General features: G+C 43.9%; 1 protein-coding gene across 2 annotated transcripts; it reads right to left on the bottom strand.

Annotated features, from left to right (window-relative positions):
* Positions 1 to 7418: 7418 nt before the first annotated feature.
* On the bottom strand, positions 7419 to 37223 carry STRBP (spermatid perinuclear RNA binding protein; the record flags this gene model as incomplete). Of its 2 annotated transcripts, none has more annotated exons than XM_084272587.1 (16): positions 37012 to 37223; positions 33486 to 33651; positions 30714 to 30858; positions 25180 to 25274; positions 24682 to 24777; positions 23857 to 23968; positions 23161 to 23258; positions 22573 to 22684; positions 21782 to 21874; positions 20768 to 20967; positions 18794 to 18952; positions 16625 to 16759; positions 15642 to 15782; positions 14573 to 14696; positions 12405 to 12449; positions 7419 to 7513 (listed from the first exon to the last, which is right to left on the bottom strand). In XM_084272587.1, the coding sequence occupies exons 1-16, from the start codon at positions 37188 to 37190 to the stop codon at positions 7419 to 7421; spliced, it is 1995 nt and encodes a 664-aa protein (XP_084128713.1). In that variant the 5' UTR covers positions 37191 to 37223. The 2 variants fall into 2 exon arrangements, with proteins under 2 accessions (XP_084128713.1, XP_084128714.1); XM_084272588.1 differs by lacking the exon at positions 7419 to 7513 and adding an exon at positions 9611 to 10160.
* Between the last annotated feature and the right edge of the window lie 30844 nt (positions 37224 to 68067).

The following is a 68067-nucleotide window of genomic DNA, read 5'->3' as shown; positions in this document are numbered from 1 at the left end:
GCTCCAGGTAAGAGGCAGGAATGAGGCTTAAGTCCATGTGCTACTTTGGAATTAAAAATTAATTGCAACTCTTACTCATTCCAACTCCCCTGTACCAGTGAATGAAGGATAGCCAACTACATTCAATTAATGCTTTTCAGAATTAGTGTAACTTCTAGTAGAGATAACAGTTCAGAGGCTTTCACAGACCTGCACTTCTGGCTAGCTATAAAACATTTTGATGTTGTTTACTTACAGAGCTTACAAGAGACTGTACCTGTAATTATGTTATTGCTGCAGACCTTTGAAGTTGATAATCGGATAAATTCAGTCTCAATCTGTGGTTAACTTTTTTATTTGCTCTTTAAATTCTTGCAACCCTTGTTTATCAATGGATTATTAATTAAACATAGAGGATAACTCTCCCACTGAGAAGGCTTCAGTCTTCCCAACAGTTCCTGTAGACTAGGCTTGATGGATTCTTTTAAAGTACACTGAACTATTAAACTACCTGTGGTACAGTATACGTGAGCTTAGATTGTATAGAGTTAAGGCACCAAATACAAGAGAAAACAGCATAAAAAGTAAGGAATTTGCTTTAGAACTGCACATCTCCACACACTGCTTTTGGACATTCAGCTCCTTAAACATCAAGGTAAACATGTGGTCTGTTTCATGCAGCCACAGCAACTGGGAAAAAGCCAAACTCCTCGCTGAATTTAGATCTTACACTGCTCCTCTCTCACAGAACTCACACAGCTCCTGCTAGTAAGGCACTGCATTGCCTAGACACTATCAGACAGGCCTAGTGGAAAGAGCACCCTTTCTGCTAGAGGACCCCAGACTAGAGGAACAGGCATACATGTCCTAGTCATGCTTTTGTACTATCCTAAACATCAGGAACAACCAACCAACTCAGTCCCATTTCTGTAACCAGAATGGGAAAAAGGAACTCTATCCTTAGGGCTGAGACTCCAGTGCTGAGTTTCTGCAGTGAACAGTCTAAAATGACTATAACAGAATTTCCACTTCACAGCAAGGATCAGATTCACAGCAAACGAGATGTGTTCAAACAGAAGAATGAAACCAATGAGCTGTCAGACAAGCTGTCTCATATACTATAGATAGCGGATGCAACTACAATATCCCTTTGCTTTGCCTTCAACAAGTCAATAAAGTGTCTCATTTTTCAGTAGATGTATTGAGCAGGATGCCTGAGTGGGTCTATGTCCTGAACATGCAAGCCAAGCTACTGGTTTTTAAGACCGTACAACTGCTGTTAACAGAATCCTCAGCGAGTCCAGCAGGGAGCTCATTTTCATTCTTTTGATACCAGAGAGGAGAGGTCCTGGTCTGCTTCACAACTGAGGACAACCATCTGAACTTGGTATTTACATAGCTCATCGTGTATCCAAAGAATCGCTGCAGCAGAATTCCTGTGCTGTTTCCCAGAGCTACCGGAAATAGTAACTGTTTTTGTAAGCTGCTTCTGTGCCCTGGAACTCATCTGAACTTGGGGCATATTTTTCCTTTAATTAAGTAACAGGCAACTGTCTACAGAGAATTTAGCTAAAGCCAAGAAGTTCTAATACCCAATGATCATACTTTAGCCTACAAAAAAAAAAAAAGAAGCTGAGGGAAATTTGCAATTTTGTCCAAGAGTGAAATGCAGTATTGTCTGCATGCTCTTCATTTATACAGTTCTGGAGAGATGTTCAGGAATGCAGTCTCTAAACTCTGATGATCTACAGGCTCTCCAAAGTACAGATGCAGAGTTACAAATGAAGCAAGGGGCACTTTCTTTCAGGTGACTGCAAAGACAGGGACTGCCAAGTTTACTCTCCAAGCACATTGCTGGGACTGGCTCAGGGAGGGTACATTGAAGCTCCTCACATATACTGCTATCTTAAAGCCTTAGAAGAAGTGCCAAGAGATTGATGTTCCATTGTGAGATAGCCCACAAACAGATTTATTTGTTTTTTCCTAGACCAGTTGAAAAAATCTTCATGCCACTCTTCCTAGATTGTACTTCCTAATAATGCAAGGAACTTGTGGTCAGGGAAATTTTTCTCAACAATTTAATGAAAGCAAGAAGTCTCAATTTTACATTTGTGCACTTTGCCCCAATTAAGTTCTTTCAGTGGCTAGAGGGCACGGGCTTTTATTGAGTAAGACACACTTTAAGTCTTTTTTCATACCAGAAGGCAACTGTTCTCAAAGAATCTTAGTCTCCAGAGATCAGAGATACCAGAGTAGCTTTCACAGATCTTTGTAAATGAATAGAAATAGTCCCTTGGCACATGAATAAGTTGAAATATTTGTAGGAAAACTTGTTTCTCTGGAGCTCTTCATAGGCTGATTAGAAGTTTTTAAGGATCTAGAAACTTATATTAAAATGCTGCAATTGGTGTGAATCAGTTGTTTACAGCGATGCTAGAAGGGGATCAGAAAAGGAGGACAGAATTCACAGAAGCAAAGGTATTTAACAGCACTGAAAGTCATGGCAGCAGGGTTTACAGCACATTAAGTGGGAGCCATGACAATTGCTGAATCATCTAATTAGCTCACATTGGCTACATGTCAGCAAATTAGACAGATTAGGAGCCACCTACCCAGGCACTAAATTGCCTTTGTGAGAGTTGGACCGTGCAGAGTGTCCAACAGAAAGTGCTTGGGCAACGGAGGCCGCGTGTTACACATTCCGTCCATGAGTGTGGGCTGGCCTCCCTCCATCCAAGTGGCAGGATGCCCAGGAATATGGTCACCATGTTCCAACTCTTGAATGTGTACTTAAGGAAGACAGCAAGCGCTGGCAGAGAGAGGACATGATGGCAGGAAGCATCATACACCGTGCTTTCAGCTAGCCAGGCCCTCCAAACCAACCTGGTTCCCTTAAAACCTTCTCCAGCTAGAACACGCCTGGAAAAATCTCACGTGGCTGGCAAAGGAGTATTGAGGTCCTACTTTATTAAATATCTTATTTCTTCAAAATTCACAGTTGCATTTTTGGGAAAAGGACAGGCATTCCAGCTGCCATTCATCTGTCAGGAGAAAAGGTGCTGAGGTATAGTTGGCAGTACACAGTACTGCAGGGTCTCCATCTGGAAAGCCTGATGCTTAAAGCTCGAGGTCACTGACCATTGCAGCTGGTGAAATGGAGGTGCCAGGTCCTTGCACACCTACCCTCTTTGGGGGAGCATTTGCCAGCTGATTTGCATCATATGTATGATGACATCAGGTGTCTCCTGGGAAAAATTCTGTCTAGCTGTCACCTATTTCAGAACAAAGGGAAACACTGCTTCTAGATTGTATGACCTCACAACAAGGTCATATCAATGCTGCTCTTACATCAGTGCTACAGCCGTGTAATAAATCAACTGGCATTCATTTCTCTGAAGGACAGGTGGACCAGAGAGAACTGCTGTCCTGCACACAGCGCAGGAAGTTGGTGGTACAGACATTTCTCCCTCACCTGGTCCCATGAAACCCAAACTGGTGGTGAAGGCATATATACCTGCCTGATGAGGGGTTTGCATGCAGGAGCAGCTAAAGGCTGTTGTAACAATGGCACAGCCTATATTTTATTCTTGCCCTTGTGTAAGTGGCCTTGCTTTCCTCGGCGTTAATCGAGCAGACCACTGAAGTTCACAGCTCTTCTTCCAAAGTCACTTGTCACCTAATGATGCAGATATCACATTAAACAGGGCAGTTCTTTATTGTAAAGCTCTGGCTTCTTTTAATCCTTTCAGTGCCAGGCACCATCTCCCAAAATGCACACTATCATCAGGTTAGCTAAAACTTGAGTTCAGGTGGGAAGTGTACAGGCACAGACTTTCCCTGGCATCCTATTTATATATGCACTAATTGATAGGAACTTCTGAATTCTTTTCCATGAGCCAGAACTTCAAAGAGCTAGAGCTCTGCTTCACTGGGAAGGTACTACAAAATAGGTAGCAGTACTAGCAGCTGCCTGAAGCACACAGGTGAACACATATGGCACAGCCATAAAAAAGGACCTCGAAGCTCACAGAAAAGGCACTTCAGACCATGATCCTGCGAGGATGCTTAGAAGGAGACCTGCAAGTTTTGTGCAAAAGAAAGGAGTTTCTAGTTCTGCCTTAGCAATACAGTGCTTGTTGCAACACTCATCAAACAGATGTTACCCAAATTACTCGTGAGACAGTAGACTGGTGTTTCAGTTAGGTTAAAACTGACTTAGACTTCAACTGCTCTCTCAAATGCCAGTGTATGAGGCACTTAAGGAGCCTACATCAGTGATGTGCAATGCACAGCAACATTTTCCACAAGTTCAGCTGCTGCGAGACAGGTTCCCAGGCAGCCTTGCACCTCAGGACCTTATCACCAATTCCAAGTGGCTACAGAAATCAGGATTTAGGAGTCATAAAAACACTGAGTATTTCACATCTCAGGAAATAGTATCTGTCCTACTAAGAAGGGTAGAGCAAGTCAAGGGGAAAAATTTTGGAGGTAAATTACCTGCATGACAAACAAAAATGTATTGGAGAAATTTAGTATCTTTTCAGTGAAATAGAAAAGATCCACAAAGTGAGGATATTAGAAAAGCAGAAGAGTGGAATGCTTCAGATTGGAAGAGTGAAAAGGGTAATGAAAGAAAAATACAGAAATTCACAGTCAAAGCAATTCTGATGGAAACCAATAGAAATGGATTAAGCTGCCAAGTACAGGCCACAAAGAAACAGATCAAATAAGAGTCAGCAAGACATTTTATTCATCAGTCCTTGAAGTGGACAGTACTTGTCAGACTGACATCAGTTAAGCCTGGGAAAGGAATACTCAAGAGAAGTTCGTTATAATGCACCTTAACGTTGCCTTGACGCATATAAAATACCATCTTCGGACGGGAACGGAGCAGCCTGCTGCTCCTCTACCAGGGCTGCTTAGCCTGACAGGCTGAAAGAATGAATTGAATTTTAAGTGAGCTTCAGCCCAAGCCCCAGGTTTGCACCTTGAAGATAAGCAGATGAAAACCTGCCCCGCAGAATGGGAAGGACATTCTGATGGCTCATCAATTGTACCTGCAAATGTAATCAAATGGTTATGTGCTTTCAGGGGCAAGTCACTGGTACAGTTCTGCAAGTTCAGTTCCTCAGGGCTAATGTATAGGCCACTTGCAAGATCTGGTTTCTGCCAACAGAAGCAAAGCTAACACTATTTAAAAGCTATTTTTCTGTATCAGCCTATGAATTCTGTCCAGATGTATCCTGAGTTATGGATAACCTACACATGCAGTTATTTACTGAATTTGATGCTTTCAATATTGAAATGAAATACAGTTTATTTTTGCTGTTATATTTTGATGCAAAACAACAAGCTTTGGGCCCTATATATTACTAGATATTCCATACCAAGTGTTTTCCTGTTTTACATCAGTATAAACTTTGATCAGCTTGGGGTTTTTTTATGCTTTCATCTCTGAATTGAGATGCTAAAATGCTAATAACTTCATCAACTCCCTCCTCGCCTTTTTTTTTGGTTTTTTACCATTTTTATATAAAAAGAGTTGTTTCCAGCAACTTCAAGTACTGCAAGTACTGCAATTCTGCAGTGCTGTACTATGCAACTTTGCATAACGCAAGGTTATATAAAGGCAAATTAAAAAAACACACTAGTATTTTAAAACTACACATATCATGTGCACTGTATAGGTCAGAATCCAAAACCGTTTTAATCCAAGTAAAATATTTCTTAAAACATTTACTACAGAACTGAAAATAATTATTTATGGATGGCTGTATCCTAATTTCTAGCTTTAGAAAACCACAGCTAAGCAAGTTATTCATGCAGAGTTAAATCACCGCCTGCCTGCCTTCCTCTCCTCCCACTGCATCCACAAGAGGAAAGCAAACCTGGCTGCTTCAGGAATTAATTTGGCCTAATGAAATCTGATCTCTGCAGATTTTAACTGTAATATCATCAAAGGCTTTCAGTCTTCATTTGGAGTTTAGCTTTAATAGTTGAGGGAAATAACTCCTCTCCGTATTAGATGGTATCACACATTCCGCGTCTCATTTGTATTCCACGTACCTATAAGAATGGCCTGGCTTTCAGCACAGGCCGTGGCTGCAGCTTTGGTACCTGCCCAAATGCTTCCCACAGGTATGCACACCATGTGCTGCCTGACACACAGCAGCATCAGTACAGCTTTTCATGCTGCACATGAAGGTGAACAGTCTGTTGATAAAACCAAACATTTTGTCTTAAGTGATTTTTTTAACTGAAACTGGGGTATCGGGGGTGGCCTCAGGAAATACAAAGTTGGAGTTCAGACCTGGGTATTACTGGTTTAGACATTTACTTAAACAAGACATAATAAAAACGTGCCATATACAAGATTGTCACAGGTATACGAGAGTTTTAGGAAAAAAAAAGCAATAAAAATATTCTTTAAGCTGAAAATAAAATCTCTTACCTTTTACATCACGATCTCAGCTTACAGTCACTACATTTCTGCTTATTTTATACAAGTGCATATGGCTATGAAGGTCCGGAGAAAATGAGAATAAAGTGGTATTAACCTGCTGAAAACTGCTTAAAAGTCTTAAGCTGCAACATATAGATGTTCCAATACCGTTTAAAAAAAACATTCACCTTTCAGTTATTGCTGATTGCTGATTCACAATCTCAAAATACCAACGTACAAATGTTTAAGAGGAAAAAAACCCAGTAAATTTAGAGCAGCAAGGTTTTTTTGAGCTGGATGTTAACCAAATGCTATGTTTTCCTATCATTAGTGATGATTTTAAGAGACACAAAAGCAATCCATTTGAAAGTCAAGTTCAGGCCTACCCTTTTTGTGCCTCATATTAATGATGTGGGGAAGAGAGAGAGAGAGAGAGAATATATAATTTAGTTAGATTTTGGTAAAAATATATATTCTTTGTTTTTTCTTCTGCCTTTTTGCTACATTTCATGTCTGCTGACATGTACAATGGTACAAAGCACTGCTGCTTCAAGAGTGACCACTGCAAGTCTTTGTAGCAATTTTTATAGGAAACATGCATACAGTCATAATATTAAAATTCTGAAGTACTTAAATAGTGAAAATAATGCAGGATTCACTGCTTAAAGCAGGCACTCTGATAGGTTTCATCTCTTGTTTTGGTGTTTGGTTCCCCCCCTCCCCCCCGACACACCAGTCTCTCCCTTCTTGTGTAAAGAAATAACCAGAAGTATATACACATCTATTGCTATGTACCCAAAGAAAGGACTGTGGCTTGGAGTAAGTATTGCTTTTCATTAAATGGAACCAAGTTCAAGAAGTGAGAAAACCACTTTAAAAAAAAGGAAAAAAGCTCAGATTCCATGTCTGAAGTTGAGAAACCTCAAAACGAGCCACGTTTGTTCTTGCTTTTAAGACATGTACAAAATGCCATTTCGAGCCACACAACCTGATGGTTCTAGAAGTCAGAGAAGAAATCTTGAGGGCCCAAGTGAATAATAAAAGGTGCGATGCTGAGAGGCTGGCAATAGGGACTGTCAATGAAAAAACCACCTACAGTGGGAAAAGAGCAGAGAAGCAAAAACTTCATGTTAATGTCAGAGCGACTGGCTGAAGCTAAAGCTCCATTTAAATTTCTCTGCTCTTTCTGCTGCAAGTGGAATTTTCATTGTAAAACGGGCACTTTGAAGTCTTTGAAGGTATTGAAACATCTAACACTTCCAAGGTTACCACTTTCTAAACAAAGAACTGACAGCTCATTCATATTTTCAGTAAAGCAGAGAAATGTAAAATATGCAGCAAGGGGGCAAGTTTACAATGTGGTTAGTAACTCCCAACAAATGACAAAAAATAAAAAATGACTTCTATAAATCATCTGAAATGACTGCCATCATGTTGGAAAAGAGCATAGCGCCCTCCTTGGTTTTGAAATCAGTTATTTGGTGTACAAATGTTAATCAGATAGAATTGGTTCAGAGAATATTTTGTTTGAAATTTTCCAAAGCTGGGGATTAACAAAAAAGAAAAAGGAACAAAACCGACTACAAACAGTTGCCAATCGGGGGGACTCCAAAAGAGGGGTGGGGAGGGGAAACAAAAACGTGTGCAAAGGAAAGATTCCTTTAATGAATATTTGATTAACAAAAATGGGCTCTTATCAGCCATGCTTTTTCTGCTCCGTGATGGCTTCCTTTCATCCATAGGCCAGCAAAACGTATCAGAGATTTACGAGCACCACTCAATTTGACTCCATCCCCGAGACACTGCTCTTTATTTCAACACTAGCGCGTGGATGACAACAGCAGGCTCACCACTACTTGTCAACAGATCTACATTTTTTATTAAAGTACCACCAGCACCAAATGAAAGAGTGTGCTATGGCAGAGCAACCACCGTTTTCAGGTACAAACACATTCCTAAGCACAAATACTTCGCTTAAGAATAACAGCTGCAGTTAGTTGCAGGGAAAGCAGCTCGTTCTGTAAGCCACCCCGTGCTAAGCTTTTCTAAAATTTCTTTCCCTATAACGGGAGGCATAGGGGAGGAGGAACTTTACATTGTGTTAAGCACCATGCTTACACTCTTCATATCAAAAACTCCCCCTGCCGCAGAGTCTGTTGGAGAACAGAGGATGAAGTCGGTCTTTAACAGAGCACAAACTACAGCAAACCTACTGAAAAGCAACGGGTGAGGTCTGAGTAGAGAAGTGCAAGCAACAATGCTGCTTATTTTGTAGGGTGATACCTTAATAAAGCCTACTCCAATCCCTCCTTAGAGCCCACAGCAGTTGTTATGCACAAGTCTACAGTACACGGAGACAGCCTGGAATTTCAGAGAGGTGCACTCGCTCCTTGGCGGAAAGAGGATTCTTTGGGTTTGAGCACCAACTCTTAGCAAAGTACTGGCCTATGGCTGAAGTGTGTCACTTTCCACAGCAGCACTCAACAAGAACTGGGACAATTAAATAGCAAGTTTTCATGGGGACCTTGTTGCTGCTTTAGATTCTTACAAATGTCGGGGGAAAAGGAGAACCCTTTGTTTCAATAGAACTAAAATGCTTTCTGTAGAAATGGTGGATGGAAAATCAAGGGTGGGCAGACAATCTTAAAAGTGAAGAAGGCCACAAGAACAAGTGCAATTTGGTTGTTTTTTTCTTTTTTTTCTTTTTTCTTTTTTGTAAAAACAAAAGAAAGGAAAATAAGGAGCTTTTGAGCTCTAAAGAACCTGATTGTAACATTATTGTCGTCCTTTCTCTGGGCAATACGGACTTTACTGTGTATCCCTGTAATTAGATAACAAGAGTCCTTCTGTGGGAGCTTCCTTTGTTTATTACTTATTTCACAGAATGTAACCTAGTACAGAGACAGGCTGAGATTAATTCCCTCTGTTTTGTTTGTTTTGCAGTATTTTGTGTACAAGTGAAAAGCCTTCTTGGAAAGCGAAGACCGTGTCTAAAATCACACTTACAGTATACTGATCTAAAGACTGTAAGGAAACTCAGGTACTGATGCTTAACTATAAAAAAAATAAGATAAAACAATATTTTACCCATATTTTACTAAATTTATTACACACCATAATATTTACAAAGTTAAATGTTAACTGTAAAGTTTGTATTGTGTGAGTTTGTTGGGGTTTTTATTTTTATTATTATTATTATTTTAAAGAACTATACCCTGCATTTAATAACCCTACAACAAGTACAGGTCATTAACTGAATCTGTGTGACTGCATTAGGAAACAGGCAGTACTCTTGTGTTACAACAAAACAGTTTATTTGTGATCAGTGTTTTATATTCTATACATCCTTCACAAATTTAATTTTACATAATCGGATACTTCATTTAAAACGTAAGATTTAAGCTTCTAGTTCTTCCCTATAACAGAAGGCTGGTATAAGTTATTTGAAAATGAGGTAACATTTCACAGAACATTTTTTTTTCAAGTTTTAGAGAACTAAATTTGCATTTTGTTAAAATCAAAAAGTAGGAAAAGATGTTTCTTTACAAATGACTTTGCTCAAGTATGTGTTCAAAGAAAACAGGATAAAAAGGCTTTTTTTCTTCTAACATTCTGTACTGTACTGTGTTGTTCAATCAATAGGAATTAGCTTCTGCCATTTGCTAAAAGAATGAGTAGTGGGGAACAGGATAAGTTGGGAATTTCATAACTGGTAACAGAACCATTCTCTTGGGTAAACCTACAGAGAGAAGAAAGGGAGAGGACTCCAAATAAGTTCAGTGATCCAAGAAAGTCAGATAAGAACTTACAGTAGTGTTCTCATTAACCTTTTCCAGATCAGTCAATCAACGGGATTTTAGAGTGCAGAGTCCCATGAACAGTAGAACTTCAACACTTTGCACTGTTTCAAACAGATGGTTAGCTTAAAGTTTGCTTTTACTTTTGTCCTGGTGTTTGATTCAATAAGTAAGCAGTATTCTCAAAAGCAGAGTGTGTATTTGGACTCGAAGCTCTACTTCAAAATTTTTATGATAATTAATCTCTACTATCTCATTCTGTGTTCTGAGTGAAATTTCACAGTTACAATTGCAGATACTCTAGGCAGGCACTGCTGCACATAAAAACTCACAGGGAAACTGTTCAGCAGTTTTGATAAGCATCCAGGTAGGTCAGCCAAAAATCAAGCACCTACAGTAAATTCTGCATCTGCTTGGCTATTCTGCATTTCCTCTCCTGTATGAAGTGGCGAATCTGGAAAGATTAATATCTGCCTGATTTCAGTATTACAGAGTTCTTGTGGCCTCACAAACTTCTGCACAATTAAGTGTTTGTTTTTTTTAATCTTGCCTATTTAAATTCTAGTATTTAACCTATGTATCCATTTAGAAATCACAAAGCAGCAACAGCAGGTATTCCAGAGCACCAGATGATCAAAGTGAAGTTTCCCAACATGCAACAGCTTACAAAGGCAGAGAGACATGTTTACCTTACAGCCAAAAAGCATTATCCCAGAACTTCGCATCACAATCAATAAGACATTAAAAACAGAAACTCTTTATGTGAAAAATGGGGGCATTCAATTCCACAATGCTTTGAAGTCAGTGATATGTCACATATACACAGCTAAGTGATTAAAAACCAGCTCCCAAAATAGGCATCACGAGAGGAAACACAAACCAGAAGGAATGAATGAAAAAAAAAGCAAGAAAAGCTGCGAGGACAGTTGGTGACAACTGGATTTTCTTCAGCAGGGAAAGGCCACTGCGTGTCCCCGCTCGCAGAAAGACACCCATGCAGGTACCGCCCAGATCTAGTCCCTGACTGTGGCTTGGAAAGAACCAACGGGATTTAACAAATCCACACCATGGAGTAAGCCCTAAACTAAACTTCCTTTCGTTTTCCCCTGAGAAGACACGTAGCTGCCCCTTGTGTAATACCACACAATACAACACACAGACTACACTCAATGGGACAGCACTGCTGAGAGAAACGAGTATTACAGGTGCTACAAAGGCTAGAAAAGGAATAGCAAATTGCAGGCCTACTTTCCCATATGGAGACCTGCAGGCCTTGAAACGTACTCAGCATTTGAGTTGTGGGCTGCCACCCTGTCCTGTGACAGGAGAGAGCACTGGGACTGGTGCTGGTGGGCTTGCGTTTTGTGTGCCAGGACATATCACTGACTCCAAACTGCTTTGCTCCCATTGCCACATAAACCTCATTCAAAGTAACCAAAAGGGCCAGTTAGAGGTATGCATTGTTAGTCTAGCATAAAAAAAGCTGGTGGGCAGGGAGAAGCTGAGTTAAGAAAAACCCTTCCATCATAGCTCTCTGGGTATGGGTTTATTTTACAATCTTCATGAATCCAGAGCTTTGCCAGCCTTGTATCCCTATATTTCTGCTTATTGCAACAAATAACCACGTCCTAGCTTCCTTGCAATCTGATTGCTAACAGTACAAGCTACACAGGAACCATTCTGCTTGTCCCAAAGAGCAGTGGTTTGCCCTGCAGGGGTGGGGGTTGTGGGTGTATGTGCACCTACTGTAGCAGAGATTTCATAGTGTTGACAGTGTTAAGGGAGTTTTGTCCACAAGCCACTTAGACTTGGGGACAAACATTTTGCCAATCTTACTGCAATGCCATTTAGCTAAATAGTGGTCAGAGATGCTGAAATAGGCCCTTCGGTAGTCTTTGAATGGAGCACAGATTGGCTGTAAAAAGTAAGAAAACTATTTCAATTCAGTTTCAGTATGAAAGGGAACAGGCAATTAGAACAAGCAGTCCTTCCACAAATCAGGCAAAGCATAGGCAAAAAAGCTACTCCAACCAAAACAGAACCACAAGGTTATGGCATAAAAGTAGTGTTGTTGTCATGGTTTAAGAGCTTTAATCTCTTTGAATTTCTCCTTGGACTGCCACATTTGGACTGCCACAACAGTTTCTATATCATTTCTAATTTGTTAATTGTTGAGCTATACGTACCGTAAGCTGGCGCAGCTGTGCTATACCCATACGGTGCTCCATAGCCTGCAATATAAAGAGACAAGGGATGGGGTTCATCTCCTACAGCATCTCATGTCAGACAGTGTTTGCACACCACTGTGCAGGGAGGGACCCTTTCAGTACGTGAAGCAGGACCACAGAGAAAAATTCATACATGTAAGTGTTAATGAAAACCCTAAAATCCTTCTACACACTGGCTTGAAGAACAAGCTAATCAATGACTTCCCATCATTAAATTCCATATTTCATTTCCTTAGCATTTTCTTTCACCTGAAGCCCTTACATCTGTACTGTCAGAGCACAGAGTTGACATGACCCAGACATCCCATATTTGCTTATGTTCTTCCTAAAAAAGAATCTAATGCAGAGAACAGTCATCTTCCTCAGCTTCCATTCTAGAGGGGAATGCTAGGTGCCGGAGGCAGATACCATCAGTAAAGCTCCAGTGATTTCTGCTTTCCCTGCCATTTCTAACAGACAAAAGGAAGTTTCACCAAGGGCATATGAACAGCTAGAGGCAAACAGAGACCAGTGTCTTCTTGTCCAAAGAGCTAAGCAACACTCTGGACCAAGACAAAAACCAACAGAAATCTTGGTTACTATATCTCAGCAGCTCATAAAAGCTTTACACATCTGTCCATCACAAAAAGCAAAAGATTTCAGAAAAGGACAGGGGATAAAGACAAATATCTGTGATGGCCAAGGCCACTAAAAGCTTAACAACTACAGTGACTGGGAAATTAAACCTATTTCTGGAGTAATTCCATGCTGGCGAGAAGCTTGCTCCTGGCAGGTTAAAGTGTCTCATAAATGACTCCTCAGGCAGAAAGACAGTTCCAAAAACAATGTTAACAGCCATTAAAAATGAATTACTGGTTTTTAATATTTATAATTACATCAACATACAGGAACAATGAAGATGACACGCTGTCGACTCTGTGCCAGGGAGTAACTTTACCAAACAAGAGGGCTATACTCTGTGTGAACTGCTGAAGGGTATAATTAGAGCTCATGCTGTAATCTGAAAACCCAAGAAATAAAAGGGGCTTTTTTGGAAGCTATTGGATTTGCTTTGACCAAGGACTCCAGCATCTCATTCATACAAATTTGTGATTCTTATTCCAAGTAAAAAGAATGTCTAGTTCCTTTCAGGTGTCACCTGCAAGCCTCAGACATGTCAAAGAGAATCACAAGGAACAATGCACTTTGGAAAGTAAGGGGAGTGAGAAAGCAAACGTTTTGTTACAATTTTCTTGCATTTACATTTTAACACCTTTCACTCTCTGTGCCTGTCATGGTAAAAACCAAACAACACAACAAAAACCCTACACCGTTTTGTACCAGCCAGTAGTAGCAGAGCACGTCAGCGCTTCAAGCTTGAGAGGTTTTGCCTCTGATGGTTTGACATCTGCCCCATCTGGACACCCACCTGTGTGTCCTGTCCTAGGGAATCTGCTTTGGCAGGGGGGTTGGACTCGATCTCTGGAGGTCCCTTCCAACCCCTACAATTCTGTGAATCAGCAATCAGATATCCTGAACAGTAACTCTGTATGGTAAGCACTAAGAGTTAATGTGAACCAGAAGGTCCTTGGATTTCAAAAGATGTTTCTGCTAATCAGAATGATGCAGCAGGGATGATGAGTTAACATCAGCCAGAGTTTGAATGGAAATTCTTTTATTTTGGGGTTTTTTTTTGGCCACCACAGAAGCTACTAATGGATGCATGTGGAAAGTTTCTGGGAGCACAGTGAATTCCAAGCCTGCCAACATAACGTCCACAAGGGTTTCTTGGGAAAGCCACTCTTGATGCTAAAGGGCACATGATCTAGGAGGTTCTTCACTAGGAACGATTTTGGGAATTGTGCCATGGCAGTCAACTATGAAGACAACACATAACGAAACAATAAAGCCAGGAAAGTCATTAAGCCCATAACTGTACTCTGTGCATGCCAAGCTTCAAGTTGTACACTCATAAAAGGCAGGTACAGCCAGCTTTTCAGCTCTTTGATTTATTTAAAGCCCTGTGAATTCTCCCTTCTGCTTCATCTCAGATTATTAAAGCTGAAGAAATCACTTGCACAGGTGGCTGACACACAGAAAAGAACATCCCAGCAGACAAACACGAGCGTGTGAGCGTCACACCTTACCTGGTGTTATGTATCCAGTAGCAGCAGCTGCCCCAACAAATGCGCCTCGTGTTAAAGCACCTCGTCCTCTGCCTCGAACAGCCTGGACTGCCGCAGAAACAGCTGTATTGACAACCCCTTTAGTCTGCCCAGAGTAATAAAATGGAACGATTCAGAAAGCGAAAGCATTGCTGGAAATACAAGGCCACCTGCATTAAATCACCACCTTTTAAAAAGCTCTTGAAACGTGTGTGATGCACCAGCAGAACACAGACTGGAGTAGTGCTGTCCAAGAGTCTGACTGACAACAACTGAAGTGAGTCGTTTGCCAGCTCCCCGACCGCAGTGCATGGCAGTGCACACCGTGCCCGGCACAGTCACTGCGCTCAGCCCTGGCAGTCGGTGTGGTGGGGCTGTGTGTTATTCACCTCCGTTTTGCTCGCGTGGGGATGAACGAACATGGGTGTCTCCTGACCCTTTCTCTGCTGTGCCTCACTGCTGTCATTCCCACCTCCTTACAAGCCTTCTTGATCTACAACACTGTCTGTGCTTCTCTCTGAACCCACACAGCTTCACCCCAAAGACAACTGCCCACCTCTGGACTGCTTTAACCTCACTTTACTGGAACATTGCCTTCCTTAGGGAAACCGACAAGCGAAAGAACAGCAAGGCATTACAGAAGCCAGTGTTGCTCCCTGCACCACAGCACAGCTTTGCTGTACTAGAGGCCCTGACTGAACCTTGGAAACAATAAAATCATACAAATCCAGGTATTTGAAAGACAAATTTGGCTCTGGCCTGATATACAATGATGATTCCACATCATCACTGCTTGAACCACTGACCATACTGTATCTCCTCCAGCTAATCGACTGTCTTCCTTTGTCCTTTTCTACTGTATTTCCTAGAATCTGGGCCCAACTATCATATGACATTGTTACACTGCAGAAATTATTACAGAAGAATAAAACCAGAAGCCTTACATGAGTGCCTAAGAGACTGAAATCACTTGCTTCCTGTAGAAGTTTCTGTTATCATAACCCAGAGTTGTGACAATAGAGTGGTCCAGAAAACAAATAACAATTCTTACCTGAGGAAGAATCTTCTTTTTCTTGTTGTTTGCTGCATTAGGCCCAGAAAACAGTTTTTCAAGTGCTGCTAAAGCTGCGCTTGCTTTTGCTACTTTCTTATTTGGGCCTGCACCTCTGAACTTCTGCCCATCTACTTCTACCTGAAAATTGAGACGTGAGATTATGCCCAGTGTCTGTTCTTGGGAATATCATGCTATACCCACTGGTCATATAGAACTTCAACAGTAACAAAAAAATTCTGTTGCTTCTAGATTACAAAGCTGCTAAAGAGCACCCAAGTGATCCTGTGAGCCATTACATCACAGATACTAGAATCTGGAAATTACAAGTGCAGTTCAAAGAGGACCACCTTGAGGCTCTCAACACATGAAGGATACCACTAGGAAACGGGGGGTTTAGGATCATTTGAGGCTCCCCTCATCTTTATCAGTGCCTTATGTAGCAACATCTTTACTTATGCTACACATACACTGTTTAACTGGGCTGCTACTGCATACCACTTTAGAGCCTGTTGCTGCTTTAGAGGTAGCACAGGTAGATGAAGAAGAGAAATCAAATGAATTTTCTCTCTGCTGCAGTCACTCCAAATGAGTGATTCCTGGTAAACTGGCAGTAGGAGACTCAGTTTAGGTCACTGACACGGGGTTACCAAGCATGTTTGCAAAATTTATAAATCAGGGATTTTTGTCCAGCTGTGGATCATCATCTTCCCTCCTCCTCCTCATGTCAAGACATGATGTAGTTTGGGGCTGGCAGAATCCCATTTTAATTCTCACTGTACTGTCCTAAAGCACAGAAGACATTCCTTACCCCAGTCTAATCAAGGCAGCAGCAACAAGAGCTCCAAAGCCCTGAAAACATCACAGATGTGCATTGCAAAACATGAGGTACAAAAAATCTGAACTGTAGCATCAAGCAACTCCACAGACTGAAGCACCATTATTAAAACCACCTACCGACTGTGTAACTCTGCTTCACTCACCTCCATCACAAAGCGCTTGTCATGGCTTCCACCTGTCTCAGAGATGAGCTCATACTTCAGACCCCTTCTCTTTTCATTGAGCTCCATCACTGGGTTTTTGCCACTCGCTGTGAGTATAGGACCCTGAGTTCTTACCTAGAGAGACATTTATGGTGTTGCCTTAGAGCCTCATCTCATCAAAAGATAGAGAAATATCTACAGCACTGTGGCTTACAGTACCACGTGGCCAGCAGCTTCGAGAAGACCAGCATTAGCACCATGTGAAGCCTCTGCAGTACCTTGTTCCCAACACGTACGCCTCGGCTTTCCAGGGACAGACCTGTGCTAGGGTAACACTGCTTGGGCTTCAGTGAACATGCTCTATTAGAATGTGGGTGAAAGTCTCTAAAGAACAGCAGGGCGACAAACAATCCTGTGAAAGGAGTCACCCCTCAGTATTACTGATGGTGAGAGCCCCTGTCCTCATGGCCTGGCCTGGTGTCTACACAAACTGAACATTACACCGGCACCACTTGGAATTTCAACCCTGAGAGTATCCAAAGCTGAAGATGGTGTCAAGTTCCTTGAAATCGAAGGCTTTATCACTGAAAGGAAAGATTGGCCTTCCCAGCCTTGCACACATCTCTGCTGCTCGATCTAATTACATCCTGGCACTACTGAGCTCTGGCCGAAGACGTCTCATATCCCAGGTCACGTGTTCCAGTAGGAATAGCTGGAACTGCTTGGAAAGCAAGGAAGATGAAGCCAAGATCTCAGTGCACCAGCGTATCAGCCAGCATAGAGTGCACTCAGCTACAGATACAAATGACTAGTCACTAACGAGGAAAAAGATGATGAAAGACTCAAAACAGTGTTTTCAAGGGGACTTTATATTTTGGATAAAGATCAGAAGTTGCAGTACCAGGACCTGCCCTTTGAAAGTAAAGTGTATCAAAAGTGTGAATGTGGAAACCCAAAGTTGTGCACCTTGGGAAATACCTTGGTCATCTTAAAGTATTACCCATGTTTGTGATAAAACGTAAGTTTTAAAAGGAAAATTAACAGGCCAGTTGAGTGCAGAATACATTTCTTTCCCTAAGTGAATTGAGCTGTCTGTGATTACGCAGTCTGGAATTAAGTGCCTCCCAACTGCAGAAATTAATGTTTTAACATCTTGACAAGTATTTGAAGAACAGAACAATTACTTGTCTTTACAGCATGAACCCCCATACTCCTGGAAAAAAAGCAACGTAACAAAAAAGAAAACAGGGATCTATAATGGGTTATCAGTACAGCCCCAGAGAACTTGCTACAGAGCTGGCAGGTAGACAAATAAATACACAAATTAAAGCTGTTACTCTTTACACAGGATGCTTCTCTAAAATCCTTGGTGGCAGCTACAAACACTGGTCAAGGAAATCACAAAGGGAAGGGTGAAAGGTATGACACTTAAGCACAGGTTTAAAATCTCCTGGTTTCTCATGATAAAAAGAAACCAACACCAGAAACATCCAATTAACACACTACAGATCCATCACAGCTTGGTTCCTGGGGACATTCAGCCAAAGTTACTGAAATCTTGTCCTTTGAGGAATACTTTATTTTCTACAACTTCAGTGAGAAAACAAGCACAGCATGCTCCTTGGAGCACCTGACTTCAGCTAAAGTTCCAAAGCTAAAATACTTTATATTGAAACAGAAGCATTTTCAGGGCAGCATTTTCTCATCCATTCGATACGTACAGAGTTATTGGGGTTTACATTTCTTAACATCTCCTAATGAATCTTTGTATTTTCATTGCTCATCATGTGTGTCAGTTTAAAATACGGCCTGTGTAAGTGTGTCATTTTGACAAACCCACTATTACAAACCAGAAATTGTGACCTTGGCATTACTAGGGCCCAAAGGCACCAAACACAAGACGCAGCTGGCCCAGTCACAAGACATACATTAGCCAACTAGAAGAGGTAACTCTAAGAGTTTATGATCCTATGAGGACCAGATGGCTACCCTGCCTTAAACATGAGGAAAGAAACAGTGACACAGAGCCTGTGGCAGATTTGAGACTGGAAACTCCATTCCTCATCCGCCAACCTAACTAAACACAATCTTCTCCTGGCAGAAAAGGAAAAAACCAAACCCCAAACCCCTCAGCTCCCAATCACGTGTACTTTCTAACGCAATACTCACCTCTAGGGTAGCGGAGGTGTCGGCTGTGGAATTTCCAGTATTATTGCTTGAGATTGAAGACGTAGTTTCATTTTTACCTTCAGTATCTGATTTTTCATCAGAACTCATACACTCCACATCTGCATCAAAACCAGTTGGATACCCCATCGCTTGTAAAACCTACAACAGAGCCGCATGAAGGGAACTGTAAATAGAGAGTGGTATGGAAACAAGGACAAAGCTGATCATGACACAAAAGAATGTCCACCCTATGGTTAATAAAGGCAGATTGCTCAGAAATACATTTCCTCCTGTGTTGAAATGGAGAAACACACAATAGCAAAGGGGGAAAATAGCTCCCAGTTTCCAAATGTGGAATCAACACAAACAGAATTTTGGTCTCAAAGCCAGTGATTACTCATGAGCATCACTCAGCATCTCAAGAATTCCTTGTAAAATAATCATTAAAATTCAGAAGTGCATCCACTACACAACACTGCTTAACACTACGAGGAGGAGATTGTTCTGCAGACCATTTTCCCCCTCTGTGTGTGTGTACGGACAGAGCAAGAGACTGACTGCAGGGCAAACGAGACAAACAGTCGTAGGAGAATTAAACCATTGTACTTCTACGAGATGGTACTTCTGGAGTTTCCTAGGAAACCACAGGCAACAGCCAGGAGGTACCCAAGTAGCATACAAAACATATCCCTGAAGCCAGAGGGCTGGCTCCACCTCCCTTGCACCTTTCAGGAACACCAGAGAGTAGACGTTTCCAAAGCAGATGTACAGGGAGCGAATTCCTGAACCGAGAGGCGAGGTGAAGGAATGCCTGGCTAGCACAGTAACAAACTGGGTGCCCTAAGCCTGCCTCTCAGGGAACCACACCACAACCCCCAAGCCTTCTCCATGCTGCACCACTCTGGGTTCCTTCAAAAACACCCTGCTCTAGCGCAGCCAGCCACTCCTTTAGCCAGCCACCTTACCTGCTTGTACAGAGGTACCAGACATGGGCCCACAGGGATCTGAAAAGAACCTGAAGCTCCCCTGAAAATTCAGTCTCAAGAAAACCACTGTGTTCCAACACTGAACTGAGAACTGTATGGATAAATCCATACAACTGTGGCACATCTGGCTGTGTTTTCAGGCCTTCTGAATTTTAAAAAGCTCAGCTCCAAAAATCGAAACAGTGAGATTATTCCCTCTTAGAGCTCTGGGAAAGCAAAGCCCAGACCTGCTAGGAAAAAATGGGAAAAAGAAAATCATCTCTACCATACCACCCACTTCCTCTTGGACTGAATCAGGGATGTTTTGAAGCAGAGCCCAGTATTAGTATATGTGTAAATTTAGAGAAAACAGATTTGGGTAGGTACCAGCACAGATCAGGCTGACACAGAGAGGATCAAGGGCAGAGAAGTCACAGCTTTTCAGGGCTGTACTCTAATTTTTATTTTTTTTTTAAACAACTGCTGGGAGAGAAGCAAAATAAAAGAATTGAGGCAGAAGGTCTGGAAGGACACACATGCAGAGAGCTATTTTTCCTGAAGGAACAACACATTCCCTGAGATACTTCTGGACACTTTGAACTTGAAAGCACATGGGACAATGGGATTTTTAAAACCGAAATCAAAGGGAAGCAGAAAGTTGCCAGATGAAGTTTGTAAAAAGGAAATTCTTGTTCAAAACGAAGCACAGAATGACAGATGGACTTGTTCCTATCAGAAGAGCAGTTCTGTTAAAAGAGGTTCTCTTCCACATGAATTGTCTGTAGGAAACTTTTGTTTCTTCCCAGAAACCCAGCAGACTCATCTGCTTTAGCAGTCAACTGTCCTTCTGCAAGGCAAGAGGGACGCTCACGTTCACATGTTTACAGTACGTTGCCAGTAGCTTCACACAATTTTTTCAATTCTGAGGGTGCATATTACTAGTTCTGACCACAGTTTGTAACTTCTGCTGCAAGACCTGGGGTTAGCAGATGACTTGAGGTTGCCTTACCTTCACTGCCACGTGGAGCTTGGCTGTTTTCTTGGAAGGTCCTGATGCTTCGTATGTCGTACCATCGACATCTACAGACATTGTGAAGACTGGGGCATGGACCGGACCAGACTGTGACAGCAGCTTATATTGAAGGCCTGGCCTGATCTGGTTCAGCCTCATCAGAGCATTCATGAGATCTATTGCTTTACTATCTAGTACTAGGAAAAGATGGGGATGGGGAGGGGGATGGACAAAAGACGAACAGAACAAATGAGACAGTTTGCATTTCAGTGTCTGAAAGGAGCAAAACAACCCCACAGCCTCTCAGAGTCCCTAATGCATTTAAGTCTTTAATAAACCATTCTACTTTGGAGTAACAACTAAATTACCCGGTTTTTATATTGTTAACACAACTCTTTTGCAGTTAGCTATATTTGTATTCCCCCTGGCTGCTACAAAAGGAGTAACAAGTGTTACAGGTACTGAGGAACTAGATCCAGACCTGGCACTGAAGGAGCACAATGAAATTAGCTGCCAGAACTGACTGGATCCCTGCAATGCCCAGACACTGCTAGCCTGTGCACACACACAGTGCCAGTGGTTTGTAGATTAAGCATTTTATTTTTCTCATGGGAGGTCTTGAGATACCAACAACTAGCTCAAGAAGGAGAAGAATGCAAAAAGACAAATCTTCACACAGAAAAGTCATTGCAGCATTTTGAAAAGACAAACCATAGTACAGGGACACTATGAACAGAATGCCTCGATCACTTGGCAACTTAAATTTTACTGCAACTCCATGGGTAATCCCATTTAAAAATGCAAATCATTCAGTTAGAAAAACATGTCAGGGGAGATTCAGAAGCACAATAAGAGATGTGTTGGACATTCTGAATGTGGGTTGATGGAGACAACGGTTCTTGTTCCAAAGACTTTTCACATGCTGCTCCACACCAACACAGAGAAGCTTTTAAATCAGCTCCCACTGTACAACAGATCTTTGAAAACAGAACAGAGGAGAGTTGCACTTACTTTTCCTCAGATTTCGCTTCATCTTTTTATTTGGATCTTTATCATCCCCAACACTATCTTCAAATGGTCTCTTAAGGGCAGATGAGCCTGTACCTAGGGTATAAATTTCCTTGTAATATGGATATGCTATTAGAAAAACAAAATTCCACAGCAGGAGTCTGATTAGTCCCATACTGTTCCTTGCATGTTTACAATGACAAGAACTCAACCATCAGTCAGAGCTTTCTTACTGCTACCCATAAGCCAGTATTAACTTACTACTCACTGCACTGTGCCATGCAGGATGTCTGTTTCCAATATCATATGCAATCTAAGTGCTGTAATTCTGCAGTGTGGTTTTTTACAGTTAGTCTAAGGCAAGAATTCTAATAGTATTTTCTAACAAAAATTATACAGGGAAATTTATTTTTATTAGATATATATTGTCTTCTAGGAAGAATTCTTGAGTAACTCTTATTATGCAAACTCATTACACGATTTTTGACCAGTCTCTCCTTCCCCAGCATAAGAATCATAAACACTGCTTTTGCTCTTCAGACCCCAACAGACTTTGTGCTTAAAGAAAACCACCAGCTGTATTCTGGCTGTGTGGCTGCTCCTCTGCTGGTACTTCTAGAAAGCTGAGTTTCCAGGTTTTCTCCTAACAATTAAATGCTTTTAAAAACTCATGTTCAACACAAAGAAAAGCCTTTCCCTTGCATTCAAAGCACATAGCTCAGGAATTCTACCCATTCTAAACTAACCCCTAGATTACTGCCCAGTTAGTGATTTTTGGAGCAAACAGCACCTACCTTCTTTGTCAGTTACTGACCAGGAATATTTCTGAAATGACTTATTTGATGGGAGGGGATCCATTTCCAAAACCTTATAGATCTGACCAAAGGCTGACAATCTGAGGGCATGCTATAGGGTGACAGTAGAAACGTAAGTTACATCACAGCACAACTTTAACTTAGACAACCAAGTTTCTAACTACTTTTGTAGACAAAAGCAGTTCTAAGACAAAAGCAGTTCTATGAGAAAACGTCTCCTACAGCTATCTTCTATGAAAGCTGTGGAAAATACTAATGTCTAAAACTGAAAACTCATTAATTTCTGTAACACAAAGCACAGGGCACATCAGCAGGGAGCCTACTCAAGGGCTCTGTGCCACTCGAACTGGGATGCAAGTGGTGTGCAGGCACTGGGCTGCCTTTTGCAAGGGTTAGATTTCCAACACGCTGATCCTGTGCTATCGTTTACTCTTTCCAGGGAGCACACCAGAGGAACTGTCAGGACTGCCATTAAAACAAGCTATTGTGGCAGAGAATAAATTGCATTAATGAGCTGGAATCTTGACTGTTACAGTATCTAGCTCCTCAGACGTATGAGTTTTCTACCTGAGCACTGTGTGTAATGGCTTCTTTTTGCTGAACTGTCATATAAGACAAAGCATCTGTTGGCTCCCGTTCACAGGGGTCATGCAGACCAGGGCCTCCTAGGAGGGAAAGAGGCAAAGCTGATTACTGAGAGTAAATGAGAAGCAACACAAAAATGGGGACTTGTGGATATTGCAACAGCTAGGTTCAGTCTTCAACAGAGTGGGAAGCACACCTTCCCCAAAGCATCGGACAGAGCTAGCACCAAGATTTTACTCCCTTGCAATGATGGCCACAGAATTTATCAGGGTTAAGGCTGCAGGCATGTAATAGTGTGAACTGAAAGCAGTAGGTTTATGGAAACAAATAAATTGGATATGTAGATTGTGATTCATCTATAGAATGCAGATGTCTGGTAGGTCTATTTGTTTGTGTGCAATCCCTTAATGAGAAAGGGCTTAATTTATTTAAAAACCCCTAACACTGCCCATGAACTTCCCCTGCCCCAGAAGTTCTCAGTCAAACAGTCACAACCCTGCAACTTTTTAAAGTTGGGGTTTGGGGGTTTTTTAATTATCTGAACAAGAACCACTCCTTTGGCTCCTCTGTGGGTTAGAAGTTCAAGGCAGGTGTTTTCATCTAATCATACAGCAACAGCACAGCATTAAGGCTGCCTGATCAATCTTTTGTGTTCCTGAAGTTAATTTGGCCCCTTACCGGGAAGCAGAATTCCAGATGCCAAACACTCCATCACTCGTCTCAACGCTTCCCCAGCGCCCAGAGGTCTATTACAAGTACCTATAGATTTTTCACATATAAGCTCGAGTGGCTAGAAGACATTAAACCGTGATTAGTATGGACACAAGGGTAACTGTAACCACAGTTAAATACGGAGGGGTAGAGGGAAGGGTATTCATGTTGGCTTACTTCATTTCTAACCCACTACAGGTCTAACTGACAGACACATCCATCCCAGAGGACAGCTCACAGCACAACTTTGTTCCCTACTCTGAGCCACCTTTTGAGGAAACCAGCTGCTCTCCATTAACTGCCCAGGAAGCCTTACAGGAGGAGCCTTCAAAGCCAAGGCACAGAAGTCTTCTCACGTGGGAAAAAGCTGCCTCTGCTGCCCTCCAGAGTGTTCCTCCCCGGATGTGCAGAGCATCATGCCCTCCCCAAACCTGCCAGTGGGAAACAGCATCCTCTGCAAGGAGCAGCACTGTCAAGGTAGGGCATTTCTTAAAAACTAAACCTAGACACAAGTGGGATTCTATTGCAAATCCTTGAGGCTGTGCAAGGCCCCACAACATTTACACCTCTTCCCATGGCATCTGTACATCTTACAGTCTGAGCAAAGACTCACATTCGATTTCATTCCTATGAGAACTTTTCTACACAGGTAACAGTTAGTGGGGAGCAAAAGGAGGAAGGGGGACTAGGGGGAAGTTCTGTACAACTCATGGTTTTCTCCAACCCAGACACTGCTACAATTCTCAGGAGCTGAGACCTGACCCCACGGCCTCCGGCTCTTTCTGTACTTACCCATCCTTTCAGTGGTGCCCATGTGGGGACTCTGTTGCACAAATCCCGCAGAATACGAAGGACAATTACACATGATTTTAGTCCATTTGCCCTGGCCTAAAACAAACAGAATGATTCCAATACACCTGCAAAAACCTGGCCTTCGATTTTGCTTTTCTTTTTAAATGCACAGAGTCCTGGGATAGATTTTAAAATTATTATTACTTAATACTAGCTTCATGCAAAATAAAAACAGTTATATAGAAGTAAAATACTTCAATTTAGAGAGTCATATAAAAGAGGAAGTGAAATGTCAAGATGGAGTTTGTAACCTCATGACAACTCTAGACCAGCTGGCTGTCTACCTGTCACGTTTCCCTTGCACGGTACAGCACGGAATTCTAGACCTTTGCTCTATTAGGGACTAGTCAGAAATTAAAGAGGCATTACAATTAAAAACTGTCTCAAATTAAACCTCGTAAGGCTACAATAACAACAAGGTAAGAACAAATAGCCAACCTGAAACCATTTGGCGTGCCGCAGAGACGCCAAGGCCTCCAGGCATTTCTGCCTGTCCAATAAGTCCGGAGGATCTTTCATCGCAACATTATCTACTGGTAAAAATGGGATAAAAAGAGACAGATACAATTTGACCAAGGGGTTTCTGTCACAATACAAAAAGAGCGGCAGCATCTCAATGAGATAATAAGACTCCCAGAATTTAAGTGCACTGTGTTATTTAATTTAAACAAGCCATTAAAGGTAGTAAATGTGCACGTGTGCAACAGAAGCAAAGGCATTCACTCCTTGTAAAATAATAGTAATAATAAAGATGGCCACTGCTACAGACAATCTGGGATCTTATTAAAAATGTAGAACACATTTCAGGGCAGAAAATAGCTCTATAGCACTTTTTTTTTTTTTTTTTTGGTTTGCATTGGGCTTTTTTTCTCCCCCGTTCTTTGTGCCCTTTTTCCTTACAAAAGTGGCACAGAATTTCAGAAAGACAAGCTTCCTTTGACAAGAGGAAGATATTCTTGGGGGAGGGTATAAAAAAAGTCATAGTAGGCAGAAAATGAACTTCTTATGTCCATGCAATTGTAGAGAATTCCAATGGAAAACATTGAATATATGTGAAATATTGCACAAACAGCAGGAGCCAAATACATGTCTGTGAAAGGAATGTAGAAGAAATGCCAGTAGGATGTTTTACAGTTTGATTAGTCTTTCATATAACCAGAACATATGAAAGAAGTGAGCAAATTTGGTAACTTCCAGATTATTGACCAGTGAGAGGCAGTCCCCTCTTGTAAAAAAACTTTTCTTCCCCTCAGCAATTGAAATCAACAGAGGAAATTCAAAGGGTTTGAGAGACAAGACACTGAGATCTTCTGTGCAGGTTTACACTTTTTTCTTTCTTTTTTTTTTCCCTTTCTCTTTTTTTTAATCCAGCATGCAACAAACTGCTTTGAGCAGTCACATCCGATTCTCTATGGAGGAACATTATGCATCAGGCCTTTATTCCCTGATTTTAGTTTTTATCCTGAGGAGTTATTAGCAGCCAAATTCTCTGGAAACTCAGTACAAATGACAGATTTTGCATATCTATGAAATCAGGTTAAAAAGACTTTAGTTTTTAGCTGACAGGGGAACATCATATTGGAAGAAGTAAATGAATCCATGGCTCGACTAAAACCATGAATATGTTATTTTCCTATGAATACACAATTGCACAATTTCAAAGGAAATAATTTGAAAATACAGTCTTTTCATTATTCATAACAGTCAATTCTCCAGGTCTTGAGACCTACGCGGGTCTGAATGAAATACAATATCCACTCCAAATTGAAGACTGCACTAGATAAGCAAAATCCAGCAAGACATTTAAAATATGAGGACAAGTTAGGAGAAAAAAATACCATCAGTCTGTAGTACAATTTATTAGCAACACCTCAAAGTCTGTTTTCACAGGCCTCTTGGGATAGCATGGGGTGCACGTGCCATCGCACCTTTTACGTTCAAGCTGCTTCCCCTCCTCTGCCATTCAGTGGGAAGTTTACTCTGGTAAAAGCACATTATGTGATGATGGATAAAAGAGCCCAAAGCCAAAAAAATTCCCAAAACAGTGTAAAACTGAACAGAACCAGGTATCTTGTCTGACACTTCACAGTTTGCACCTGCTGGCTCTGCTGCCAGCAGAAGATTTAAGTGCTATAAGCTTATTTTCTAACCCCAATGAACTTCGCAGCAGATATTTGTATTGTTTCTTACTGCCCTCATCATTGTTATGATATTGGTATCAATCACTCCTCTTGCCTGGTTTGCTAATAAAAGCTGCAAAGTCTCAAAGCACTGGATGAAGAGGTCACTTTGGAGCACAAGATTTGCTTCTAAGTTTCCTTTGCAGTTTCATTACTTTCAGGATCTTTTGTGGCACAGAGTTACTGAATGCGGGTCTCTAGTTCTGTAAGAAAGCTTTATTGTGGACAATATAAACATCTGCTTAAAGCTCTTGGATTGTATATAACAACTACTGTCAATGAATGATCAGAATCTTATTTTAAAACGTTAGAAATGGCAAAGGTGGCTGACTGCAAAATCATCCATTTTTTGCAATGAACTGGATCTTTAATCGCCTACAGACTTTCACTTCATCCTGTACAGGGTTTTGCTAGAGTACAGTGCAGCCACTGACAAGTTATTTTTTTTCTTTAAACTACAAAACACAGAAGAGAATGTGTATCAACTGCCAGCAGGCGAGTGAAAAGCCTTCTCTATTGCTCTAAGATTCCTTTCCCCCAGCTAGAAGCAAACTTGTTCCCAGGGGATTAAGGCTATTTCCAACGGCCTAAATTACAAATATCTTTGAGAATCTTGCTGATCGCTAATTCAGTACTTGGTGTCCTGAGCACCTTCACAGATGTTGCAGTCAGCCAACTTTTGGGTGCAAGATTCTATTAAACAGAAAGATGAAGAGAACAGGCAGTGAAGAGGGCGAGCGGCTTGCAGCAGGCTCCCTTTCGACACCCTCGGGAGAATGGCATGTTGCTTCATGCTCTGCCAGTCAGGAAAGTGAGACCCAATCCAAATTTTCAAATGTGATTGCAAAGCTTTAACTGTTTTTCTTGTGGTTTGAACAGGGGCAACGATACAAAGAGTTTTAATAAACAGTTAATAATAAAGCCCTGACATTAGCTCACACTATGCAACGCAGAACCAATCCTTCAGTAATTCTCTCCCCACTTGCTGTATGTATTCTCTTCACATAGTAGCTGCCAACCTCATTTGTCTGCAGCCAGCCTGACGAGGAGCGTTGTCTTCTCCGCAGGGACAAGGCCAGCCTGAGGCTCGTTGCCCCCTCGAAGGCGCCTCTGGAGCACCGCTGGCCGCGTCTGCCCAGCAGCGGCGGCAGCAGCGGCAGGCTGCTCATGCGGTAGTTGCGCACGGAGCAAGGTTGATTTCAGCCCCACTTTGGTACATGAACTTGTGTGTCATTACACGAGCTTGTTGTTACTGTGCGCTCAGTAACAACAACTGTTTGGCAAGCTACAATGTTCTGGTCTGGAAAGCCCAATTCGTATTTGATGCTATGAATAAAAATTCCACTTCTTCAGAAGCTTAAATTTTAAACTGGTGCAAAATGCAGGAATTTTAGATGCTTGACTTCTCAACTTGACATGAGAAAGCAGAGCTTTATGGATAGCCATTTGTGAGAAACACCAAATGCACACACACACTGGCCTGCTATTTATTTTTGCTAACGAGCAGCAAAAACAAATAGGACAAACACCACGTCTTAAACATGAACACTTTTCCAGAGAGGTGGGGGGCTGAAGAGAAATCCAGGAATGTTTTTCGATACATTCTGACATCAGGGCATGAAGGCACACACAGCATTCCTACAGAACAAACGGGAGCACTGGTAACGAGGCCGGTTGCACCTAACCTTGCCGCTGGTTAGAGGACAGATTAGTGTCACCACACCGAACGAACCGAAACCTTGGTCAGTTTCGCGCGGCCTCGGCGCCCGGAACCCACCGGCCCAGATCTTACATGTGAGATGAAAGGCAAGCTGACGAGCGTTTTGAGCTCCTTCATTCAAAAGAGTGTATGGAATAAACTCAAAACAGGTCTTACAACAGCACAGAAAGTAGATTTACATTTGGTCGCTATTAATTGGGGGTATTGAAAAAGATAGGGCAGCACTTTGGAGCTTAAGGTGCTCTTGTTGGGCAGTTTTGCTGAGTATTTTCCCTCTATAGCAGCTCTGGAACATTTTTTGGTCTGAATCTAAGTGAAAGTGACTTAAATGTAGTTGGGATACTGTGGAAAAATATCCCCAGCCCTTCTCTCAATTTACTTTGCGACACCTGTATAAAGTTTCCTGTACCTTTGAAAAGCAGTATGACTGTGTCTTTGTGCACTTGTGAGGAGTTGTGTCAAAGAAACCGGGCTCTCTCCCTGCTACCTCTCCTCATTGGCTGTACAGAAATGATTGCTAGCACCGCTCTAGGAGGGGCAGTAAAACCACTTTAAGCTTTAAAAAAAATAGTACTGAATTTTGAAAAGTATATTAAGATACTCTAAACAAAACAGAACACCTACATTTTTAATATAGGAATGCATAAAAATCCAGATCCTTGGTCAGTCTGAGATGAACTCAGGAGTCCATAGACTTTACTGCCACAACAGCACCACTTTTTGACAGGAAATACTCGGACAGAAGCCTTTGTGCAAAGCCAGGTCCTCTGGTGAGAATCTTACAGATCCCTCAGCGTTTGCTCTGCACACCGTGCTGGCTCTTATGAACAACCACAGGGCTCATCTCAGCACCTTATGGGAAGCTGAAGACCAACTAAAGTTACATGCAATTTATTTTTAATGGTCTGATGAGAGAGCATGGTTACTAATTTGAGAACAAACAGGCGGTGCCATTAGGGAATCTTTGCCATTCATCTGTTTTGTAAGATTTTTCTGTATCCAACTGCTGCCCAAGTGTCCCAGTGGGTTTGGAAAGGGATCCTTCCTGCCCTGGCCTCCAGCAAAAGCGAGGAGAAACTGACCAACATTTCTCATTGTATCGGCATTTCAGGGGGAGAAGGGAGGAAGCAAAGGGCTCGTGGCGAGTCTAGAAATGGGAAAAGAGCGACAGGGAGTTCCCTAGCCCACGTGGGCCCAGCTGCCTCAGTTGTCATGACAGAGAGTGGCCAGTTGGTCAAAGGTCTGACATCATCCAGTGACAAAGTTTCTAGGGATAGGTTTGGGAAGCGGAAGCAGAAGTTACTGACAAGATCTAAAAAATAAAGCAAAGTATGGCTACATTTGCTCTTCACTATTTCTCTTGGATTTGTTTCCAACCTCATCGACTCTACCAGTCAACGTTCTGTTAACAAGGGGCATATCACTGTATCGACATCGCGCAGTTAGGGAGAAGGAAGAGAAAGAAACTACGTTATCGTTTTCTAGATCTAATTTGCTCTACAGACATGAGGTACAACGTTCAATTCAGAAGCAAAAGTGCTGTATTATGGCACTGTAACTTCAGTTCTATCCCAGTTAGGAAATTCTCAAAAGCTAGAAACACAAACATATGCATCATCAATTAATAAAAATTGAGGGCCAGGACGACATACTTGAGAGCTTTGCAGGAGAGGTTTGAGGTTTTTTAATATAAAGAGAGAAACAGTTTTATGAGTTTTTCAAGATACTACGAACAAATCCCACTTGACTGACTTAATTTGAAAACAAGACTGTGCAGCGCTGGGGTGCTCAAGAATTAACTAGCAAGTCTGAGAGAAAGGAGAGCTAAGATCTAATGGTATGCCAAAGTTAACACCATAGCAATAGTGCTTGCAAATGAAAACTGCATATTTGCATGAAACTTAAGCTGCTGTTGTCTTTTCAAAGCACAAATAATGTAACATATTGTGGCAATAGCCAATCTAGTTAGTACCGGATGCACAATTAACAACCTCCTTCCCAATTAACCCTGTGCTGCACAGTCAGGGCATTTAGATAGAAAACTTAAAACCAAGTTAAAACGCTCTCTGTACCTCCTTCCTTCTTCTCTGCTTCATCTCGAATGAGAGGGGATGTGAGTATCACCTTCAAAGTTAGCTTGGGCTCCTTTGTGTTACGAATAATAATAGCTGCCTCATTTACATGCTCCTCCACGAGATACTTCTCTTCTGTAAGTTTCTGAAAGTCACCAAAAAAGATTTCAAGAGTCTCCCAATCAACTGAAAAACTGCAGAATCTCTGTATGCACATATGCCTCTTAACTAATTGAGAAGCCTACAAGACATTGCAATAAGAAGGCCTTGTCTCCCTCATTAAAACAAACAGAAAAAACCCCAGTAACATGCTTAAGAAAGGTCTGCAGCAAATTTAGTGTGAATACTAAGTAGTTCTGCTATATTACTACTTTTCTTTCTAAACTGTTTTTTCTTCTTAACAAAGAAGCTGTCTTCCATAGCTGCCAGCATGCAAAATACCACCAGCAGCTTTTGTTCTCACCAGGTACACCCTCCTCTGGTAACGCTGCCTCCACATGTAAGAGCTCTCACAGGCAGTACGACCAACACAGCCACAACTTGGTGCAGGAGGGTGACAGGTTCCAGCACATGAGCTCATATAGCCCACGTACTGGCCATGAAGGATGAGCAAGTCTACCTTGGCCATCTCTTACAAGCCCAAGGTACTCTTCCGATGCCCTGGCGACAGAAGTTTCACCACCTCTCCAAACGGTCCATTCTGATTCTCAGCCACCCACATAATCTAGACGACCTGTTTTGTGAGAAAACTGCCCCTTGCTACAATTCCAGTTATTTCTCATCCCTCCTTTGGGAGCCAAGTGAGATAGTGAATCTCTGTCCCTTTATAAATAGCCATTAGCATCTTAAAACTTACACCTGCATTTGGCCTTGACTTTTCCCAAACCAGGTAATTTTAATGATCTGGGATTTTAAGTGCTCTTTCTCACTTGTCTGACTTTCTCCAACTTGTCCATCCATCCCTCTCACTCCCCTTCGCCACAGCACCTGAAACTTGATGCAAACCAACACTGCCACCCACTTTATTCATCAATACCAACCCCAGGATTCTGGACAATGCCTGGAAAACCTGACCTTCCTCTCTAAACAGCACACCCAATAAACTGAGTCTTTTTTTGAATGGTTTTCAATAAACTTTTTATTTCTTGCTTAGATTTCCTCAGTAGGTAACACTGCAAAGTGCCTTATAATTTGTTCCATTAACGTGCACTATGCTGGAGTTACCTCAAGCAATCTGTACCTACAGGCCTTTCAGTAAGTCCTTTGGGATCTCCCTCAATCTCCCAAAGTACAGAGGTAACCACAGATGGTTCCAACTCCTAAAGCTATTCTTTGTGAGTTTGTTTTGGTGAGGCCATATGGTTAGCAGATATCTAACATACATTCTAACTTACTTCCCTGTTGCGATCTGCATTCCTCCAGCTCCTTTACTGTTGGGATACAAATGTTCAGGCATCTGCTCACTGGCCATCAAAGCAGCACAGCCCAAGCTGTTAACATCTCTGTACCTCCTTTGCTGTTTCTGTCCAGCAATGGCCCACATCTTCCTCCTTCCTCCTGCATCTGATGCATCTGCAGAACCTCTTGCTGTGCTTTATGGCCATGATAGTTGCAGCTTCTTTCAGGAGTTCCTCTTACCTCATGTTTTCTGTAATCCTTTCCCCCACAATGTTTCCCTGTAGAACCTTACCTACTTGTCCCCTGAATTAATTGCAGTCTTCACATCTTTTAATTACGTCTGTTCTGCCGTTCTAACGGTTTCTGAAGCATGTGCTAACTTTTCTTATCAGTTTCAGCCTCTCTCATCTCACGCCTCACTACAAACAAGGAAAATTTACTCTTTATTACCCAATAGATCCTTTGCATTTTCAACTATGGCTGGGCCTGATCTGAGGCACCACAGTATCTCATTAAAACAAGCCCCTTATGTGAACAAATGAACAGCGAAAACAAGCAGCTGTCAGGAACAGCACCACAAATCCTGCCTATGTGGAAACAAACCCACGGCAGAAGACTGGATCAGGAGAAAAGCAGATCAAGTTTGGACATGGTTTGGAGAGAGGCACTTGCAGCACAATACTTCAGGGCATGGTTTCTTGGTATCAGCATGTGTCAGTCTGGAAGCTGGGTGGATTATTCAGACCCAGCGCTCCTTCAAAAAGCTCCTGGCTGCTTTGAAGAGACCAATGGTAGCTGTGAGTGCTGCCTTCTGGATGCCAACGTCAGAATGAAATCACAATATATAAAAAGAACTACGAGCTCACAATTAACAGGAGCGACCACCTAATGTGCCTTGTTCTTGCTTCAGCAGCACAGAGGTGATTAGTTATTTCAGGCCTGCCCAAGCAAAGCAAAGCAGCTGCAGTGTGGAGCTCAGCATTTGGGCAGGGGACGGGGCCAGCACCACACACCAACTTCACGCTCAAGCAGGGAAGGTTTCTGGGACTGTGGTTTAGCTCACGTTAGTGGCTGGACCAGAGTGAAAAACCAGCTGGGTTAGTTACCAAACAGAAAGGTTATCTGTCATTGCAGGGAAAGTGGCACACAAATAGGGATTAGGCAACAAGAAGGCAAGAGGTTAAATTCTGGGAATAGCTACTTCATGTCACCACAGTAAACATGCCACACCCTAGATACTGTTCCTAGATTCAAAGAATATTTTTTCACTCTGTATCACTAGTCTTTTTCCCTGGACTAAATTCCAGCCTTCGCTCCCAACACACCTCTCAGTGCTACCAGCCATTGTCAGAGGACTGCCCTACATTAACTCACCTGAATTTGAGCTGGGAGATTGTCTTTAACTATACATAGCAAGGTCTTTGTGGGTTTTTCTTTGCACATGAGAACCAGCTCCAGATCCATATCATCTTTTATCAGCAAGCCCTTTGCAACCAAGCCAATTCTCATAACACCACACAAGGTCCGACCACCTTGATCCCTGGAAACAAAACAATTTGAGTAATTAAAATGTATTTTCACACATTCAAAATACTTGTAGTGTCCTATCACAGCAAGGAGATGAGGACTGAGGACTGCTATAGCAGTGTATCACTGATCAGACAGTGAAAAGCACAGACTCTTTTTATGCAAGTAGTTCCTATGAAAAAATTGTTGAAGCATGGATTTGCAATTCATGGAGCACAGAAGTTGCCTAGCTCAAGTCACAAGGGTTCACAAAGCTCAGAAAGCCCACATTCACTCTCTGCAGCTCTACCAAAAGAGTAGAATAATTAACCTGGAGGAGCATTCTGACAGAAATCCCGTGTTCAGAAGTGATCGAGTTGCCTTTTAGTGGCACTCCAGTTGTAACATGGCCACACACCTTTTCAGTGCTTCTTTTCACTGATCTATACATTCAAACCTTTACATTATAGAACCAGCTTCTGAAGTTTTAGCCCATACTACAAACTGACATTGCAGGAATGCTGCTAACTGCAAAGAGTTTTCCAGGCACAATTCCTTCAACAAGTCTTGCCACTGAAATCTAGAGGGACAAAGCTTCTAGCTTTTACCCTCCAGCTAAAGGTCTGGGGAACATTTAAGAGCCAGAGCAACCAATCTCCAAAGCAACAGAGGAACACTCTCACTTTGAGTACCAAGAGAAAGTCTGCATCAAGAAAGGGTGTAGTAGGCTCAGATTACTTAAAAACATGAGGAAAAGTGTGAGAAATTTATTGGTGACTGTTCAACCCCAACTATTGGCACACGCTGCATCTCACACCCAGTGGCACGTCACCGTTATGAAACCAACAGACGATGTCAGCGGTTGGGCTGGTAAACCACCTCAGCCAGAAGGGCTGCATCCCTACTGACATCATTCTTACCATCAGGAGGGACTGGAGATAAACCAAAACCACACAGAAACAATGAAAAGCCCCAAAGCAGCCACACTGCAACCAAAGGGTGGACCCTAAGCTTCACTCAGAGGTATCTTCAACTAGTAATTCTGTCTTTGTCTATGTATTTCAGGTGGAAAGGCAGGAACAGATGCTTAAACAACAGAAGCAAGGGAGGAATGAGACAGAAAATGAAGCAGCACTCTCCAGTGAGTTACTGTCCTTGGAATGGCCAGAAGCAAACTAACACAAACTGTTCCAAAAGTAAGCAGCATCTCAACTTCCACCGGGAACTACGTCACTTAACAGTATCTGGATGCCAACATATGAGAGCACATGACACTCTTGGATATGGTAAGTAGCATAAAGATATTTTAAGTTATATATTGTTCTACAGTGTAAGTACTTTTAGCTTGTAAAGTGATTAGTGAAACAATTTGTCCCAAACAAATGCACAAATACACAAACTATTTTATATGTGTAAATAATACACTGATGTTTAAAAAAACTGTACTGTGAACTTAGAGCAGAAGCTTGAAAGATCCTGCACCCAGATGTGTGAAAGCACAGCTACCTGTTTGTCTCCAGAGCATTTACTGCAGGCTTGAATTTAAAGAAAAAATAATCCATTTTTTGCCTATTTTACCCACATCAGAAGACACCTAAAATGACACCATTGATGCTGGAAAGTCACTAACAAAATGTGTATCATGAAATACTGCTCTTCAGCATGAGAGCTCAAATACCTTCCTTGAGAAGATAACAAAACTTCCAAATCATCCAGCTGTGGAGAAGTCATCTATCAATCCACTATGGCTACTCTCAGGTGCCAATATAATCACACTGCCTTAAAAGAATTTATACATTAATTTATGTAAAAATATTCATGATTTTGTGTGTTCTGCGATTTCCATTTCAATACCTTTCACACCAGAAAGAAGTGGCATATCACAGCTCGGCCGCCAGTGATCAGACCGTGGCCACTGAATATTTATTAGGGAACACTGAGAGCCACAAGAGCCACAGGCCTCAGAACCAGGGGCTGTTCCTGCACGTGCTCTGCCCAGGCTATCCCACAACATCACGCTGCTGAGCATTTCCTATGTGGATCGGTGTATTCTGAGAAGGTGATGCTACACTTGAACTTCATGCAGAGCAAGAGGTTTCTTTCAGTAGCTCCCAAGCCCACAAACTTATTGTAGAGAAAATGAAAGATGAGTTTAAATGGCAAGGAAGAAATCTGTGGAAAAACACAATGAATACTCGTGGAGTTTTCTGTAGGATCCACAGCACCGTGGGGACACCAGATGAAGCTGTGAACACTTTCTGCTCCTCCCAGCCAGACACGTTTCCTCAGCTGATCTCTCATTTCTGAATTGAGTACACCCAGACAGCGAGGTACAGCATCACACCTCATGTCCTGAATGTTTCCCTTTAATTTATGAGACTTGGAAATAATGAAGAATCACGTTGTGATGGTAAAATAAGCAGCAGTAAATCACTCCTGAATATTCCTGTGTCATTATGCATCCAGTACATACATAAATATAATGGTAATCACTGCTACTTTCATACTGAGCCAGTAAATTATATTTTCAGTTTAAAAACTGATACAAGCCTTCCTGATTGAGTTAGATCTTCCTCTGTTACTTGCACTGAATTGTATCTTACTCTAGAAGTATACAATCCACAGGGTCTGCATTCCCATGTTTCTAGTGGAGTAAGCTATATGTTTTTCCACCATCCCAAAACGTGAACAACTTCACCAGGACACCAAAACTTAAACCAGGCCTCACAATAAACCTTTCACTGCCATAAAAGGTGTCAGAAAACAGAACAAATTATATGAAAAAAAATGCACTTTCTGTATCAGCTTTAATATCACAGCTTGTTGGGCAGAGCCCACGTAGCAGCAGCCTTTCCTAACATCCCACACATCACGGGAAAGGAAGCGGAAAGAGACCTTTGGCTACGTCTCTAGTGCAGGTTATGCTCCAGATGTGACCAGAGTAAGTCCCAAGAAGTTCAGCAAGTGCCTGCGTGGTGTTGAGGGGCCTAAACCACAACAATAATGGAAGATAATGGATCCTTAGAAAAATCAGCTTGCTGGACAAGCAATAGTTTATACAGATCTGCAGGAGCCCCTGAGCTGCGTGGCTGTGGATCTGCACTGCGTGCTACCGCGACACACGCTCACGCATCGTTTCCGAGAGGTTTGTCTGCTGAACAAACATCACGGTAAAATAAATAACGAAACAGAGAGCAACTGCTGCCCACACGGGGCTTATTGCCATTCCCTGCACTCACCCTACGTGCTCCCACCTCAAGATGCCAAAAATATATCCACTTCCTTCTACGGACATTCATATGCAACAGAATCACGTAACACTACGACTTCCTGAGAGGGAAAGGAACCCATTCAGAGCAGGACAGTACCGCATTATGAGGCTCAGCTCACTCACTTGGCATTGCTTTCTGCAGCTTCCTCCTTTGCTTCCACATCACCCTCACATTTTGTAGATTTGTTCTTTTCATCCATCCAGTCAGAGACATGTTTAAGGGCACATTCTACTGTTGATACCATGTTCTGGACAGCTTCAAGTTCCTCTGGAGATGGATAAATGGTTGAATGTTTCACCATTACATGGCGGTCATCATTAGCAAAAGATCGGATAGATCTCTGTTATGAAGTGGGAAACAGGGGGGAAAAAAGAACAAGGTTATTGGATTATCGACAGGAGGACATTGCCTGGATGGGAATCCTCCCTGGCAGAAGTAGGACAGTGTTTTATGATGATCATTGTTTATAAACATGCAGAAGTGATTTCTTACATTTATTTAAATACATTTTAAGAAGCAAGAAAGCAAACACCAGGGCAAAAATCAGCATTAAACTGTTAAAATGTGTAAGATCTTGGGTGGGTTATGTGCACCTAATATCTGATGCCTAAATTCAACTCTTCTAGAACCCTTTCATTGGCTACTAAGAGGAACAGGCACACATGGAGCACAGTTCATGTTTATATCTACCAGGCACATCTGGAGCAGACTTTGTTTATGTCGACTTTAGGGTGAAATAACTCGTGCTTAGAGGTACACTTCCCCCCACCCACATGACTGCAGAAGTCTAGGCTGCTGCATCAGATGAGCTGCTACAGACATGTAAAACCAAGCAAGCTGTATTGTGACACTGTCTGTGCCACTCACAAGTCAGAAAAGGGACAACTTCGGTCTAGGACTGGACAAAACTCTGACATCCATGTGCAACCATGCTGGATACAAAATCAGGTCCAGTCCTGCAGTCCACATGGCTCTTTGCAATGTCTACAAGTGGAGTTCCTACAACTTGTCCTTTCATGACTCTCCTCCCTGCCAATTTTCTTCCCCATTTTCATTGTTTCTCTCACTTCTTTCTGCCCTTCCCCTACAAGCTTCTCTTTGAGAAAAGGCCATGGTCTGGCTGGCTAAGCATGAGGTCATAATGCTGAAGCAGGGGACAAAAAAGACCCTGAGTTTCCTTCCCAGCCTCATTAAGCATCTCTGACTTCCCTCCTCCTTTGACTAGGTTGGTTATTTAGACTAAGCTTTGAAGTCAGTGAGAAATTACTCAGACCCTAATATTGCCTGAAGGACCTACATCACATGGAGATACAAGCTGTGAGCAATTGTACTGAGAGACAGGAGGACTTCCCTGTCCTGGAACACTTGCAGGAATTAAGGAGTTCCTGAATTTCAGCAATCTTTGTTGGCTTGTGCCAACCTTCAGCAGCTGGATAGCTCAGAGCAAAGGGAAAACCGAGAGGTAACTCCCTTGGCAAGAGCTGGGCAAAGCATGGGGAAAGGAGGGCTGACTAGGAGCACGTGGAGAGGATTCCTGTTATGTATAAGGTATTTATTCCCTCCAAATACAGCTTTGCATGTTCTGGAAGTGCTGAGTGCCATCATCTCTTCTTAATTTATGTGAGACTGTGGCACCACACCTTAGACCAAGACATTAAAGAGCTGTTCCCTTACAGGGATAGGTCCCAGGCAATAGGTATCACCACGAGAGGCCGAGCAAACTGCACAGCGATGGACAAAGGCATGAGTGAAGATGAGGATAAATACAAATGGCTCACAAGAGACCAAAACAATTTCACAAATAATTGGAAGAATAAGAAATTGAGTGCTAATTAAGAGTTTGCAGGGAAACTCAAAGTCCTAAATAATACTGGTAAGGAAGGTAAATGAGTGGTTGATATCTGGTGCTAGGAAGCTTATGGTTTGCCACACACCATCCAGATGAGACTTACTTGGTCTGGACAGCCACCCAGGCCAGCTGTGATTGATCACAGCATAGCCCTCTGGCAAGAGCAGCTCCAAATCTTGCTCTCTACAGACATATCAATCATCGCTGAAAGCCTCCCAGGACTTGGAATCATCAGACAAAACAATCTCTGTTCCTCTTACATATTAAATACTTCAAGAGGGTTTCATGTTCACCCTTACTGCATGGGTTTGTAACAGTACACACTCTCAGGGACAAAGAAGGGCCTTGGAAGGATCTCAAGGGCCTCTGGGTTGAGACCTTGTTAAGGAACTCCTTGTGATTTCCTTGCTCATTGCATTCACCAGGTCCCTTCCATCAGAGGGGATGTGACATCATTCCATTCCTAACTTCTGTGCTCCTACCCAGATGGACCATGGAGGTAGCAAAAGAAAGTCATCGCTCAGGGGCTGGTGTTATCCCCAGTACCTTCAGAGGTTGCAAAATGTTTCCAGGAGGTCCCTCTTGTGGCTTATCCGCAACATGGGTACGGAAAGAAGCTGCAGTGAAACCTGACAACCCTGGTTTATTAACTCACCCCCACCATCTCTTTTCTCATGAATTATCAATCAGGAAAAACAGTCAAACGGGAAAAAAATTAGTAACTTTTAAAATTTACAAGTCAATTGCTTTCTTTTTCTAATGAAGAATGACTGACAAGATCAATTCTTCATGACAATTTAGGCCAAAAATAATAGCAAAATAGGACAGTATTTAATATACAGTATGTTGACAACCCTGCTTTGTTAAGCATTCTTCCTCCCTCTGTGCTCTGTAACAGGTAAAAGTCTCATCTTAGGTCTTTATCTTTTTTAATGTAACTATAAGCACACAGCCTCTCAGCAGCACTCATTTAAACTGTATTTAAAACTTCCTTCAATTATTCTCATTTCCATTCTCTCAGTAATACCCTTATACTCACACAGCTTTACAAACACATCTCAGGCATTCTCAATTTGCAACCAATAGCAGGCAAATTAGAAATGACTCCTCACTTAAACAGCATACACCAGATGAATTTGATGACACGTTTCATCTGTGCTATTAACAAAGCACGTGGAGACCCACAGTCAGTCAGCTTTCACACACACCAATAGGAGTAATTAGCACTTGCTTTGGTGAGGAAGAGGTGGAAAGGGAATATCAGCGTTTGGTTATGCAACCTGCCAGTTCAAGGTCACCAGGCTGCTTGCTGAGGCTCACTAATGCCAGTTTTATTAGAAAACCTTACGAGCATCCCCTTCGTTCAGATTTAATAATTCATGTAATGCAGCCTCACAAGACAACGCTGGTTTTAAGAGGCTGACAATATATCAAACCTCATTTGCTTTGCTCAACGCGTGCTGCACCGTCTCTAATTTAGCACAAGGTCAGAAAATCCCCTTAACTCTGGAATACCAGGCCCCACGCAAGACTGTCAAGCAGAGAATATTTTAAATGCCACCCTATGAAAGATGACAAATACCTACCATGGTTTGTTAGTGTTTCAGCTCCCTCTCCCTCCCTTTCTCCTTTTCCCTTCTCCTTGGTGTCTTTGCTAAGCACTGTTTTGCCTGACAGAACCTCTTCATAAGCCTCTCAGTCCCTTGACAGCTCAAGAGTTCATACAGCCAACACGCTCCGGGAGTCACTTCCTGCAATTCACCTGCAAAGAGAGAAACAACTTGAAACGGAAGAACCAGCATGTTAATTCCAGTAAGCATTCAATGAGCACACAAGCCAAACCACCCAGTAAAGCAAGCGAGCTGCAAGATGGGGAGGCAGCCACTGAACCATTTACTCCTGAATGCCAAGCAGATGTCACTGTGAAAAGCAGGTTTTTGTCATGTGCCCACACGTACGTAACGACTTTCCCGCACCAGTTCGAGCTTATCTCAGTGTGGTTTCTCAGCCACCTGGCAACCTCAGTTTCTGATATGGGGGAGATGGAAAATCCAACGTCCCAGACATGCTCTATGTGAAGCCACCACAAGAAGTCCCTATTTTTAGGTCGCGGGCACATTAAGAATCAAACACACTCTGTTTAATTATTAAAAAGTAATTATCTGTTGAAATCCCCAGCGCAGCCCTCAATCCTGAACGGGTCAGATGCTGTGCAACAAGAACTAAGACTTCAGGTGGTTATATTTAAAAAAGGCAAACACGTTGTAACAAACCAAAGACAGGAGACTTGTGAAGACATAAGAACACTCAGCTGAGACCACCCACACCTCCTTTCCTGCCCTTGTGCTGCTTTTCACAGCACACACCTTCAGAAGATCTGCAGGAGCAGATCTCCTGCACTAACCCAAGGAACAAACACCAGCACCGTCCGGCAGCGTAAGGAGCTGCAAATAAACTCTGTGAGCCAGGAGCAGCGCAGGATAACACAGCCGGTAACGCGAGGGGGGAAAGCGTCACCTCACTGCAGAGCAAGACGCTCCCGTCCTTGCAGGAAACTCCTGTTTCCCTTTCACTGCACATCTTGTTGCATCAGCTTCTCAGCAGCGTTTCGAAGCAATTGGAAACCCAGTCAGTAAATTTCCACAGACTGACACACACACACTCAGATGTTTTCCTGTTCTCCTGTATGTCAATCCTCCTTCTCTAGCAATATGTTGCAGATTGTCTGTCAGAGAATCCTGACATTGTTAGAGATTAAAAGCGTGTTTGGCAAGGGCCGAGGGACAGGCAAGATGACTCGAAAGCCGAGTGGATGCTTAAACCTCAGGGGTGCGACAGGGAATAATTAAAATGTTGCATCCCATAGGGATTTGAACATGCCAGGGGAGAGGCAACAACAAATCCTCCTTCACTGTCTTCCTGGGTAAGAAGAAATGAAGCAGGTTGATGGGACTAATAGCTTTGGCAGCAAGTGCCTAAAAGCTGTTTGCATCTCACACCGCTGGATGTAGGATGCATAAAGCGGCCAGACAAGAGCAGAGTGCAGGGGTCTGTCTGCTCCAGCAGCTAAGGACTGCCAAGGAAGAAATCCCAGCAGAGTTAAACGCTAAAAATACCCGAGGAAAGCAAGCTGATGAAACCCCAAGGGACCTAACTTCTGATCACCACTGCCACATACCCTACCCGAGACTCTTAACAAATTGCTTCCCAGAAATGAACAAGGAAGGGGATGTTCGTTCACAAGACTGGATTCTTCTCTTAGGAGATTCTGAAAGCCAAGCAGGGGCAGCTGGGAAGAAAAAGAAGCAAAGGCTATTGCTTTGACACTATATATTCTATGAGCTAGTCATAAGCTGCTCTTACACACTTCATAGCCTTTCACCTGCTCCAGAAGCAACCAGAGTCTTCACAAGGTCTTTTTGTTTTGCTTTTCTATAATAATACACTTTCTGAGTCAGCAGATGGCAAACTAGAGAGACTTACAAGATGTGTTTCCAGATCATCTATCTATTGCAAATTAGATCTCTCTTCAAACTCGATTCCAGCTATCTCCACGTACTCTTTTTCCCCGTGACCCCTACAGTTCACATTTTCAGTTTGCCATCTTCTCTGGTAACTGTAACTTGGCAATTCCAGGCAGAGAGAAGGACACTGGAATGTGTTGCTGACTTCAGCATATGCCCAGTACAACGTCTCCAGACTCTGAGCAACACTCCAGTCTGGCCTCCCTCCGAAGACTATTGCAAGCTGTTGCTTATCAGCTCGTACAGTGTATTGAAAGCAGATGGACAGAGATAGCTGGCTGAACAAATTCTGGTGCTTTGGTAATTGCTGAGCAGACTGCTGTCTAGAGGGCACGTCTGCAAGGCACCCCAAGCTCTGGAAACAAACACAGTGATTCTGGATGTGCTGAGTGCTCTCCAGTGTTCTCCAAGAACCTGAAACAGGCTGAAAGTGAGTGTTTCACAGCTACGGGGGGTTTAATCTTCTACTGGGCAGATGATGGTAGTAACCATCTTGTTTTCAACACACCCTGATGTACCAGTGACAAGTAAAAGCTGTTGGATGATGGTATTCATGAGGTTGAGTCTACCTGCCCTTTGTCCTCAGCCGTGAAGAGCTGCGGTCAGGACGCACACAGCAGAATTACAAAGGGACCTTTGTTATAAAGCTTGGAAAGCTGAGGAAAAAATCCTGGAAGTTGAGTTGAGGCTGATATACAATGACTTTCATGTCATTAACATCCTAAGAATACTTCACAGAGATGTGCACAGGAGTGAAAACTCAATATAGTTCAGACTTGGAGAGAAAATTTTAAACAAAAGCACTAAACAGGAGGGAGTTTACTATAAAAGCACAGACACAATATACAGAACAAAGTACATTTGACAGCATGCAGAATTAAATTAAGAAAAACTAAAATCAAATCTGCTCCAACCATATGGAGTAAGGCAGCAGAACATAGCTCAGCACCAAACAGATCAGAAAGCATTATGTGAAGTGAGCAGCAATTCCATAAATCCAGCAGTCTCATTTTGCTACCAGGCTATAGTGGGGTATTTGTCCCCTCATCCTCAAGGAAGGAACAGCTGATGCCCAGCCTAAAAAGCACAGTGTTAAAAGGCATGGCCATCGTACCCAGCAGCTGCAGGCCACACTTGCAGGGAAATTTCTAGGATAAGGTACCAAGACCTTGGCAACCTTGAGAAAGTCACTTTACCTCTGCATCATGCGGCACTAAAGTGTGAAACTAGAGTAAATATTTGCTGTGGACAAACCAGGTCATGGAGGAGCTGAGTCGAGACTGCAACATGGTTTAAAGTCACCAGGGATTTGACACATTAGAAATGTTATTAAAACACCCTGACAGTCTAACAATGTTTCCATTAAACATCCCATCCTTCACAGAGGAAGTTTATGCTTTGGCACAAGACAAACAAGGAAAAGAATTTCAGAAGAGGCCTTTGTAGTAGGAATATTCCTGCATCTGGCGTTGTGTTCCCAAGAGACAGACATTTAAACAGCCAGAAGTAATGAATATGCTTTGCTATCTCGGAGCGTTTGTGAACAGGGAAGGGGAAAAGCAGGAGAAGCAGGGACTTGAGCTCCATGGGGCCTGAAACAGCAGAATCACAGAGCTATAAGCTTCCAGAAAGGAGATGTGAAGCAGTTGGGACCCCGACATCCCCTCCCAGCACAAGCGGTACTTGCACGAAGAGTTATTACTGGTGCGACAGAGAAGAGGAAGCTGGGGTCACTGGGCTCCCGTCCTCCGCACCCTCCCTGCAGAGAGCTGATCTTTAGGCACCGGGCCAGGCCAAGTAGAACACCATGAAAATGGGTTTTAAATGCTGTATCAAGGCTGCGCACACAGCAATATTCATTCAAAACACCCTCCACCCTCCTAATCTACCCTTATACCGGTATTGGCCCATGGGAACCACAGTTTATGGTGCACACCACCCTAAGATTACTCCCAAGTTTATGTTAACAGAGCAGCAAGCACAACTAAGGTTGCTAATAACAAACTGGAGAGTATCTAACCCAGCCTGAGGTGTGCCAAACCCAGTAAATAGGAAAGAACTGGAATTTGTGTCCTTTCTTGTTACCTTTACAAGTCAGAGTAAGAGGCTTGCAGCTTCCCGCTGGAAGCTCATTTTAACTTCTGCTTTGCATTCAGGAAGACAGGTAATTTTTTCGTCACACTGCACAAAGTGTGGCTGGAAATATGTTGTGTTTTTCTGCAGTATAATTTTATTGCTGGCTCTCTGCCAGGAGCCGTTCTGGCAGCATCTCCCACAGTTGGAAACTGTGTATCTGGGTCAGAAAAGACAAGCGGCTTTTCAGAACAGCTCAATACATTTGGCAGAGATGCTGATATTGTAATTGAACTCTTTCAGCAACTCTTTTTATGATGTACCCAGACACCAAACAAAACAAGATCTGCAATGTTGATTAATGTCAAAATAACCGACAGAGAAATATCAAAATACTTTTAACATGAGGGGAAACTATCAACACACTGAGCAGAACAGATAAGAAATACCAGTCAGGAGGATTCGGTGAGGAGCATGGGGCAGAGGAATCTGCAAAGTATCACCAACCTTTTACTTCTGCAGATATTTAGTATGTGAAGTCCAGACTCCTGCTCACTGTATGGAACTGGTTTATTCATTCTTCAGCACCATCTGACGAGAAATCCTTGCCACTCACCACCACATAAACATTCTGTCAAGAACCGCAGCGGTAACACTGGAATACATTTACTAAGACTCCAACTGCTTCCAACAACCTGGAGACCGTGTATCCATAGGAGTTTATTATTTTCCAAGTAATGCATTTCCTGGCAGAGCTGCATCTGGGTAAGCCTCAAGGAGTCTGGAACTTTCCAGCCAAATGAATAATTACAAAGCAACACTACAGTTCAGATCTGGAAAGGTACTTCCTCTGGTGAATTCCTATGCTTCATCCAACTAATACTCAGGTCTAGTGTTACTCCTGCCTGCTCAGCACTCGCATTTCCAGACAACACTCTTGTGCTCAGAAATCCCTTTGGAGTGGCCCCTGTCAGGCAGCCGGCTTTAACTAGTGCCAGAGACAGGGGAGGCTCGTACGCGAGGCACAGATCTGGAATCATGACACTCTGATCCCTGGAACTGAGGAATCCAAGTCACCTCCCCGGGTCTCCAGCACTGACACCGCAAGGAAAGCAGCTGTCTGCTTGTCGGCGTGGAGGAAGATACTGGAAGAGGTTCTGGAGAGAATCCAGCTGCACCAAGGAGGACAGGCACGGAGAGGGACTGGGGGACTCTTGAATCAAAGATGCAACAAAGCATTTCCAGCTGGAACCGGGTAAATGCATGGATTTGCTCTGGATTGTAGAGCAGGGACTGAAAACACACCCAGAATGAAGCACGCTGGCAAAGTAATTAAAGAAGTTGAAGAATTAAAGCCAATCAGTTAATCAAGATTAATGTTTAAGGTAAAATGGGGATGTGAATAGTTTATATTCTTGGCACCAGGAAAGGGGGTAAAGGAAAGGCTGTCTAAGGGGGAATCATTGCTAGCCTAGCAGGAGGGTTACAAAAGGAACACAGAGGCACAGTGTGAGCATATATACAATCATTTGAAGAAGAAAATGAGGTATTTTGTATAGAACCACACCAATCTCAGAAAGAAATATACATTAGTACAAATAACTGCAGATAGCAAATCACAGTACACAGCAAAGAAACACAGTTCTGGAAGGAATAAGAACTCCTTCTCCTTTAGGATTTAAGCTGCTATTCACTACTCAGGATAGGAAGATATACCACCAAACTCACTTAAGTGGTCTTTAGAGCACCGCAGCAGATGCATTCCTCAAGGTTTTTTGTTTAAGGGTTTTTGTTTTTAGTATCTCTCTGTCTCTAGATTTTCACGTGGCCTCACATTCTCTGGCACCTGCACAACACCAGCACACCAGCCAAAGCCAGTGCTACAAGGAGGCTCCAATGGAATAACACTGAAAATGCCTTCAAGCCTTGGTATGGGTGTTGAGATACAAGACTGAGCAGAGAGAGACCATGTGCAAAAAAGAATTAAAAAGTAGTTGTTGATGCTTAAATAACAATTTGACACATGACCATTAATATTTGCTGCTCAATCAGTCAGAAACATCCAAAGCTGAATTGCCTGTAAAACTGTGCACTACAGAAAACATCTCGAAGGGAGCACTTCTGGGCAGGTGACAAAATAAACCCCACAGATCAGACAGGCCATAACTAATTAAGAGCAAAGTATTCATTTGAGACAAGGCAGAAACCACCCCTGGATTCCCAGCATCTGTGAAATGTTAAACTGAATTTTGACTCCTGACATCCCAGCACAGGCATTCCTGCTCTTCTGGTTAGACTGGACAATCGAAGCCTGACGCTACTTGCGGCACGGACCAGTTTGTGAAGTAGTCATAATTTGACATGCACACTCAAAATCATCTGAAATTCATGACAGAGAATACATTAATTTACAGTTGAAGAGTTAACTAAATTAATGAAAAGGATTGCATTACGCTGCAATGACACTCACCATCTGCAATGTCATTTTTCCAGAGACAGAGCTGGTTGAAGCAAAATTCTGGATCTATGCCTGACATGACATCACATTCTCCAAAAGAGAATCACAGTCCAACCTCCTCAACCACACAGCACGGTTTAGCACCATGCTGGGCTTCTCACCACCCAAGCCTTGTCCTGTACGTGCACCCCAACACTAAAGCTCTGTAGACCTCCCAACTCCTAGATACCTTCCACATCCATACCACTTGTGTCCACCCCCTTACCTGCGAGGCTTCCTTTGCTCCAGAACCATTGCGGGAAGCAGGCACAAGGATTGAGAGCTTGAGAACAGGGACATTCCTTCCCTAGCACCCTTCAGCTTAACTGAAATAGCTGCAGTGCCCCAGTTTCTTTCTGCTATGATTCATATCCCATAGCTGCAGCCTACCAGCTAACTACATTTGACACACACATCCAGGATGGGGAAAAGGCCAGCAAGATGTCATTCTCCCACCAAGGAGGGTCTTCTGCAGAGCAGTGAGGCCAAAGGCAGACACGTGGAAAAGGACAGAAGCCACAGCATCTCCTCCCTATGTTGGTAATAAACATAAAACCGGAAAGGAAGAGGGGGGTGAGGGGAGGAAGAGAGAGAGAGGCTGGAGAACAAGCTGTCCTACAGTAAAACTAGATCTGCTTGCAGCAGATCTTCTTTGCTCTTTTCATCAATTCCATGAAGCAACAGCAAAACATGTTTGCTCCACTAGCTGCTCCACATCTCAAGCTAACACGTGTCTTGGTCATCAGGAAGATGCCAGAGCAAAGCAACATGGATCCTAGACCTCTGTGTGGCAAATAACTTTAGTAATTCCTTCCCACAAGTAATATAATGGAAATACTATGCTTGTGATTCGCTTTTTTCTGATGTTTATATCTAGTTTCAAAGTATTATGAAGTTAAGGATAAATGCTATCTTTCCGACAATAATTTTGGCAACTATTGCCAGCAAAATTTAAGCAACAGTTTCTCCTCAGAATTTCTTCCCTGAAGTCAGTATGCAAAGAAGCTGGCAGTTCCAGTGCTGCACATCCACACTGGCTACCGTGCTCATCTGCCTTTCAGCCAGTTTAAACATTCATGACTCCCCACTTAAATGCATTTTCTAGTGTGTCAGTCTTGCTGCTTCAGTGATTTTTTTAATTAATTAAAGAAAGAAGATTTAAAAGGATTTACAAGACAAGACCACTAGACTCTGCAAGTATTGTGCAAAGAGCCCTTATGCTCTCAGCCAGTACTCATCCTCCACCAGACTTCTACTGCATTTAGCTCCACCATGACTACTAACAAGTCCAGGTTAAACTTTTACTTCCCATCTAATCGGTACTTTGTCACAGAACATCTTGCCAAAGGTTCTAGCTCACTCAAAGCTTCTTTAAGGGCTTTTTCCTTGCCATCTCTCCTCCATCCAGCCCTGTGATTTTCAGTTTGGTTCTCTCTCCTTCTCCCATGTCTTAGATTGTCATTTCCAGGGAAGGCTGAAGCTCAGTGTCACAACACGAAATGCCACAGAAGCATCTGAAACCAAACCCATAACCATGATCTTGGGGCATCTGGAAACAAAAGCCTCCTGGTTCGGAGCTCACCTCCCTGGCAGCGCTGTGGATGTGACCCAGCCAGTCCCAGCAGCCCAGAGAAGCAGGATCCTGGCTGCTGCACCACTTGCTCTCCAGTCCCACCCCCAAGGGCTCAGTGCAGCTGTACAGGCACAGCACCCTCAGCTACAACAGAACGGAACCTGCAGTTTAATTAACGAATTTCTTCCACAAGATTGACTATAATTGATTTTCTAAGTCATTCACAATTTTTAAAAAGAGGGAGGGAGGGGGATTTTTAGAAGAGCTGATTCTAAAATGCACATTCCAAATCCCAGTATTCAACACCAGGGAATCAGGGGTAGCAACAGGAGCATCCAGAGCAAGAAGAACAGGAGAAATACCATCTGCCAGGTAAAAGCTACCAAATTTGACTCCAAATATAGTACAAGAATCCCCACAACAAAAGCAAAGGGGATCTCTCTAGGGAAGAGTAACCTGCCTGCCATCAATTTTCAGCCTCAGAACACAACTATTTACTTCAAGTGCACACTAACCTTACCAAAAGATTTGAATTAGCTTACTTAGGCATGAAATCTAGCAACAGCATCCTTAAGGAAAGCAAAAACCATCACCACACCAACACGGTAGATGCCAGAGAAAGAACCATCGGTCAACGCTAGTGGCTTAAGTCCACTAATTATGTCTTGAAGAAGATTTTGTAGTAGGGAGTCCTGGCTTGGCTAAGAGGGAGAAAAAGAGCCACAAACACATTTAGAGATTTACAAAAATAATATTAAAAAAAAATTCAATTTCTCTGGAAAACTGTAGGAGTCTAAAAATATCTCCAATTGGCTTAACCCAGCATCTTCTTGCCTCAGCAGATCTCTGCTGCATGCATGTGCTGTCAGATCTGCCAACTTGGGTTGCAGAACTCATCTATTATTCCTCTCTCCAGTCAGCACAGTACAGCTACGTAAAAGGACAAAAACAACCCCAAGAAGATAACTTTAGCAGGGACCATCAGTGCTGGCAACGCTCAGTTTGACGACCACAAGCTAGGCTGCAAGATGTCTCAGTGTAAGTTGCATCTGTCAGTCTCATCCTTAGGAACTTCCTGAGATGAGGAAGGAGGTCTACAACCTTTTTTGTTTGCTTCTTTTTAGCACAATATTCCAGTAAAAAAAGTTAGCAGTTACATTTAGGTGCCTGCAGCACTATATTCCCTAATGTCTTTGGAGAACATGATTATGTAAGTAATCGATCTTGAACTGGAGAAGTTACATTCACTTATTTATATTTAATCTTTTGAATTTCAATTAAAAACTGGGGAGGGAAGAAGCTCTCAGCCAAAAACTGCCAGTCCCACCCGGACGGTGTTTTTAAGCACATGGACACAGCTTTGCTGGCTGGGCTCTTTTCTTTGACATTTATATAAGGCTAGGAATTAGTTTAATTGCTCTTCATAGATAACAGTGTCATCTCTGGCGTGCCACTTGACTCACAACAGCATGAAAGACACTTTCAGTTCATTTGTTAATAGAAGTCTTTGCTGTTCACCACTGTTTCCTCCAGATCAAGTAATCGACATCATACCTTGCTCTCCCCATCGACATTAAGCAGTGCAGCTCTGAACAGAAAACACAGTGATGATCAACATCAGCGTCTTGGAGGGAACGTGTTGTCCACAAGCCCAGGGACCCGGTTCCTAGCAGCGTGTGGAGGTTAGTGACGTGCCATCCAGGTTAGGCAGCACCAGTGTGGGACAGCAAGCTGCTGCGACTCCACTGTCAGGGAGGGCAGTACCTGTTTTTCTCCCAGGGAAGCAAACACACTGGGCAATCAATAGCAGCGTTCAAAATGCTCTCAGGTTTGCAGGGAGATAGATTTACAACAACACAACTCTCACTTTCTCCCCAAAGCTCCTTTCATACACTAGAGTTGCTAAAAGTAACACTTGAAATTACTATCAGGGGAAAGACTAGAGGAAAGCCAATCTAAGTTAGTTTATTTTGGGCCATTAACTGCATTTTGTGTCTAGCCACTTCAGTTCCTCTGATAACAGGAAACCTGCTGGTCCTAAAAGCACCGCTGATGGGACTACTTTATTCTTCAAAAGAAGGTGCACTTGGAAAGCCACCTCTGTCAGGGCAGGAGAGCACATTGTTCAAGAACCAGGCGGCAGGTTCAAGGCCAGAATTCACAGCCAGCTGCTGTACAAACCGACAGCGTTCCCCTACGCGGGGCAGTAGGATAGGAAACCTTTCATCTCTCAGGGAGAAGTTACAAGGAAGCTGAATTAGAGCCCTAACGTTTTTATTGCCTGCTTAGCCACCTATGTAAATCAGTGTCACAACACTGTCATTAGGACAGGGTACCGAAGCCAGAGGAACGAGAACCAAAGGGACACGAACACTGAACTCCACTCGTCAGCACAAAAACCCTGCTTGGGTTTCACTGTCTATAATCTAGTGGTAAAAGGAGGTCAGATTATAATGCCATTAATCCAGTTTATTGCAGAGTTCAAACAAAACTCAGCTCTGAAAACTGACACTTTGGCTTTAATGAGAAAAGTTCTTTTATAAATAAAAGTACACAGATGTGTCGCTTTGTGCACAGAAAGAGCACTTGCTTCTGCTGTTTCACCAGCTCTTCGATTCACTGTGCACAGTCTCTGCTGTGGAAACAGCAGTCGCTGTATTGGGCCTTCTAAGGGACACCGGGACGCTCCGACCCTCCCTGCAGCACAGTCAGAGGCCAGCAAGAACCATTCTTAAAAGTTCATTCGTCATTAATTGGCTGCAGAAATACATTAAAGAAAACAGTAACAAGGTGAAAGAACATTCTGCCAAAGGCTTTTTGCTCATTTTGTGAGAAACAAATAGGAAGCAATTGAACACAGCCAACACTTTCTCACTTGGCATTTGCTCTGCATCACTTCGAACCTGCACGCTGCAGGCCCAGGAGCAGAACGCCAGGAACACCAGTGCTAACTCTGTGTGCAAGAAAAGGCTGTGCCTGAAATTCAGTGGACAAACACTACCAGTCAGTGTCATGCTTTACCAAGACAAAGCCCACAAGTTAAATCTAGGATGATGATTTCTGCAGGCACTCAGGTATTTCTGTTCTAAATTTTCTAGAAATCGCAAATTACAACCTGGCACTTCAAGCTGCCCCAGCACGTGTCACCTGTAACCCACATCATCTTCTGTCCTATTACTCTGCAAAGCCACTAGGAGAAAAAAAAATAACCCCCCCATGCCTTTCAGCACATGAATGGAAACATTCCATTTATCTCTGCACAAAGAACAAAACTTAAGTAGTGTTTTTCTTCTTGGAATATCGCCACGAAAATTAAAAGCTAATAGAGGAATCAACGTTATCTCCACTGGAGAGTAAGCATAGTTTGCTGAATAACACTGCTTACACAACCATATTAATTCAAAGGGGTTGTGGGAATTGTGTTCCTTTTACCACGAGGTGAATATATTGCATTTCTGGCCTCTCTGGTCTCATTCTTAACTCCTGAACGTTGTGCTCAGCAAAGAAGGCAGGTGTCACCAGCCTGTTTTGTGGAAGCCACCGGCAATCCCTGCAAGTTCACCAGCACTGTCCCTGCAGCCACTCAAGAGATTAAGGTTTTTCGTAACACCATGAAAAAGAAATTGAATCCAACAGCCCAGATGTTGCAAGGCAAAGAAATCTGGGAAACTGCTTCTCCATCTACCGGTAAACAGACAGTACTACCCAGGTCTCCATCACTAACCTGTGGGAAATGGCCATCTTCAGGCTGGACTTAGCTGCAGGGACTAAAAGACATGACCCAATCTCTTCAATTATGATTACAGTATCAGGCTTCAACATGCTTTTATTAGCAAAAAAATATCAGACCATAGCTACACACACAAGAATTTCACAACACTTCATACCCTTTACGTCTCCAGTTGCTGCAGTAGGTGTCAATGTTATGCTGTTTGCATTTAGAAGACCAACCATTGCCTAACGACTACAATGACTTGCCCAATCCCATAGTAAATCAGTGGCAGGACTTGGAAAAGTAGTTGCTTCATTTACTATACACACGGAGCACAGAGTGTGATCTCTCCCCCAACCCTTACCAGCTTTCCACCCCTTACTTCACCTTCTTTCATTTAATTTGAACAGACACCAAGTTGCTGGCTGCTCCTGCTATTCGATCTCTCCCACACAGGGCCACAGGATCCTTCACGGGCCAGCCTGGCAAACTGTCATAGGAAATGCTTGACAACAATTACCTGCAGATTCATGAGATTCAAATTAGCAATTCAATATCTGAATGTGGTGTGATTAAACTCAGGAATCCAATTCAGAATGTGTCCTATTTTCAAGCATCACATTTTTTGAGCACTCTTTTGAAAGTCAAACTGAGGCGCACTCGGGAACCTTACGTGTCTCTTTCAGAAGAGGACAATGGAGTCCCTCTTTTGTTCAGCAGCAGGACACACCGAGCCTGTTCTCAGGAAGAACAGAAGCCAGAAAAATGAGAACATTTCAGGACACGAGCAAGAGACCTCAGCCCTTCTGCAAGATAAGAAGAGGCTTCACAGCCCCACTCCACAAAGCAGCCCACTCCTGGGCATCTGCTCAGGACACCAAATTCTATCATAACATGTGGGTTTGGAGAAAAACAAAAAAAACAACCAACCCACCACAGAGACAGCTGTCTTTGCCACTAGGCATTTCTAAAGCTGTACATGGCATATGGAGGCCAAGGGAGTTCATTCTTCTCTCTCAGCAAAAACAAACAAAAAACCCAAGCAATCAAAACAACCCAGCCTTCACACTAGATACTAGGTAGCCATCCAAACCACCCAAAGCCAAAGAAGATGGAGGGTCTGACAGCATCTCTCTTACAAGTCAGAAAAACTGGCAACTCCAGGCTGCCCAGGAGCACACATGTCATCCCCTCCCTGCCAGCACCCCCTCATACACCTCAAACATCTCTTCATCTTCCCCACACTCAGCCCCAGACATCTAAGAGCAGTTTATGATTTCTGTGAGTTCATTCAGGATGGCTACCTTGATCCTGGATCTGCTGACAAGGAGCCTACAGAGCGTGTACTTCAATACGATGATCCCTACAGCCAGCTCGACTCTGCCAAAAGGCCACTTGTTATCTCTGCTGATGCTGCTTTTCCCTCCTCCTGGCCCCAGCTTCTCTTGGGCTCCTAAGAAACAAAAAGCAAAGCAAATGCACACATGTAACTAACACGTACTGCTTCCCTCAGGCTTCATGCATACCAGGTATCTGGATCTCCAGGCAAGCAATCTTCACTCCTGTACAGCAAGCAGGTCTGAAAGCCACCAGCTCTTCTCCATCCCCTGACCCTGTTCAAGAGCTCCCGTGCTGGAATACCTGCAAGCTGTCCTGTGCCACGGCTGCTACAGAGAGACTGAGAAACCCAGTTTTGTGTTACTGCAGCCTGGAAGCACTGCAGCCTGGGAGAGCAGCACGGGCAGCCTTACCAGCCCCATGCGTGGAGTGCCGCCGGCTCTCCCCCTTCCCTCCAGCCTCCCCACTTTCCTACATATCAGCAAGAGAATGGTGAGTTTTTGCAACCTCACACAAACTTTGAAGATAAGTTTTCTTTCTCAGTAAGAGCAGCCAAACCCCATTTTTCAATCTTTCCCACAGTAACAACCTGCTCTCTACACACCCCTCACACAGTCCAGAGACTGGCGAGCCTTCTGGTCTGTTCCGACGGTTCCAAATATTCAGAGAGCTTCAGACTGTATTTTGTACATGGGAATTTTTGAACTACTGTCCCATCTATCGACACAACCACTGCATGGACACACAAAAAGCCTTTCACAAGATATGCCAAAGGTTGTTAGAATAGTTTGGGTTGGAAGGGCCCTACAGCCACCATCTAGTCCAACGACACACAAGAGGAGCATGGATAATGGAAACACAGCAAGGAAAAGGAAAGAGAGGGGAAGTACAGCAAATCCCTGTGCTCCTCAGCTCTCAGCCAACATTCAATCTTCTACGCACTGTGCATGAGCCTTGCTACTGTCCTGTGTGATGAGGGCAAAGAGAGCTCTCTGAGACAAGGTGCACCTGCTAAAACTGGCAGCAAAGCCAGTCAACTACCTCAAATCAGTAGCTCCCAGTGCAAACAGAAAGCAAGTCTTTGTTCTTCTGGAACAGGAGAACTCCTTTGCTGCAAGTACCACAGACAGATCAAACGTTTACAAGCAAAAGAAAAGCAGCTAGCAAGGGATTTATATTAAAATCAAGATTACAGATCACAGTGTGAAAGACAACAACAAACATACCCCTGAGTCCCTTGTCCAGACAAGCTCTCCTTGAGCAGTTCTTCCTCTCAAGGAGAGCTGCAAGGAGACAGCCTGAGCCAACAGTTTCTACAGCAACTGCAGGAGCACCAGTACAACAATATTCAAACCCTGCGGTAGCTGCAGAGCCATCAGCATGTGGATACTCCAAATACTGGGGGAACATTTGATAGAGTCCAGTGAAACTGCCTACCCCATGGGGCAATTCACTGATCCCAGTCAGCTCAGCTCAACTCTGCATTTCCTAGTTTCTCTTTGCCCTTAATATTCTTTCAGTACACTTGTTCCCCTCCAAAATTTCATGGAACTCAACACAGCCATCACCAGACATGGGGCTGAACGATGACCAGCATCATCCTGCAAGCGAGAGAGAGACCAACCGCATCTTTGCCTGGTGCTGCTGCAACTTCTCAGGGAGGGTGGAATGCTGTTATGACAATGACACTACACTTAGGTTGCATTACTAAAAGCACAGTTGGAAGCATCTCAACGGGAACCAAAACAGAGGTTTGTTACTACCCAACCACACAGAGAAAGCAGATCCATTTGGAACACAGTTATTGTAACGCTAATGTGGAATCCGCATTAAGGAACTCAAAACACGGCACCTATGTGCTTGGTGAATTTTTCAACCAGGAGCTGTAATTTACTGGAGAATGTGAGGGGCAGGCTGTGTCATTCCCCTGTTAGGAATCTGCTTTAACACGTTGCAGTGCCTCAACAGTTGCAGCCTTATCAACAGTTCCATACAGGCTCTCTTTGCTGGAGTCTTTTCTTAACTCCACAGTCTTGCTTTGGTTCACACAAGCTGGCATGAAGCTCAGGCTCCTGGCCCATAGCAAGAAGTTAAACAACATTGCTTGTTTGTTTCTAAAAGGGTCGGGAAGTCTCCAGTTTCAGGTTCTTCAGCATTCGGGGCAGAGGGGAGCAATGAACAGTCACACTGGAGGAACATTCAGCTTTCAACCCGTCCAAAAAGAACAGGGGATAATCAGAGAGCTGCCAAAGGTGTCCTGTGTGAACTGCACTTACTGTCAGTTTATTACTTAAGGCCACATCTACAGAAACACAGGTTTGGTCAAGAGTTCGCTACTTCTGTAACACTGATTCCTTGCTACCTGCTTTAAACAAGATCCTTTATCTCATGGGCTAACAGAAGGAAAATCACTGCATCTCCCTAAAGGGAGTATGGAAACAACCACCCCACAAAAGGCAATCTGATTCCCACACTAAGGGTAGAAGAAAAGAAACATAACAATGTAAATATTTAGGTTCTGGTTTTGTGCCTTTTATGATTGTTTCAAATAGTGACATCATTATTCAGATGGTGACAGGGCTTTTATAAAATATGAAGTACTATGAAATACACAGTGGAAAAGTATCTTAAGCTTTTAAAGCAGAAGCAAGCGAAGAACACGCCTCGATCAAGCTTATTCCTTAGCAGGCTAGTTTTGAAGGAATAAAGAGTACAGATCCAGCCAACCATCTTTCAATAGAGTAATATTTTAAAAATATTTATTTAGCAACTACAAACAGTGTCAGCTTTCATGTAATTTGCTGAGACTGAAAATTCAACCAAATTTTTTAAACTGTCGAAAATAGCCCAGTTACAGGAGGTTCTTGTTCGCCTCCAAGGTGGGAGTCATGATTCCTTTCTCTTACACAAATTTAGACAACTGTGTTCTCTCTCCAGCCTCCTGGCCATCTGTAGAGATGAGGAGGTGTGTACAGATGTGGGCTCAGAGCAGAACAAGCTACTTCTCTGAGCTCATATTTTTGGCAGTCACCAATTTCACCCTCACCCACCAGAAGCAAAGAAGTTATCAGCTTTGTCTCCCCCCCACCTTCCCAGAATTTGCCTTACTTCCTGGCTTTTCTAGAACACTTGTCACCATATTTACCAGAGTACATTTATTACTGGTTTTAAAATAACAGCTTTTGTAACAGAGCAAAACATTTCAGCTCTTTATGGGAGAACTTCAGACAGGAAGAAATTAAATAGTGCCATAAATCAGTGGCAGGACCTGAGAAGGGGCCAAATGCTCCCCTAATCAATGCTTCCAATTTATTCACCAGACCTTCACTCCATCTCGGTCGCTCTGTGCCTGGTATGGATGGGATTACTCACTGAGCTTTCCACCAGTTTCAGGAGAAGCGCTCACAATTACTCTGGGTTGGACTGTGACACACACCACACAGCATCCCTGCTTACTGTCCATAAGCACCACTATGTTTCAAGCCTACAGAGGCCCAGCGATGCACCCGCCCCTCTTTAAGGTCATCCACATGGCACAGCTGATTACTTTCAAGAAACAAATTACGTCTCTATACGATTAACGACTTGGACAGCATGACCAGGTAAGCAAAGAAGTCCTAATCTATTTGTTAAGTCCAATTATCTAGACATCAAATCAAGAGATCACAAAGCATTTGGATGTTGGCTAGCTGCTTACTAAACACTTTTAGCTCTCTGAAAAGATGGCAATCACTAAGAATCTATGGCACAGAGAAGATGCTCTGCAAAGCAAGGTGAGGAGAATTCAGTTCTTGGGCATTTATGCTTCACTCTCATATTCTGTAAAGCTAAACCAGTTACTGGGGTAAAGGAAAAGAAGTTAGGATTGGAAATGGAAGAGGAGTTGAAATCCAAGTGTTCAAAGCCTCTGCACCACATGCAGTTACAAAATGATTCCAGCAGCTACCAGAGATTACATCAGAGATCTCATTTCTGTCTTGCAATGCCAAAAGTCTTTGTGAGGCAAATAAGATGAGCCTAAGCTCCTTCACTTAGTTACGAGTCCAGCCGCCACCTCCAATGGGATCTCAGCCTAGCAGTTTATTAGCAAAGAAAAAAGACCTCCAGTTCTCACTGCACTTCTTGTTCAGGAAAGGAACCGCAGAAGCCAAGAGCTGGAGCCACACAAATTTCTCTCTGTTTCAGGGTGAGCAGTTTCATAACCAGCATTCATAACTATGTATTGGTAATCGATGTTAACAGGCTGCCTTCCCTAGGCACGCTTTTTGTCTCTACAGAAAAAGATAAGTTTCCAGAATCCACATAAACAGTCAAGTACAAGCCAACGTGACATTTCTCTAGCTAGTCTGCTGTAAGGTCAGCCCAAACTTGGCTCTGGGGCACACAACTACCAGAATATGTGATATTATGGGGCTAAATGCTTCCCAGATTTTGATGGTAACCTTCCAAACCTCAATCTTCTCTACCGGTACTTTAGTCTTATGACCCCTTGCGGGTGCCTTGCAACCCCCTCCTCCCCCCTGTTTTACATGGGAAACACGTTCCCATATCCCATCACACACAGCCCCCTGCTTCCCCATGACTGCTTGTGTTCTCTGGTTCTTTGCTCCCTGAAGACACATGCACACACCTCCAGCTCCCTCTTCTATTCCAGTCTTTTTCCATTAAGTGAGTACTCAAACCTCACTGTATTATACAGAAGGAAATTAAGCAAAGGAGATAAGTAGAAAATTAGTAAAGTGCATAGAGGGTCAGAGAGCAAATTACAGCACCCCTTAAAAGAGCAGTTTCCATATGCAAGGAGCTGCCCCTTCAACACAGGCATTAAGCAGGAGTCAATGACTAATTTTTCTTCTTATCTTCATACTGGAAAACTGATGCCTTCACCCAGGTTGAGCATCAGTCACTGATGGATCAGAACCTCACAGCTTCCTCGCAGCACAGCTAGAAAATCCAGCTGCGGGTTGTGCTGCTGCCACGGCCCCAGCTGCAGAGGCACCAGAGCCACCCTGCCCTGCTAACCCGAGTAATTAACACCACAGAAATAGCTCTTATTTAAATTCAACTCCAAAATTGATTAAATGTTAACACACCTTAGTCAACCCTTTCAGATCCACTGATAACATGTTATTTGTTTCTATGGTTAACAAAAGCATCCGCAACCCAACCCCACTCATCCACCTAAGGTTACACCACTGGCCCCTTGATGTGATCCACAGGAACACAGCACAGCTTCGCTCCTGACAGCTGACTCCCATGGGACAGGGAACTCAAATGCCTTTTTCCCCTGTTTTTCTTTTTAATACAAGCTGTAATCTAAGGGGTTTTCTATTTGTGCTATCTGAACTGTGGGCTTTCACTGTCTCCACACGGTACATTTAGTGCACCGTTCAATGTCTCGCTGAGCAGGCTGTAAAAAGACCATTTAAGTTAAATACCTTCTTTATTCAGGTATATACCAGCTAACAGTTTTAAGACCATCACCAAATTCAACAAGGGCAATTCTGGCTTGTTTCCTTACTGAATTTCAAACACTTTTTAAAAAGCAAATACGAGGACATTGGAGAGAGATGCTGTGTTCATGGAACAGGTCAAACAGGCCCATGGTAGCAATGCCTTGGCTGCTACACCAAAACAAAAAGAGAGCAGCTGGGCTAGTGGGGGGTGTTCCTGCTCAGGACAGGGGCTTTAAGGTCGCCTCCAACCCAAACTAGTCTGGGATTCTGTGAAAAAACAAAACCACCCAATGGCCTGCAACAAGTCATGAAACTTTTCAGGCCTCCAAGATTAACCATGATTTATCTGCTGCTACAGGACCTGCCCCCTCTAAAGCATGGCATAAAAGGTAAATCATTTTCACAAATCATCCACAGAAGGATAAAACCACCTGCAGCAAAATCTCACTGGAGGAAGTCAGCAGCTTTGCATGCCCAAGAAGATCCTGCTCCCAAGCCTCACGTCTCCTCAGCCTCTTCGGAGACTCTTTTGCCAAGGCTGACTTCCAGACACACAGAGACCTTGTTCCCATCCAGCTTCAAAGAGCTTGTGCTGTCACACACACCTGATGTTTATGCTTTTCCAAGAAAGCAGCTGAGAACAATGATTAGGGGATGATTTTGTTTAGGTTCACAACCAAACCAATAGCTTGGGAGAAACATTTCTATGGGTAACATCCCACCTGTGCCAGGGAACACTGGAGATGCTTCAGGGCCCAATATTTAAACACTATGCTAACACTCAAATTTGCTATACTGCAAGCCAAACCAGAAATGTAGCTAATGAAGGTATCTCCCCTCCCAAGAATCAGAAGAATTACAGAAGTAAAGGCCTCTAAAACCAGCTTGCTATTTTCCACTTCTACTAAGGGACAATTCTAAGAGGCACCATCAGTTTCTCACCATTGAGTTCATTTACTGCCAAGCCAAATGCTTCAATCAGTGTTTTACTTCTTCAGCACTAACTACATCAAAGTTTAAGGTCTAAAAATCTTAATTCTGTTTCCTAAGACTTCTTCAAATTCTGTGACATGTCGATTACCCGCTAGTAAGAGTCTTCTTCCCAACCAGATATTCAACCATTTAATTTTCCAATAAAGTCAATTTAAAGTAAACACACAGAAAGAACAAGCAGCAGCAAAATTTAATTTACTGTGATAGCCAGACACACCCCAATTATCTTTTATTTTTAACTATACAATTAAGAGTAACTTAATTCCCCTATATAGGCATCACATGAAAGAGAAACATTACTGTAAGAAGAACGTAGTACTATTGGTACACAAACCTTACGACAGATAAATTAGAGCCTAGTAAAACAGCATATAATTTACATTTTGTTATGTCAATCACAAGTAGCATCTTGAGGTTCTTAAATAGCATGCCAAACCACAACATCAGAGAACTAATTTAAATTAACCCATGTGGCAGGATCACTTGTTTCCACAAGCCAGGAGTCCCTCTAAAACAGGTTAACAGCTGGATTTCATAAGATTGTTCCTCTTCAACAACCATTTACACCTTTAATTTACCAGCATCCTATAGAAATATTTTACTACAAAAGCATTATAAAGTTTTGTGTCATTACTGAGAAGCCAGTGAAGCAAAACAAGAAGGGCCTGGGCTTTAATACACCAAGGCCTTCACTGCTGGGGAAGCCAAGCAGCCATAGAGCAGCCCTGCTCAGCTGCACAGAAAATCCCCACCTGGGATTAGTCTCTGGGTTCTTGGGTTTAGCCAGCAGAGAAGAGCAACCCAGCACCATGCTTCACATAACTTTCAGTAGCAGCAGGACAAATGACATACCCTGAATTTTTTCTGACGCTTCTCCTGTAAGCAGCACCTTGCCTACATTCCAACACCGCATGGGAAACTCGCGGAAAGGTCAGTGTACACATTGCACAGCAACAGCGTGAACACAGGGCAGCACACCAGCACCGACCGGGGACCAAGAATTCCCTCAGTCCTCTCCCATTCCGTGATGCTCAGAGTGAGAGGCGATTCAGCTACAAATTAAGTCCAAAAATCCAAAGTACAAGGAGTTTCTGTGAACTGGCTTGTAGCATTTGTACGAATTCCTATGTGTGTTTGCTCTTAAAGGGTTGAGAATTAAGGTTTTCAGAGAAGGTAACTGGAAAGGCTGTCCCTGTGAGCTGAGGCAGCGGCCACGCCGCTCCCCGTGCTTCCTGTCACCGCTGCCTGGTGAGAGACTTGCACAGAACAAAGAATAACTACACAAGTGCCAAGAAACGCAGAAGTACAACTGAAAAAATATTGTCTCTGGTCTTGTAGCTTGTATCAATTATCGCTTTTATTAAATGCTTTCAGGTCTGACAGCTCAGGCTCCTGCTTCCTTAAATACAAAGGACAGAGTTTCTCTTTGTCAAATCAGGCTGCGGCTACAGCAAACGTGCTCCAACTATGATTGCTACAGGAACCTTGGAGACTCACATCTTTCTGCTGGTTAAATCTGTAAGTGTTTTTCATGTTGCTTTAAACAGGAATTTCCCTTTTGATTTCATCACTGGAGCACATAGAGCAGGAAAGCAATCCCTACTGCCAGTGCTGCTGGGTTTATAGCAAATCCAGGACGCTACACCGGCCAAGTGCTCCTCATGCATATGTTGTCAGAGCAGAAAAGTTCTCCCTCCCCCAACCTGGACACAAAGCAAGGTACAGAAATCCAAATGCATTGCTTAAGTCCTCTGTCAGCATGGTGAGGCTTACCAGAAGTCCTACCTCACCAAAGTTAACCTAGAGAGATGTGGAGCTCTCACCCAGCACCTCCTGCAGATGAGATGTGTCCCTGGCACCTTCCTCTCACCCCAGCGCTCTCCCTCACCCTGTCCAATCTCCAGCAGCACACCAACCAGCTCCTTGTCACTGTTTTCTATCTACACGTAGACATGTTGGCCGCTTGTAGGTGGATGCTCTTCACCACAGCCAAGGACAAGACTCTGCAAACTTCTCCTCTGCGTTTAACAGACACTTAGCGAGCCTGCTCACAGCCGCGCTTTACACATTCAAGAGCTTGTTAACCAGCCAGGGCATTTTCCTCTCCCGTCTTTCCAGCCATGGACGTGCTCTTCAAAGAGCTCTATTTACATGCCAAGTTACAAAGTTCAGCTGCTTCCAAAGCAACGTGGAAAAAGTGCAGCTTTTATGATTCTGCAGTGAGGTTTTTCACAACATGAAGCAGCTTCTTAGAATTTTTTTTTTTTTAGTTTCCAAACAGGATTTTATTTTTTTCTTTGAACTGTGAAAAAGTAAAAATCTCAGTCCACCCACAGGCCTTTGAGGAACACGAACTGAGGGGCTTCAAAAGAGAGCTCAGCAACCTGAAGTGCCATGCTACTGAATGAACATCCATGGAAAAAATGCTTAAAAGTCAGAAATGAGGGTCACCAAAATCCACATATCCACCCGAGTTTAAACTACTCCCCTAACACTTAGGCATGGTGTGCCCTCTGCCATCTCCTGTTACATCTTTCCATTTGCTTACTCCTTCTCTTCCAGACTTTGGGTGTGAAATTAATTACAACTGAAATTTCTCTTTCTAGGACAAACCAAGCGGCTGGACCCGGTCACTTCTTCAGCAGCATTCATACCAGTTATCACCTGGAGCTCTCCCAGCCCCCAGCACACAAGTATTTCTAGATGGAATCCTTCTCCAGCTCCCCAGGCAGTCAAGTTCTGGATTTCCACCTTCATTTTGCCTGTCAACCACTTGGAACAAGACCTGGCACTTCATCAGCAGGGAAGCCTGGAGTCACCAGCCCTGGAGGTACTTAGAAGACGTGTAGATGGGGCACTTGAGGGCATGGGGTAGTGGTGGGCTTGGTGATCCTGCATTAACAGTTGGACCCAATGATCTTAAAGGTCCTTTCCAACCTAAATGATTCTATGATTCTTTGTGGAGAGGTGACGATATTGTCGCTAGCTCAATAATAACGATCAGTTTGGATGAGCAGCCTATGGAAATGAAACTCCTTTGTGAAAACTGGGATAAGAAAATTAGCAAAGACTAAAGATTTCAGTAGAGATGCCAAAGCAGCACTAGACTTGTACCATCGATGACAAGATTCTGAGAAATAGAAAGCTGAAGATGTTAAACCTTACTTTTAGCAGTCCTTACCCACTCTTTTCCCAATCTCTCCATTTTGTGCCAACATGAAGCCGGGGAAAACGACTGGAAAGTTCCAGAGAAAAGCAAACGACATATGCCAACAGCTTCCAGAGGCAAGTCCAACTTCCTACAAGTTAAGACACATAGTAGAGGCTACAGCCAGCTGCTATCCTCTAATGTGGATTTCTTCTTCCTCTCTCCACTGGCAGGAGCTACACAGCTCTGATGGCCCACCTAAGAGGTGAGCTATTTAAATTCTTAGAAAACACTTTCGCTTTCCAGCACCTAGAGCAATGACCTTGTGCAAACAGAGGCAGACAGCAAGACAAGCCCTGCAGAGGCACTGCCTTCCTGCTCCCAGGGTTTTGTTTTGAAGGCCACCCCTCCAAGCACAGACAGCACAGTCCCATCCTCCTTCCTTCCTTCCTGCAGCCGTGAGGCCCCCTCTGCCTCCCCAGGTGCTTCCTTTGGGTCTCTCAGAAATGGTTACTGGATCTTTGAAAACAAAATAAGACCAAGTTTGGCAAAGGGGCCTTCCTTCTCCATTCTTTCCAAGAATGGTAAATTATTCTGCATGAATGAAGGAAATCATTGTAGTTTTCTGTCTTTACCCTAAAAGGTCAGGATTCAAATGCTCATTAGAACTCACAGCTATTTCATTTTAAGCTAAAAAGCCCAGCTATTTTAATTTAAGCTAAAGTTGACTAAAAATTTGTCTCTGAAAGGAGGATTTGGACACCTCAGGGTCCTGACATCAACACCCACTTCAGTCTTTACCTCGACCTCACTTAGAAGTTCTGAGTTTTCAGGATAAAGTACGATAAAACCTCTATATAATAATGTTAACAAACTCTAGTACCCAGCTGAAGAAAAACCTTAGCTCAGACATCCCCAGGCCCCCCATTTTCCAAGGTTTAGCATGGCTGGATTCTCTGCCTGAGCTATCTGGACAGGGGCTCGTGGAGCTGGGCGTTTTCTCCTCACTTTCCGTAGATCTCACGGCACCATTTTCAGAGCCACGTACGTAAGTAATAAGACATTTAGCTGGATAATGCCCATTCCTATTTCGAGTCAAAACTCCAGTTTTGCTCTACTCTGTAGCCTGCACGAGGCTCCCAGGTTATCCCTCTGAAGTTCCCACTTCCAGAATAATTAGCAGGTTAATGATTAACAAAATCCAGTGCAAAGAAAGCCCCGAATGAAAGAGGAAAAACCCAACCAACCCCAACCAGAGCTCGGGCCGTTACCTTTCCCGGCCCGGGAAGCCCGGAGGGTCCCGCAGGGGCGCGGGGGCTCCCGAGCCGATGCCACCGAGAACACGGCGGTTTCCAAAGGGCTCCGGGGAGCGGGCGGGCCGGTGCGCTGCCACCACCCAGCCGGAGCAAACTTTTGATGGGGAGCCGCGACCCGCAGCCCCGGCCCCGCTCCCGGCACCTGGCCGGGCCACAGCTGTCAGGGACGGCACCGCCGCGCTGCCCCACACCCCACCTTCCCTTCCTCCCTCCTCCTCCTCCTCGGCTGACCCGTCCCGACCCGCCCGCAGCTCCGGCCCGGCCGCAGCCACCTGCGCGCCCGCGGACAGGTACGCGCGTTGCCGCGGGCGGAAGGGCAGCGGGCGGAAGGGCGGCCGCCTGCGCGCCCCGCGGCGCCGAGCCCCCCATCCCCATCCCCACCCCCCGCCGCGCCCCTCCGCGCGCGCAGCAGCGCCCCCCCTCCCGCGCCGCCTCCCATCCCCCGCGCCGCCCCCCGCGCCGCGTCCTGCCCTTGCCTCCTGCCCGCAGTGCCCGGTGCAGTGGGAGGAGCGGTGCCCCGGCGCCCGCCTCCCCTCGGGGGCGCCGCGGAGGGCCGTCTGCCGCCCCGACCCCTCCCCGCCGCCGGCCCCGCCGCTCGCCCGCCTCACCCCGCTCGCCGCCGGCCCCGGCGCAGCCCCCCGGCCCCGTCCCGGCTCCGTGGCCCCGTCCGGCTCCTTCGGCTCCGCAGCGGCAAGCGGGGCTCCAGCACGTGACAGCGCCCGGCGCCCCCATAGGCTGGGGCTGCCGGGCAACGTGAGCCCGCCCCCTCCCTGCACCTGAGAGGGAGCCTTACGCCGACTGCGTAGGGGGATGCCGAGCCGTCGCGCTAATTCCGTAGCGGCGAGGAACAGGCCGTTTCCTCCCTCCTCGCGACAGGCCAGCGCAGCTTTACGGAGTTGACGTAAGGTTTCCCGGCTCGGCCCGCCTGGTTCCCTACCTGGGGCCGCTACTCCTTGCGTGAACCGCGTAACCCCACCCGCCGCCCGCGGAGAGGGGGGGAAGGAGTCTCTGTCGCTTGGAGAGCTCCCGCAGCTACGTGAGTTAGTAGCGGCCGAGCCCGCACCCGGGAACGTCGCTTACGTAAAGCCCCTCAAAGAGGTTAGTGTTTCTTACGGAGTCTCCGTAACGTCGTCAACGCGGGCGCTGCACCTGAGAAGGCTTTCGTTGCGCAAATGCCGTAGGCGCTAGCGTGTCGGGCGCAGAGTGCGTAAGCGGCGCGGTCGGGTCCTCCCCATCCCTGGACGAGGGGCGGCCGGGCCTGGCAGCGCGGCGGGAGGCAGGTGTGTGTGTGTGTGTGAGGATAGGCCCTGCCCTGTCTCTCGGGGCGGGGAGGAGCCGCAGCACCTCGGCGGAGACCGGGCGTGTGCTGTCCCCGGCGCCGTTTGCAGCGGCCCAGGGCCACCAGTGTAAATACCCAGCGCGGGCAGACTCGTCCCCGCCGGCCCGAGGGGCAGGGAGGTGCTGGCAGGGCCCGGCCTGGGCCTGGAGCGCAGCCCGCGGGCCTGAGGCGAGGCCCCGACACCCCTCGCCTGGGCAGCGCGCGGCCTCGGCGGGTTTTACATCCCACGGCCCAACCTGCAGCGGGGCGGGAGGAGAGCGGCTGCCTCAGAGGAGCGGAGTTCCCGCGCGAGGGGCCGTGCTTCGCGTGGAGTCCTCGGCGGCTGTGCAGGATGATGGAGGCGGCTCCGGGCGCGGGTAGGCGGGTTGGGCTGCAGAAGGGTTGCAGCGTTCCGCCAGGTCCATCTTTCTCTTCTAGAAACCAAGGCAAACAGGTTCAAGTTAGCTTTCGGCTGCCCTGCCGTAATTCTTCCCAGTCCCCGATACCTGACTGTTCCAGAGCGAACAGGTGAGGTGCCAAGTGCTGTTCATCACACCCTTTGGGCCGAACCCGTGGGTATGAGGAGAGCCATTGAGCTGGTGGGGTGGCTTTTTATCTTTCTCAGGATGCGAGTTCCATAGAATTGATGGTTCAGCTTCAACATTCAAATGGCCAATATCCTCACGGGAGTGCTTCAGGATTTCTGCCGGGTTTTCTGGGTTAAGTGTCTTTTCAAACTCAGCTTTCAACACATGAGTCTGTGGCAAGCATATTTAATACCACTTTTTACACTCTTCAAAACTGATTTTATATAGACTGTAAAGATGAAAGGCAGTTTACTGGGGAGCTCCATGCCAAAGTAATCAGTACACAACGTGCTGTGCTGAGGCAGCCTATGAGGGGAGGCTGGCAAAAGGCAGTAGGATCAGGAGATTTGCAGTGCTGAAGTGAAACAGTAACTTTCATTCAGCAGAGTGATTTGCAGCATTAGGGTGGAAGCAGAAAACACGTGTGCCTCAATAACTGCACGTGTAGTGAGAGGCCCAGCTTGTTCAAATTCAACTTGGGCTTTGTGTGCTGCTTTGCAAGCCTGTGGGTACAGTGTCACCCTAGTTCTGAAGTGTCAGGCACAGCACTACTTTTGTAACAAACTTTTATCTCCTGATGTTTAAGGTTTGGAAGCAGAAACAAATCTGAGGAATCTTTCAGGTCTAGAATCAAGAGGTTTCAAAGTAATGAATGAGTTCAGCTAAATCTCCAGAGTGGCCTTAAAATATTAGTGTAGGCCTTGAGAAGGGTTGAGAAGATAACAGCTAGAAAATCAAGGACTGGTCCAAGGACTTGATGTGAGAACATTTTTGTGTGAGATTTGTTGTGGTGAATAGAGACACAGTGCAAATATAAGTCCTGAGGAAGTCTTCTGGAGGAGATGGTAGACTGGGAAAGGGCAGCTGTGAAGAGGTGGTGGCTATGCAGTGAAAGTAGAACTGTAGTAAGGAGAGAAGAAGCTGCAAGAGATGATATCTTAAATAGTGAAGCTTTTGCAGAGGCAGAAAATATTTTCAGCTGTGGTCTGAGTGAAATCTTGAATTTTCCTGTTGCATTCTCCCATGGGCTAGTGATTTGCCAAGAGCAAAAACACAGAGGAAAGGGGATTGATGGATTAATTTAGAATACAGGGGATTGGAAGAGCTTTGGCACTGCAGTACAAGGATATAAATTTAACAAGGAAAAGAACATCTGAGGTTTGGAAAAAAAAAAGTCAACATCTGTCTTTAGGCTTCATGGAATAAAAAGGAAGACAATTGAATTTATAGTGTGATGGAAATACTGTCTTTCCTGCAGGTCTTTTCACTGAAATATTTAGGATGTTGTCACGTATTCTTGAATGTTACCAGCGTCCCCTAGAGAAGTGGGGGAATCACAGAGGCTCTAGAGATGCACCCACCAAGTTAGGTGAAACACGTAGCCAGAGGCCACACACAGAGCAAGAAGAAGAGTCTGGGTTAGAATCCCAAAGTTTGTGCTCATTGCAGTAGGCTGTCATCAGGGTCACAAGCAGAAACAAATCTAAAGGGTGCTGGTGTCTTTGAAAATGCAAAGTGTATGTTGTTAGCATGTGACTTAGTTTCTTAGAAGTTGATGATGATCTAAATGATTCAGGCAAATCCAAACTTTTAGGAAAAGCGAGTGTGGAAAGGGAACTCAGTTAACTTCTGAACACCGCTTAGTGGATTGTCCTGTCTCTGTATCTCCTGACTGGCCAGTTTAGGTTAAGATGGTCTGATTTTAAGCACTGTGTGAGTTTTGTGCTGTGACAAATGTATACAATGGAGTAAAACCAATTATAGGAGATATACAGATCTGAGGTGTTAATGCAG

This window comes from Gallinula chloropus (assembly GCF_964237585.1).
Source record: "Gallinula chloropus genome assembly, chromosome: 18".
Classification (NCBI taxonomy): Eukaryota; Metazoa; Chordata; class Aves; order Gruiformes; family Rallidae; genus Gallinula; species Gallinula chloropus.
Note: the sequence above shows the minus strand (reverse complement) of the source record. Positions and strands in the feature narration are given on the sequence as shown.